The following is a 72089-nucleotide window of genomic DNA, read 5'->3' on the forward strand; positions in this document are numbered from 1 at the left end:
CCGTGTCTTTAAATAGTACCAGCCCCACACAGGAAGTGGTTTCATTAACTCAGATGCAGAGAAATCTAGATTTCCTTTCCCACTTTAATATTCTCACGCTTTGGATGAAGACTTATTATACATTTATTCTCACATATTCAAAGCAAAAGTAGTCAGCCACACTTTAACAGGCTTAAATACTGTAGATGTTTACATTCATGACAGATAAATTTAAAGAAAAATAGACAGATTGGTGACAGTAGGAAATACTGACTGTTAGATAGTTTCCTGTTTATCACTATTAAACAAGATGGCATCAGGATATGCTCAGTATCCCCACACACACTACTGAAACTAGTTTACTGTGAATCTATTTTTCAATGCAGAGATTAGCTGTTGTACATTATAAAAAGGTTGTTCCATAGACTTTAACAAAATTTAGACTAAATTTAGATTAAAGGGCACCTATTTTACCCCTTTTTCAAGATTTAATTTAAGTCTTTTGTGTCTCCAGGATGTGCGTGTAAAGTTTCAGCTCAAAACAGCCATCTGATGATTTATTATATCTTTCGGAATGTTGGATTTTTCTGCTCTGAACACTCTGTGACTGTTTTTGTGGCCTGTACCTTTAATGCTGGTTCTCCCCACCCACCGTTCCCATCTACCTGTAAGAGTGTGCCTCAATCTAGAGATCTGCGCGGGACTAAATTTTGAATCCCACTCCCACCCACACCCGCCAGGTTTTAGCCCGAACCCGACCGCTCCCGCTTATATTAAGAATTTGTTGTCCCGCTGCCCGACCCGCCCCGTTTTCTGGCCGCCGCGCCCAATCCCGCTAAAGAGCAGGGGAGAACAAAACCAAAAATCCCCGAGCTATACAGTCCAGACAACCAAGCTGTCTGTATAAACACACACACACACACACACACAGCACCAAGCACACACACACAGACAAATCTCTCTCTCTCATACGCGCGCGCGCACTAACACACACACAAGCACCAAGCAGACACACAGGCGTTTGCTGTTATATCAACTCAAAGGGTTGTAATACCATGTATCAAGTACCAATGTAATACCAAAAGGTTTTATATAAAGGTATATAAATACTGAGTCGCGCCAGCTCCGGGCCGCAGCGCACATTACTTTCGGGCCGATTCCGGCGCGGATGGGGCTCGCTTACGGCCGCCGCATCTGGCCCGATTGATATGGGCCGGAATCGGGCAGTGAGTCCACAAACATCCGGAGTCCGACAGCCGGAGTCAGGCTGAGTGGTAAGTCTCTGGCAGGCGAGAATCTAGCCGGAACTGGCCCGAGTGTATTTTGCTATCTGGGAAAGCTCTCTCTCTCTCATTCGCGCGCGCGCACTAACATACACACACACACAAGCACCAAGCACATATACAGGCAAAGCTCTCTCTCGCTCTCTCTCTCATTCGCATAGCAATATCCGCGATATTGCTAGACAGCCTGCTCCTGTCCCAAATTAAATCCGTTACCGACCGCTCCCGCGATTAATTCGGAAATTTATTCCCGCGGCTGTCCCGAGGGCGCCGCAGGACCCGACCAGATTTCTGTGGCGCGGGAATAAATTTCCGAATTAATCACGGGAGCGGTCGGTAACAGATTTAATTGCAGACCTCTACCTCAATCTCCACCTCGGCTGCCTCAGATAAACAGCACAGTGACAGACATGAAGGCAGCAGATCTTAAATATCATTTGTAAGAAATATTACAGACTAAGAACTTTACCAATGATTATTATTACACACACACACACACACACACACACACACACACACACACAGCATGCTGCATTTAGCTTTGCACTGTTTTTGCTTAGCAAATGTGACAGGATACAGGTAAATCTCTACTGCTCTATGGATATCAGTTATGTTTATGTACAAAATAAACCTGATTTAACGTCCACAAACCAGGATTGAAGCATCTTCTTTTATAATTGTTCTGACACGCAGCTGTGCTGATGAAGATGGTAAAATCGCTGTAATTAATTGAAAACATGCACGGTTTAAACAAAAAAACTCACTCTTGATCACATTTGATGATGACTGATGATCACACACTCTCAGAAATAAAGGTACCTCAAGGGTATATATATATCAGTACCTAAAAATTACAAAAGTGTTCCTCTTAAAAAGTACTAATATATAACTTAGAGGTACCAATATGGACTTTTTAATTACAAATGTGCACCTTTTGAAAAGGTACCACCCCAGTTACAGCTTGCTTACCTTTATTTCTAAGAGCTCAACTAATCTTTTACTCCCAGTTGCTTTTTGCGCATGTCCTGTCTTGTGGATGTGATTATATGTGTTACAATGGGGATTAACATGTCTGTCAATTCATTAATATGGGGCTGTCAATCAATTCGGTAGGCGGGGAAACCAACCTCCTTCATCACGTTGCGGTCGGCCTCAAAATGGAAAGGATTTGGAGGCTATTTTAATGTCAGGAAATTTGAAAAAAGAGATTTATTGTGTTTATGTCACCCTAATATGACTGTGGACACACTAAACCTACACACAGTTCTGTCCAAACAGCTCCCAAAAGATGATTTTCATCATGGTGTCCTTTAAATTTAAGAAAATTGAATAGTTTCTTGGACTCAGTACTGAAAGTGGAATGGTTGCAAGGCAAGAGTCACAGAGTAAAATGTGAAATGAAAACAAACTGCTGCAGATTTACAGTGCAAATAATATTACATGACCTTTTTTTAAAACAGCAAGCAATTTAACAAGCTTTAATAAATTCATACATAGAGGAAAATAGGGACTTCTGCATCGCAGTGATTGCCAACAATATCAGAAGAATATGATAAGCAAAACATCACTTATTTATAATCACTGCAAGAAAAAATTTGACATATCTTCTAACAAAATTGAAAGTCAATAGCTACTGTTAGTTTGCATTAGTCGACATACAACTCTTTTGAAACATGTAATATTACTGTTAGATAATTTTCTTGCAGACAGGACACTTCGTCAGAAAGAATGTATGAAAATATTCAAAATATAAAATTTGACAAATGAAAATGAAATATTAAAGAGGAAGTAACTGATGCTATTTCTCACAAACACATTTTCTCATAGCTGAACAAGGGATGTCATTCCAGTTGTTTAAGACAGATTTTCTAGGATTCAGTTCGACACAGTCCTCATTTTCCATTGCATCATTGGGCTCATTAATCTCCCAAAACCTGCAAGACAACCAGAATCGGCTCATGAACAGATCTAAAAGTATTTACTCCACAACCTTGAATAAGAAGAAACAAGGTTTATGAGTATTTCTGACTTACCCTTGATTCAGTGGTGAATTATCCACCCATGTCATGTTGCCCTCATTCTCAATATCAGACAAACCAATCCACACAAACTCCTGGACGAATGACGATATGAACTTCTGTGTGTGAATAAATCAAACAACAGTGAATCACTGACTATGTTTACACTGAGACCAATAATTCGATTTAATGCGATTAAGACAATAGTCTGATTAAGAGTCGACTATGTAAACAGAGATTTTTGATTAATTTAATCAGATTAAGGTCATAATCGAATTAAAGAGAAATCGAATTAAGTCATGTGGAGTATGCCGATTTTAGTCGCATTATTGAAGTGCAGTACAGACATGTAAACACCTTAATCTAATTATTATTATCATCATGTAGGACTTTTCGCAGCGTTTTGTGACAGGATAGTCCACACACACACACACACACATACACACACACGCGCGCGCACACACACTTATTTTTGTGAAAAGTGGGGACATTACATAGGTTTCCATTCATTTTATGCAGCACAAACCGTATATTGTATTGCCCTCACCCCACCCTACCCCTAAACCCAACCATCACAGGAGACTGTGTACAGCTTTACTCTCTGATTAAACTCATCCTGTGTGATTTATAAGCATTTTGAGAAATTAGGACGTCACCAATGTCCTCATATTTTACCTCCTTTTTGTAATACCTGTGTCCTACCCATGTCACTATACAGATTTGTGTCCTGATATGTCACAAAAACACGTACACACGCACACACACACACGCACACCCACACACACACACACGCACACACACACTGCACCTACCCAGTCAGTGCAGACCACAGACACCTGCATTGTGAAATGCGAAGGTTTTTTTTCTTCCATTCAGCATGCGGTATGAACTTGAATTAAAACTACACTCTTCCAGCGGTTCATAGTTGCATTTAATATCTCGTTTGTCACGGAAGGCGTGCATGAAATCTTCGTGAATGAAAGTGAAAGTGCCAAACCGCAGTTAAAGTCGACAAATTAAAAATTAAAAATCATCCAAAATTACATGAAACTCTGGAGGAAATGTGGATAGCGCAGTGACGCAATGACGTTTGCTCTATTTCGATGAATTGCAGTTTCAGTTACTTTCATATTTGCTTCACAAGGGAGAGCGAGAGGTTGATGCTTAGTTCCACACAGTTCCTTCATTTGTCCCAACACAAATAATATATAATTCCCTTTTTTAAATGACTATTTACAATACAATTGTCATTTTTTGCTACTGATCTCACCTGCTTCTCTTCACTTTTAATAATGAGCAAATCAGCATCACGATTCCTGCAAAACTGCCTGCCCTCAAACCAGCTCATCGCCACAGGGGACATGAAAATGCTGCCTTCTTTTCCTTGCAATAAATATGCACACATAGGTAGTTTTAAAAATATATTTGTGTCATAAAGTGCAGCTATACACAAAAATGTATTTATACAAACCATGTTCCAATAATTTCCTTAATGCAGTCTCCAGCTCCAGCTTCTTCTGACTCAAAGATTCAACACTTTGCTGTAGCTGACTCTTCTCCACGGTTAGATCCCTGACTCTTGTGTCCAGTTCCAGATTTTTCTGACTCAAAGTGTTGAAGCGGTTCTCCAGGTCGTCCTTCTCGATCATTAACTCACTGTAGTTGCTCTGTAAGTGGTTTATGGTTTCATTGAACTCCTCCAATGTGTTTTTGTGGCTCAGGTTTAACAGTTGTGTCTCTCTTAGTGTGATGAAGACCAGCAGAAGAACACAAACGAGCGCGAGAATCACCGTCATCAACAGCAAACATCTGCGTCTTCCTGATAAATGAGTAGACAAAATGTTAAAACTGATGGACGGTGCTCAAAGTCAAACCCTCAATAGATTGCTGAAATCATAAGCCCTGTGGGATACATGTGCAGCTTTTTTCAAGTTAGAAGTAAAGTTGGCAGGGAAGAGTCAATCTCGAGCAATAGTCATTTTCAGAGGCAGAGTACAGGCAATAGGCAGAGAGAGGCAGCAAACAACAACATCCATTCATTTTTCTTCAGCTTAGTCACTTATTTATCAGGGGTCGCCACAGTGGAATGAACCGCCAACTATTCCAGCAAATGTTTTACACGGCAGGTGCCCTTCCAGCTGCAACTCAGTATTGGGAAATACTGCACCCAGAGACAACCCACACCAACACAGGGAGAACATGCAAACTGGCCCAGTCGGGGCTCAAACCAGTGACCTTCTTGCTGTGATGCGACAGTGCTAACCACTGAGCTACCGTGCCAACCTCATACAACAACAAGAAGACATAAAAGCAGTCAATCATAAACAGCAAGGCATTGCAACAAAGAGAAGCTCTCTAAATACAGTGTTTTCATGACGCGCCATCTGTCGGCTATATTGAAGAGCAGAATGTAAACAATGCAACACAGGCTCATTGTGAACATGTAACCCCATCTACATTTGTGGAGAGCGCAAATTATATAGCCAGAGGTACGTCTGGCTGCATTTCTCCTGTAAAAATTAACATTACGGGGCGGTGTGATGTCGCTGACAGCTTCTGTTCCTCTTCATGCTACCGCTGACCGCTTACCTCCGTATGGATGGCTTTTCTGGTGTTAACAGTTTGCCAGTGGCTCACCGTAAACGCCAGCAAACTTGAAAATGACAATTAAAGGGTTCCAGTCTGGCCAAGAACAGTTTGAGTAAAAAAAAAAATTATAAATAAAAGAACGTCGTAAAATCTGAAAACGTGTTAAAAATCACGCAGCCACAGCTGCTTTTCTATCTTTAAGATGAGATTTTGAAAACACTATGGGGTTGGGTTTAGGGGAGTGGATGGGTGAAGTCAGTCGACAGCAAGCTGGTCATTTAAAGTGTCTGTTGTTGCGCCCTCTGGTGGATTCATGTGAGAAAAGGACGCGCAAATGGCACATATGAGAGAAGTTAGAGATCATAAAAAAGTGCACACTGCTGGATTCAATAAAACAAATACTGCAAGCAAGCAGACATACCTCTGAGTACATATTTCACACTCTCCAAAAATGTAGACGGGGGTATTTATCCACAATTAGCCTGGGTTGAACGATGCTACTAAATTTATCTGATTATTGTTTTTAGAAATGCTCAATTACTGTCATGGTTTGTGCTATACTATTTGGTCAAAGCGGAAAAAGTACTGTAAACTGCTTAAAGTTATAACTAGGGCCAGACAGACTCTGCGGACATTTTTGGATATTTCTGCAGATAATTTTGTTAAAAATCTGCGGATTTATGCGAAATAATTTTGGCAGTATCATAGCTAAAAACTGAATAAATTAATAAAAAAAAATAGCTTTTTAACTTCTATTTAACGTTCAAAATGCAAATCCATTTAGATCCACTTTATTTGGTAAACAAAGCAAGTCTCTCATATACTATCTTTACTAAAAGACAGAAAATATGACTTTACAAACTGTATTGTAAACAAATCAGATGAATATTTTCACATAAGTCATTAATATTACTGAAATTACTTTAAAACTGAATAAATGTGAATTTCCACACATTTACACAAGTAAATAAACAGAATCATTCACGGGTTAAAAAAATCTATGCAAATCTGCACACGCAGAATCCATGTGGGCCTAGTTATAACTAATCAAGCGGAAAAGACAAAAAACACTCATAATTGGCAAATATTTTCATTGTTCGCTTTTGCAGGACAGCAAGTGTTCACAGCTGAGTTGTGGTTAAAAGGTAGGTATGGTTTCTTTTTTTTAAATAGTGCTAAAACCAAAACAGGAAGTGGCTCCTCTAGTTTAGAGAAGGAGAATAAATGTTAAACATTTCAAATAAAGACTCGCAGACAGTTCTAACAGGTGCAGTGTATTGATAAGATGGATATGTGTAATGTTTTAAGCCTTAAAAGACAGAGATGCCTTTATGTTCACATTTAATAAACTCTAGATCAGGGGTGTCAAACTCAATCCCTGGAGGGCCGAAGCCCTGCACAGTTTAGTTCCAACCCTGCTCCAACACACTTACCTGTAGGTTTCAAACAAGCCTGAAGGACTCAATTAGTTTGATCAGGTGTGTTTAATTAGGGTTGGAACTAAACTGTGCAGAGCTGCGGCCCTTTTGGAACTGAGTTTGACATCTGTGATCTAGATGATGACAAAATGGATGACAAAAAAAGATGATGGCCTGAGCTTTGACAACAGATAAATGCAGTGGTCAAATCCTGCTTCTTTCAGCTTCGACTTTTAAAGACAGTCAAATCTATTTTATCTAGAAAAGATTTGGAAAAAATAATCCATGCTTTTATTACCACTAGATTGGACTATTGTAGCTCATTATACTTTAGGATTAGTCAGAAAACCTTATCACCGGTTACAATTAGTTCAAAATGCTGCTGCAAGGCTTTTAACAGGTACCAAGAAACACAACCACATTACACCAGTCTTAAGCCTGGTTTATACTTCTGCGTCAAGTGACCAGCGTAACCAACGGCGCATGCAATGTAGCTGTGCATTTATACTTCTGCGCGCGTTCTCTGTCGGTCTGCTTTAACACTTCCGAAACACTAGTTGGCGGTGAGGTGTAAATGTTCCTCTGTGTCGAGTTTCTTCGCTGCTGTTTTGCTTTTCCTGAACACTTCCTGAATGTACAAGTGGCTCAAACTCGCTCATTTTGAGGCAGGAACCGGCGTGCAACAACTTTAACTATGAGGTAAACACAAAACAAAACTTTCCATCCGGAGCTCCTTCACGGGACTCCACACTTGTAAACAATCGCTCCATTTGGCTCACGCCGCTCGCATGGCTCTCGGTCTCGCCCAGACACGTCATCGCTACCAAGCCGACCAATCACAGAGCTTGCGCTACGCGTCGTTGCGACGTGTAGTTACATTTTTTGAGAGGCGCACGTCAGCGACAGCCATGGCATAGGGCTATGTGTCAGCGCCATAGCATACGCGTGCGCTTGACGAAGAAGTATAAATCAGCCTTTACGCTCTTTGCACTGGCTGCCTGTGCAATATCAAGTCACTTTTAAAATACTTCTCTTGGTTTTTAAATCTCTAAATGGCCTGGCACCTTCTTTTCTGTCGGACATGTTGATTAAGCATCAGTCTGGTTGGTCTCTTTGGTCATCTAACCAGAGACTTTTATGCATCCCTAAGTCGAGGCTAAAATGCCGAGGTGACCGTGCCTTCGCAGTAGCTGGTCCTAGGTTGTGGATTGCTCTGCCCCCCTGTATTACATCTGTTTCATCCCTTTCTGTTTTTAAATCTAGGTTGAAAACGTACTTCTTTAATTTGGCATTTTATCAGTGAAAATTGTCTGTTTTAGCTATAATTTTTTAAATTATATACATATAAGTATATTTGTTTTTTTTTCTGTTTTGATCTGTACTGTGCAGCACATTGGTCAACACAATGGTGTTAAATAGTGCTATATACCTAAAATTGACATTGACATTGACAAAAGGACATTCAAATATATTTATTCAGAGTTTATCAAGGGATTAGCCTTTATTGAGGCTTTATTTATGTATGGAGAAGAAAAGATGATAGAAACAATGGGGAAAGATACTAGGCAGAAACAACTAGAGGACTCAATAATCTGATCATAGTTCAGGGTTGTGTACTTGGGTGGAAAATGGCTGACAAAGTTTATACCCCACAGTCTATTCAGGGTCTTGGGTAAACATATAAGGAACAAACACAGTCAACTAAATGATAAGCAAGTATAACTAAGAAGGTTATAAAGGCCTACAATGAAAGGTTTAAAAATAAAACAGAAACACAGAGCAACATAATGAAACATAATCCTTAGTAACAATGCATATGTTAAAAGGCTCTTATTAAAATTAAAATTTAAATATATATATTCCAGGTTAATGCTGTCCATAAAATACAAACATTGACTTATTATTCTTGTATAGATCTTTCATATCCTAAAAACAACATTATTTCTGCTTTACATTTAAATTAAGTGGCTTACTGCGCGTCTGAGCTTGATCCTGACAGTCACTCTGTGCTCCAGGTCCACGTGTATACTTAATATAACAGTCTTCAGGATTTTCATAAATTGTCTCTATTTCCATTGTTCGTTCTTATACACAACAGCAAGTGTTCACAGATGAGTTGTGGTTGAAAAGTAGCACTGGTCTTTTTTTTTAAATAGTACCAACCCAAAACAGGAAGTGGCTTCAATAGTTTAGATTGAGCCGAAAAAAAATTTGAGACTTGCTTATGAAGGACTTAGACATCCTTTGACAGATCTATAACTGGAGATTTGCATTGATGCAATTTATACAACATAAGCACATTATGAAAACATAGCCCTATATACATTACATTTCTACAGATCACAAATTATGTAGTCAGAGGTACGTATGACTACACGTCTTTAAAATAAACGCTACACGCCTACTAGCTGACTGCTTACCTTTGTGTGGACAGCTTTCCCACTGTTACCAGTTTGTCCAGTAGCTCGCCATGTACGTTGTGGGACTTGAGACAGAGAGGAGTTGACCGCAATGACGGGGTTCGAATCTGGTGAAGAACAATTGCAGAACGCAGGTAAGACAATAGCAAAAGCCAAAGAATACAAAAAACAAGAAAATAACAGAGTGAGAATTTGGTAAAATCTGAAAATGGGGTAAAAATCAGCCGAGGGCTTTTCTTTTTCTGGACTGTTTTTTAAAACTGCCGGTTGGGTTTAGAGAAGTGATCGGGTTAGTCTGTGCTTTTGAAAACACTATTGGTTGGGTTTAGGGAAGGAGGAGGGTGTGTCAGTTGATCGGTTAGTCAGTCAGGCTACAGCATCAACAGCATCCTTTGGTGGCAAGAACAGTAGGTGTGAATGGCATTCGCGAGAGAAGTTTGAGACCTCAAAAAGCCTACACAACAGCCTCTGGTGGATTCACGAAAACGAAAACTGAAAAAAAATGGGATGTATTTGGCATTCTCCAGAAATGTATATAGCGGTACGTTTTCAGAATGAGCCCAGGTTGAAAAAATCTTGAAAGGATCTTTTGTTTATTAGCCTTAAAGCGCTCCTATTTTGCCCCATTTTGCAATATGTAAAATAAGTTGTTAGTGTCTTCAGAATGCATTTGTGAAGCTCAAAATAACTATGTCATTTGCGTCTGCTGTTCTAGCTTAAATCCACCAGAGGGTGCTGTAAACTGACCGATCGACTGACCCACCTTCATCCTTCCCTAAACCCAACCACTATTGTTTTCAAAAGCATTGATTGACCCGCCCACCCACTTTTCTAAATCCAACCAACAGTGCTTTCAAAAGCAGTCCAGAAAAACAAAAGCCCCCGCCTGATTTTCACCACGTTTTCAGATTTTACCACATTCTCACCCTGTTATTTACTTGTTTATTTATTTTTTTGTTTTTGTTTTACCTGCTTTCTGGAACCGTTCTTTTCCAAATTCAAACGCCAATGTTGTGGTCAGCTCCTTTCTGCGTCTCAAGTCCGCAGATGTACATGGCGAGCAACCAGACAAACTGGAAACAGCAGAAAAGCCGCCCCGTAGCTTTCATTTAAAAAGACCGGTCTCACTTTATATTAAGTGGCCATAACTAATTTGTACTTACACAGGATTTAATAGTTTGTTTTACTTAGTTTTACTTATTGTGTAAATACATGTATTTACTGTGCACTTATGCTTGATTAAATACCTGTATGTAATTACATCTGTAAATAACTTTTGCAATTACATTTGTAAATACAATGTTGACCATCCCTTAAACTTTAACCCACCCTTAAACCTACCCATGCCACCAAACCTGTCCATAACCCAACCTCTATCCCAACTCAAAAGCACCACAAGTGTTCTCAAATACATTATAAACACAGTAAGTACGTATTTTTTTTTTTTTTTTTTTGATGGAAGTATATAGTAGTTAAGGACACTTGATATAAAGTGGGACCAAAAGACCAAATGCAGCCATGCATACTTCTGGCTACATAGATCGCAATCTCCAGAAATGTATAAAGGGCTACACTTTCAGAATGAGCTTATGTTTGCTACGTCATGGCGCGGTTGGCCTTAAAATTGCTGGAATTTGTATTTAATATGACAATATTTATAAAAAGTTTTCTTTATACCACTTTAATATGACTGTACACACTATACCTACACATATCTGTTTCCAAACAGCTTCCAAACAGTTGATTTTTTTATAGGAACATTTTAAAGAACATAGACATCTAAAAGTTTCATTATATTTATTAAATTCAACATTATGACAGCAGGATATATATATACACACACACACACACACACACACACACACATTTAAACATGTATATCTAGGGGTCAGTGTTCTGCCAGGTGTATAGCATAGCATGCATAAATATAACAAGCAACATAAATGTAGAATAATTAAAAACGAGTAAGGTTAGAGACACATTTGCTGGTATGGGTTTAAGGGTGAGTTAAGCTGTACGGGGTGGTCAGCAGTTTAATTATAAATGTAACTCAATTTATTACAGATGTAATTACATGCAGATATTTAATCAGTCATAAATTCAATGTAAGACAAGTATTTAAACAATAAGTACATTGTAACAAATGATTCATTTCAGTGTTAGTTAAGGCCACTAATAAAGGGGGACCATCATTTCTAATCTTTCTCAAATCAAATTTGAAATCTGAACATCCATATTTTGTACATAACAGACAATAGTAGAATAGATTTTGACATGATAAAATTCAGCGGATGGTGTCCTGACATATACACCAGTTAGAAATGATGCCATGGCAATAACAATGATGCCATAAAATATAACATAAAAGTCAGCAAATTACTGCACTCAACAAAATTTATTGGTGGAAGTTTCACAAATCGCTTTTCTTTGCAGTGAGCATGGCAGATCATTCCAGCTCCTCAGGAGATTCTTTTCAGGTCTCATTTCAATGCAGTCCTCACCCGAGTCATCATTTGGCTCACCATTGTCCCAAAACCTGAATAACACAGGTCAGTTTTTTGATGATTTAGCACCCCATAATTACACTTAGACATTCCAAATGTTAAAATGTAGCATTCCTTGACTTACCAGAAAACAATTGAGAAACGTCGCAAGCAATTTTATGCATGGGTAGATGGGCCTCAACACTTAAACACCCACACCACCAGCCTAGCTCCACCCCTATGGCTCTAATCTCCACCCACACTTGTTACAGCTATACCAAACCAGCCAAAGATTGTGTTTTGAGCATGCGAAATGGCTTGTTGCATGCACATGAACAATTCTTCAGGCAAAAGGTTATTTGTTTTGTGCAAAATGGCTTGTTGCATGCGTGTTAACCCCTCTGCTTGCAAAAGATCATGTTTCGCACATGCAAAATGTCTTATTGCACTTCTATAACTCAGTTTTAATCAGTGGCGTAGCGGACGGGCCCGCAGGGCACACACCGCAGGGGGGGCCCCCGCGTGATTAGGGGGCCCCGCGTCGTCGCGATTTTCAATAATTGATAATCCGGCAACCGCAATAATCAAACTCTTGGGAACAACTGTGGTCGGAACCAAAGTTCACAGGTCTGTGTTCTCTGAACTCCCCTAAGTGGTGGACTACTTCATTCTGATTGCTTGCCGCCAATGTTGCCAACTTAGCGAGTTTGTCAGCGATTTTTCAGACCCCCCTAGCGACAAATCTAGCGACTTTTTTGTGTGTTATTGGAGATTTTTTTAGACTGTCATTTGTCCATACTGTACCGTCCCTACTCTTCTCAACGAGCTGCGTGTGATGCCGCCGGCCCCTCCCCCGCCTCACAGCATTGACAGGCGGCCCAGTCAGTCCTCTACAGCAGCCTCTCCCACCTGCAGCCCGAGAGCAGATCACCCCTCTGCGTACCGACGGCAAACGATTTAGCACAGGCCGTGTGAAGGTATTTCCCTTGTACAGTCAAACCGATCTACTTCTACTTTATTTTAACAATTTAATTGGAGCGTTTATTCTTTTCTTGTTCACAATCACAGATATTTTAGTGACAGTTTCTGAACTTGTCTGAGTTTACTACATATGAGAGATTGCTGCACATTCACTACACATCTATAATGACATACTGTATTCAAACAGCAATACATTTAGTTAAATAAACATGCTTATATAAAGTGTAGTGCAATTATAAATACCCCTTTATTAACCATAGGCTGTTAAACAAACAGAAACAGTAGAACGTGATGACGTCAGTGATATGCAAATTGACGTATGACGCATCCATCCCCCCCCCAAACTTCATCAGGGGGCCACGTCAGCGATCCCTGCAGGGGGGCCTCCGCATTTTGCGCTACGCCACTGGTTTTAATGTATTTTTGTCGTCATTTTGCGCACATGCAGTCGACCCAACTCACTTGCACAACATTTACTCAACAGCTTGCTCAGTTACAATCAAGCAGCAATTTAAGTTAAGTGCTAGTAAAACCTGTGCAAATTCAGCTGTGATGATCTCACAGCTCATATATAAACAAAAAATTGAGAAATAAAATGACATGACCAATGAAGCATTTTCTCACTCACCCTTGATTCAGTAGTGAATTATCCACCCATTTCATAGTGCCTTCGCTCTCGATATCAGACAAACCAATCCACACTCTCTCCTTCACAAATGAAGATATGAACCTCTGTGTGTAAAAAAGGCAGAATGAAATGATTCCTCCTTTTACACACACACACACACACACTCACTGGACCTTCTTTTATTTCTCACTGATCTCACCTGCTTCTCTTCACTGTTAATAATGACCAGATCAGCTCCACGATTCCTGCAGAACTGCCTGCTGTCAGACCAGCTCTTCGCCTCAGTGGACATGAAAAGATAGTCTGCTGCTTTCATCAACCAAACAAAAACAATCCATTTCAATTCAGAGATGATGGTCAACAACATACAAAAATTAACCTTACAAACCTTTTCCCTGTAACTTCTTCACTTCACTCTCTAATTCGAGTTTCTTCTGATTCAGAGAGTTGAAGTTGCTCTGTATTTGGCTTTTCTGTGCAGTGAGATCTTTGACTTTTGTCTCCAATTCCAGTTTCTTTTGACTCAAAGAGCTGAAGTTGCTCTCTAACTGTTTCTTTTCTTTAATCAGATCATTGATTCTGGCTTCCAGCTTGAGATTTTTCTGATTTGAAGACTCAAAACTTCTCTGCAACTCCCCCTTTTCAGCATTGAGATCATTGATTCTGGTCTCCAACTCCAGTTTCTGCCTACTCAAAGAGCTCAAGTTACTCTGTATTTGGCTTTTCTCTGCGCTGAGATCTTTCACACTGGTCTCCAGTTCCAGTTTCTTTTGACTCAAAGAGCTGAGGTTACTCTCTAACTGGGTTTTCTCCCTAATGAGATCAATGATTCTGGCTTCCAGCTTCAGGTTTTTCTGACTTAAAGACTCAAACCTTCTCTGCAGCTGGCCCTTTTCAGTATTGAGATCATTGACTCTGGTCTCCAACTCCATTTTCTTCTGACTCAGAGAGCTGAAGTTGCTCTGTATTTGGTTTTTCTCTGCACTGAGATCATTCACACTGCTCTCCAGGTCCAGTTTCTTCTGATCCAGAGAGTTAAAGTTGTTCTGTAACTGTTTTTTCTCCTCAATGAGATCTTTGACTTTGGTCTCCAATTCAAGGGTTTTCTGACTTGAAGTCTGAAACATTCTTTGCAACTGCCTTTTTTCAGCAATGAGGTCATTAAATTCGGCCTCCAACTTTTCTTTTTCATCTGTGAGATTTTTGGTTTTGGTCTCAAAACCTCTCTGCAACTGGCTTTTCTCTGCAGTGAGATCTTTGACCTTGATCTCCATTTCCAGTTTCTTCTGACTCAATAAGCTGAAGTTGCTCTGTAACTGTTTCTTCGCCTCAATGAAATCATTGATTCTGGCTTCCAGCTTGAGGTTTTTCTGATTTGAAGACTCAAAACTTCTCTGCAGCTGGCCCTTTTCAGCAGCAAGTTCATTGACTCTGGTCTCCAACTCCAGTTTCATCTGATTCAGAGAGTTGAAGTTGCTCTGTTTTTGGCTTTTCTCTCCAGAAAGATCATTGACTCTTGTCATCAACTGCATTTTCTTTGCAGTCAGATCTTTGACTTTGGTCTCCAATTCAAGGGTTTTCTGACTTGAAGTCTCAAAAATGCCTTCCAATTGGCTCTTTTTAGCACTGAGGTCATTGAATTTAGCCTCTAACTTCTCTTTTTCCTCTGTGAGATTTTTGGTTTTGGTCTCAAACCTTCTCTGCAACTGGCTTTTCTCTGCAGTGAGATCATTCACACTGGTCTCCAGTTCCAGTTTCTTTTGACTCAAAGAGCTGAAGTTGCTCAGTAATTGTTCTTTCTCCTCAGTTAGATCGTTGATTCTGGCTTCCAGCTTGAGGTTTTTCTGGCTTGAAGACTCAAAACTTCTCTGCAGCTGGCCCTTTTCAGCAGCTAGGTCATTGACTCTGGTCTCCAACTCCAGTTTCTCCTGACTCAAATAGTTGAAGTTACTCTGTAGCTGTTCTTTCTCAGTTTGAGCTCTTGACCCTGACTGTAACATGTGTGTAGCTTGTGTTTCTCTCTCTGTGTTGAGTCTTAAATACAGTACTATAATACCAGCCACCAGGAGAAGGCACATGAGGCCAAAGCATGCAGAGCTAAGCACAGCACACCTATGTCTTCGTATCGAACCTCCTGCCAAACAGGACCATTTCAGAATTCAATAGCTTTAAATGAACATGTTCATAATTACAGACATTTTTCACTCACTATAAACACAACTGACTTCATATTAAATGTCTTACCGTGGCTTTGAGCTCTTGCTTTAGTCTGGCTCAGTTTTCTGTCTTTATCTTCATCTAGATCCAGTTCAGTCTCATTCCCCTTGCTGTAGGTCTCTCCTAAGAAGGCCAGCTCCATGCTCACTTCTTTTGTCCCTTCAGATGAGTTGTGGACTTTTGGAGGACGAGTGCAGGGTTTAATATAGAGAACTTCCTTGAATTTTGCATATTGCTGACTGTCAAGAATTCAATCTCTAGTGCACTGTTCTACTACACAGAAAATATGACCATGCTGGGTTCGAGGAATTTTTCTCTTTAAACAAAGGTTTATTGCACCCAAAGTCAAATCCTAAAAATTAGTGGAAAAAAAACTGTCAAGTAGTAAAATCTTACCATAATTATATATTATTGATTCATAGATATGCCTAATTGGTCTTAAAATTGTATTTAAAAGGCATATTTTTATATTGTGACATGAAGCCCTGCTCATTGTGTTATCTTTGATAAATATGGGTGAATATTAGTGAAATTATTAACTTTTAATCAAATATTTAAAACCTTTACATATGGAAACACTGAAAACATGAATCCTTTAACTCATGCACAATTATTTGTTTTCAAACAGGAAAGAGATGAAGTGAAAATGAACTTGTTTAAGACTGTGCACTCCTTCCTCAAACTTTCTATTGAGTATTATTTGCATTCAGTGTCATTATGGGGAGATGGATTACAGACTGATGTGCAAATGCACATTTCCCATCAATAACACTGTCACTTTTTAGCTTAACTTGATTATTTTTACAACCCGCTGAGCTTGAATTTTTGGAAAATGACCTTAAAAAACACAAAGTTAATTACATAACAAGAGGTAATGTTCAAAATCATAATCATCAGTATGCATTAAATATTAAATCAGTACCCTCCAAATGTTTCTTATTTTGAGAAAGCAAACAAGGAGATGATCTTGCTTGATTTTTATTGCAGAAGTTTGCTTAAACTTGTCAATACACTGCTTTAAGAACAATAGTTTAATTATATTCAGACATACATTATGTAATCATAGAGCAAAACAGCATATTCACTCAAAAACAAGCTCATATTTTATCTTTAACTTCCATTAAACTGCAGATTTTTCAATATAGCGATATTAAATGACGAGCATCTCAATGCTGTACACCGGGATGTTTTGATGGATCATTTGCAGCCGAATTGCAGGTCATGCTGGAGACTCAACATGCCCTTGTATTTTTCTTTGAGTTCAGCGCTGGTCTTGCTTTGCTCCAGACTGGGCCAGAACTCCAGCCATGTCCTCTCACCCAGAGCATACTGACCACTGGAGAGAAAACAGAGCTTACATCACAAACTGAGGAGGCGCTTACAGGACACCAGCCTCAGCTAAAACCAGAAAAGTGGGCTTGTATTCATTTACACAACATCTGAATATGCTGCATTTGGAAAAGGGTGGCAAAAAGGGTGTTTCTTTATACCGTTGCAATTGTTATGATCGCCAACAGTGTTGCAACAGGATGCTGGAGAACACTCCCTATCATTCGAACTACAAATCCCATCAAGCCCTGCAGTCTCACACCTGTTTCAGTTCACCTTCTGTCCATTAGCTACACATAGTCAAACAAGTTCCAGCGGCTGTCTTAATCAGTCCTGATCAGCTTCAGCTGTATATATGTAATCAGGAGGTGAACAGAAACAGGTGTGTGACTGCAGCACATGATGGGAGTTGTAGTTCGGTAGGATGACAGGGAGTGTTCTTCAGCAGTCTGCAAGGGTAACACTGCTAGAGATCATGACAATAATGTTGGTTATGCTATATGTGACCCTGGAACACAAAACCAAAAAAGTCTTAACCAAAAAAAAGTCGGCAAGCTTAAGGCTCACTTGTTCAAAAAGGTTTTTAATGCATACTACCACCGACACTTTCCTCATTTTAATATTTTGCTGTATTTTATTGAAATTTCTTGTATTGATTTTGCACTGTTTGCTTTCTAGCTGTGTTTGTTTTTACTGGTGTAAAGCACTTTGGTCAACCTTGGTTGTTGTAAGGTGCTATATAAATAAAAGTTTGACTGATTGATTGATTGGTGGTTTGATTGATTGATTGATTATCTACTCTGTTGGTAACAGCTGCGCACAATTCGAGAGCCATGAGAGAGAGTTGCATAGTGTTGCTTTAAATCACAGTTTAACTGCACTTACACTTTTCCTTCCAGCTGGACGTCTTCAGACTGGCCCATGATCAGGTAACTCTCACCCCGTTTCAGATCCAGTGCTTCTTTGCAAGAGATCTGTACAGTGAAAGTGCGCCGCTTTCCCTCAACGTCATCTTCTGGACCTGCACAGATTCACAAACGATTACATGCTACTAAAACAAACAAAAGGTGCTTCAAGGGTAATAAATGTGTAGGTGCTCTTTGCATAAGAGATTCTTAAAGGTATACAAAAAGGCTTAACTTTTACCCCTTTTCCCTTATTGACTGATGATTGTTTGATAAAAAAAAGAACATCTAGAAGCTCAATCCTTGCCGTTTTTGAGATGGCAATCAGTGTTTTAGGTATATTATGACAATGGAAGCCCTTGTACATGTACAGGAGGAGTTAAATCTGATATATTTTTGTAAAAATCCCTTATTTTTTCCAGAAAATATGTTAAGCTTTGAAGTTTATACACACTGTGCTGGAGTAAAAGAGTTGCACTGTACCTATTTTGAGGGCTTGTTGAATCCTCATATAGAATGAAACTGTTGAAGCGTCTTCATCTTGTCCCAAAAGAACAGCTTTATAAACTGTCAAAATTGAAAACAACAACACTTTATTAGCCAATATTTCAGCAATAAATGAGAATAATGCTGAAAACATTCACACTAGCTGCAGTGAAAGCAGAAGAATGTTCACAACACAAGCACAAACACAAAAAATATAAGTTACCGTAATTGATTTTAGATTCACAGGCTTTCTTATTGCGATGAGCCTCCTGAATTTTCTCCTTCTTCTGAAGACTGCAGTTATCTGTATCAGACGCGAGCAGAGAAATGAACATTTTCATGATTACCAGCATCATCTCGTTTAAGTTATTTTACAATAAAAATTAATATTATATTATTAATATTTATCATTTATATTAATCATATTAAATTATAAATACTGTACCTTCTGCACACTGACAGACGTCGTTCTTACAGATTTTCTGAAGGCCTCCTTCCTTCCTGGTGGGATGATAAAACTTCACACAGCGATTTTCTGAACGTAGAGAAATTAATAATGTTACACTGGTCAAAAAGGCATTGTGCTGTAGAATTTAAAATATTACAATAATCAGCACTGACACTAAAAAATATCAGTTTTTACAGAAATCAAGTTTTTTTTCTTTTATTATCCTTTTTTTTAGGATTATATATATATATATTTATTTATTTATTTATTTATTTATTTATTTATACAACAGTTCTGTCTGGTTCTCAAATCTGATTGGCTGATAGCCTTGCGATATTCTGCAATATCAGAACTCCTACAGCCTCTTTACCCTTTGTGTATTACTCCGCCCACATACAGCCAGCAAAAAGCAGACACTACAGATCTAAAGTTTAAAAGATGCACGCTCAGCTGTTTAACTGTCAGCTTATGATTTGAATCCGGAAGAAAGTAGTTCCTCATACAAAAGGGTTTTTGAGACTCTCCATGTTTGATTTAGTTTTTATATACACAATTATGCCGTCAAACTGTTGTATAAACGCAATATCACACGAGTAGCAGTGTGATATGGCTGTATATCGACACTGGTGGGGGCACAAAGGCACTCGGCCTCGGGCCAACGCACGCCTCCCACCAGTGCCGATATACAGCCATTGCTACTCGTGTGATATTGCTCATATATATATATATATATATATATATATATATATATATATATATATATATATATATATATATATATATATATATATATATATGTGATACAACACTTAAACATTTATGGAAATAATTGAGAGACCAAAAATTATGTTTCTTTGGGTTTAAGTAAAATGATGATGTTTGGTTAATTCTATAAAGGTGAGATAACATTTCTTTGAAATTTATAATGTTATTTAGAGCATTTTTTGTGTGTGTGTTAATAGAATAAAAATAACATTAGGAACTGTGATAAATGTATAATATGTAAGGAATAATTAGCTTGTTTATATTATTAAATGATATACTATTTAAAAAATAACTTTAAAAAATGGTAGTTTTACCATTTTCATAATCTTATGCAATTAAACTAAAGAGGAGGGAAAACAGCGTGCATGAGTGGCCGTGTTCAGGAGATGAGCTAGTTTCACCTGACAGTGACAGTCGGCAACATCAACAACAAAAAAGACAATTTAAAACGTAATTCGCCTCAATTTAATAGTGGATATGATCTTTCCAGGGATCGCAAGAATTTTGTAGCCTCCTTTCCATTGCACATGACAAGCGACAGACCGGAAGTCATTCATATCCAGTAGAGAGTAGTCCGGGAGCTGCGTGGAGTTCTGATCATCTCCGTCTGCGGACAGTTTAGATCCAAATTGAGCTGCGGATACGTAGAAATATTTGAACTCCTGCGACTAGACTGTATGCGACCAGCTGACCGCATGTGATGTATTCTAGTGTTGTTCAAGCAGGTCCATGTGCGCGAGATGACAAATATTTGTTTTTCAGAAAAAGTCTATATATCCTCCAGCCGACACGACAACAGTTCATCAAACTGGGCTCGGCTCAGTTAGAAGCACCGCTGAAAGCCTCCACCATCCAGGTTCAGTTTCTGGAGGTGTTGATGAACTCACAGAGCTGGATGCACCTCTGAAAGGATCTAGTGGACTCAGACACGGCTCTAAACGTATCGACACTGTTTTCTAGCCTTCATAAAGCACATAAGCACTGTTATTTTCTAAATAAAATCCATGTTAGCCATTTAGCAATGAAGCTAGATTCACCGGGCAGACAGAAGGTCTGCCCATCACGCGAATGCGCATCTGTTCTGAAGTGAATTTGACGCGTGAATGAAGCGAGTAAACTCAAATGTTCACGCGGCTATTTACGCTCGAATAGCACAATTTATCCGCGCGTTCCACATCTGGTGTGAACACAGCGTAATAGCTCTTGCACTCCTTTATTTTGAACAGTGCGAGAACAGCTTCTCTCCCATGGTGCATGACAGAACTGAAAATTCTGTGCGACTGCCACAAGGGGGCGTATTCCAACATTCGAGTCCAAATGTTGTGTGCAGTGAAAAGGCAGCTTGTGAATACGCACACACACACACACACACACACGTTTTACAGCCATCTGAACAGAAACATTGTATAGGCATTGATCTGTGTTTTAATTACCGTAACGACTAAACTTTGTTTACTTTGTATTTACTACGTTTTAACACACGAACACGTCCCAAAACAGGTTTTGTCAGGTTTACCTCAGGTCCACAAAGCATGCCAATGGTAGTTTAAACTGTAACGGTTTATAATTAAACTGAAATGGAAGAGCAAAATTAGGGCAAATCTTTGAGAAGCATTTGTCTGGTCAGCTTGTTTATTAGTGGACAGGTGAAATCTTGTGCTGTTATTGTCGGGCAGCTGGAGTGTTTAATAATCAGTTTCATACAGTACCTATAGAGTAATATTCATATACGGTGACTCCTGCTGGCTGAAGAAAACCTCCGTTCATAATCCTGTGCAGCCTGAAGGCAACCCTGTCTTTCCTTGTATGAGAAATCTGTAATGGAAATAGCAGACGACTTATAGTTGGTGTGTGGGAGGATTGAAATAACATACAGTATAGCCCAAAACATATATTAAATAGGATAAATTGACTAAGGTTGACGCGGTGGCACAGTGGGTCGCACGTTCGCCTCACAGAAAGAAGGCTGCTGGTTTGAGCCTCAGCTGGTTCAGTTGGCATTTCTGTGTGGAGTTTGCATGTTCTCCCCGTGTTCGTGTGGGTTTCCTCGGGGTGCTCCGGTTAACCCCACAAGTCCAAAGACATGCGGTACATGTGAAATGGGTAGGCTAAAACTGTCCGTAGTGTATGTGTGTGGAGTGTACATAAGTTGGCAGTTCATTCCGTCGTGGCGATTCTGGATTAATAAACGAACTAAGCCCCCCAAAAAAATGAAGGAATGAAGGATAAATTGACTATTTAGCCCCAACAAGTATCTATCCAGCAGCAATATCAGTATTACTGGTGTAAATAAGTATGCATGTATGTATACCAATCTATCTATCTATCTATCTATCTATCTATCTATCTATCTATCTATCTATCTATCTATCTATCTATCTATCTATCTATCTATCTATCTATCTATCTATCTATCTATCTATCTATCTATCTATCTATCTATCTATCTATCTGTATTCTATCTATCTATCTATCCATCCATCCATCCATCCATCCATCCATCCATCCTTCTATCTATCTATCTATCTATCTATCTATCTATCTATCTATCTATCTATCTATCTATCTATCTATCTATCTATCTATCTATCTATCTATCTATCTATCTATCTATCTATCTATCTGTATTCTATCTATCTATCTATCTATCTATCCATCCATCCATCCATCCATCCATCCATCCATCCATCCATCCATCCATCCATCCATCCATCCATCCATCCATCCATCCATCTATCTATCTATCTATCTATCTATCTATCTATCTATCTATCTATCTATCTATCTATCTATCTATCTATCTATCTATCTATCTATCTGTATTCTATCTATCTATCTATCTATCTATCTATCTATCTATCTATCTATCTATCTATCTATCTATCTATCTATCTATCTATCTATCTATCTATCTATCTATCTATCTATCTATCTATCTATCTATCCATCCATCCATCCATCCATCCATCCATCCATCCATCCATCCATCCATCCATCCATCCTTCTATCTATCTATCTATCTATCTATCTATCTATCTATCTATCTATCTATCTATCTATCTATCTATCTATCTATCTATCTATCTATCTATCTATCCATCCATCCATCCATCTATCTTACTATCTATCTATCTATCTATCTATCTATCTATCTATCTATCTATCTATCTATCTATCTATCTATCTATCTATCTATCTATCTATCTATCTATCTATCTATCTATCTATCTATCTATCTATCTATCTGTATTATATCTATCTATCTATCTATCTATCTATCTATCTATCTATCTATCTATCTATCTATCTATCTATCTATCTATCTATCTATCTATCTGTATTATATCTATCTATCTATCTATCTATCTATCTATCTATCCATCTATCCATCCATCCATCCATCCATCCATCCATCCATCCATCCATCCATCCATCTATCTATCTATCTATATATCTATCTATACACATGTATATTTCAGTTAACACAGTATCTCATTATTATTAGCAATCTTTCTCTATTAGTCCTCTTCAGTTTAAGACATGATAGGAATCATTTTTTAACACTTGTTCTAGTGGTGTTGAGAGTAAAGCTGACTCAGAGACCTTGTCCAGGTAGATTATGAGGGATCCTCGCTCTGAAAGCTGCTTGTTCATCTCGAATTTCTGAATCAGCTTGTCTCGCCCAGTGGACAGCTATAAAGAGGAACAGAAAGTCACTACTAGAGCATCTGGCAACTTTCATTTCAAGCTTCTTACGAAAGTTAAAACACTCCAATACTGTATGCAGGTTTATTTAATCATGGCACGAGCAAATATGTTGACACTGAAAATGCCATCCATACCGCCTTCAGATCATTCTCATCCACAACAAATCCCGTCAGTAATGATACGTCCAGTATAGACATGGTGGCGTCTCTGTCAGCAGAGAGATATCTGTGGAGCCAAAGCAAACGTGAGATTTCTACAGCATTAACATCTGCAAAAACAAGACATCCAGTATATCTACTTAACTCTTCCTTTATCTAATTAAGCGGAGACAAATTAAGTAAAGTACAAGTAAAGCAAATTAACTGAACAAAACGTTGGTTAAACTAAAGTTAGCTATACAGTTATTATTTGAACAATTATTAACAATAATTTAACAATTGTTCACTTTAATAAAAAAGTATTGTAGATTTATGTTGACACTTAAATAAGCATCGTTATAAATAGGGCATTTATTCACACACCTGGTGTTGATAGTGAGTTTATAACTCTCAGTTGCTCCTTGATATCTCACTAAAATGAATGAAAGACAAATTGTGTGTTATTTTCCAAAAGCATCAGCTAAATAAATAAATGGTAACAAGAGTGTAATGTAATTTGGTCAATATGACAAAACCAGTAGCAGGAGCATATTAAAAAAATAATAATAATAAAAATTAATTTTGTTTTACTGATATATATTTATTTTACATCAAGAATAACAGAAACATTGAAAGTTACTCTATTGAAAATAAACTAAATTATAATAAAACAGTTTCATTAAATATTTTATTTATAAAAGGTTTTATATTTTCTTAAAGGGTCACGAAACACCAAAACACATTTTTTGAGCTGTTGACAGTGGTATATGTGTCCCACACTGCTAAAAACACTATTAAGACACCTATATTTCACTAAAAAGTGTAAATTGGTTGTTTTTGCGTTATTTCAAGCAAATTCGTACTTCCTGTTTGAAACGAATTTTTGAAGCTGCGTCACGGTCATGAGATAATAGCGTGTATTCCAGCGTGCAGACTGGACGTCTGTCCCAGAGTGTGTCTTATTACGTCTTACAGTGTGTTGCATTAATGCATGAGTAAGGCTTGGTTCAAACCAATCAGCGCGCTCTAATGAGCAACTTCATTAATATTCATTACTGTGTTTACACGACATAGACGCCATGTTGTGTTGGCAAAACAAGCGTGAAGTGTTGCTTTTATAGTTTGCTGCCGTTAAGTTTCGTTTTCTTTTTCTCTCTGTGAGAGCTCAGCTGAAGTCACGTGTGGATTAACAGTGTACGCGACGCTCGACAACAATAACTTACGTGTCTAAGGAGGAACATTGTTTACCTGAGAGCTGTTCTCATCTGCAAACGCTGAGATCCGGATTCGCTTGTAGTATTCTCTTCATAAAGACGCGGCTCTAGTTGCTGGTGATTGTCCTGTCTCTACAGATTTGGTAAGTGAGCGACCAGTGCTCTTTGTTTATTCAGTTTGTTCGTATCGAACTAAGTTAACTATTGCACCGTAACATGTTAGGACCACAACCAAACTTTAACCTCTTGTAGGGTTTTTAACCGCATTTAGTGACCGGAATAACACACGCGGCTTTCTGACAATACCTGCCGTATATACCTGCCAAATATCTCGTGTGTCGCGAGGGGCATGAATGAATTCCCTGAATGAAAGAGCCAAACTGCAGTTAAAGTCCACTATTTAATAATTTGGCAAATAATTCCACTACAGATGTCCATGTAGGTTAAACACCATCACTTTCTACTGTGTGTGAGTATTTTGACGGAAACTCGCGCGTGCCCAAATAGACACTCCCACACCATCCCACTTTAGTTCCTCCGACACTCCCCCCTAAACAGAGCTGGACACGCCCACTTTTCTGACTTTTTCCAAAGTAGAGGTGTGAAAACACCCTGCTGAAACGAGGGGGTTTCATGGCCCTTTAAAACTAGGGCCCACAGGTCAAAGTTTGCCCGTGGTAACCTTTAATTTGGCCCACCATCCCATCTGAAATGAGGGAGAACAATAGGGATGTTTTGATATTATGAATTCAAATTTAATGCAACCCCTTTTTGTTTATTTTATTGTTAAAAGCGAACTGAAATTAAATGTTATAATTAAAAGGTGTACATTAATCAAGTTTTCTTTAAATGTAGATACTGTCACCCGACAATGCAGAGAATTTGGTGAGAAAATCAAGTCAAAGGGAGATTCTGCTTGACTAGAGTATTCAACACTGAACTCCACTGTGTTATAAAGGAGATTGCTTATAGTTTTATTGCAATAAGTTATCATTTATAAAGTCAAACTGCGTTAGTTAATACAATTTAAAGTAATGTTTTCTATTTATTTTGAAAGATTATTAATTTAATTTGCAAATTACCCATGGCAACTTTAATGTAATATAGTTTGGTATATTTATTTTTAGCCCACGGCTCGTGATGATATTTTGCGGTTCATAGGAAAACGTTTGGGCACCCCTGCTTAAACATTCATTCATTCATTTTCTTGTCGGCGTAGTCCCTTTAATAATCCGGGGTCGCCACAGCAGAATGAACCGCCAACTTATCCAGCAAGTTTTTACGGAGCGGATGCCCTTCCAGCCGCAACCCATCTCTGGGAACTGCTTAAACATCTTAACCTCAAAATGCCACCAGTGTCAGGCAGCATTTATACTGAAATAAATTATACAAAATGCCAACAAAGTCGAACCTTCATTGTCCTTTTCAAAAGTCAACTCCAGCTCAAAGTTCTTGCAGGTGCTGCTGCTCTCTTTTGGCTTTGCATAATATTCAGTCACGACCTGCAGAGGAGAAATCTGATCAAAGTGCTGCTGCAGACGGCATCTAAAACCTGATATATCAGTGTTTCCTCAGTGTTTAGCTCTGATTATTCCGTTCATCAGTCACTCACAGTTACAGAAGCTTCACCAAAACCCTTAGCACTGATGGTGATTCCTTTGTTAGAGGGAATCTGTTGAGGAAAAATATATAGAGCATTAAGATGATTACTGACATACAGGATTTAGGCGCCAAACACATTGAACATGCTTTTTGTGATGAGAGATGCCCTTTTGAATGGTTTTCTAATGGCCGCAAATTGCCGTTGTGCTCAATGCATCTGTAGTTGAGCAGAAAAAGTGCACTGGGTCACTCCTGTTTTTATATTGTCCAATCAAATAAGGGCAAAGACAGAAATTCTGTTGATGTGACAGCTGTGTTTGTGTTGTAAAGACAACTTTGAAGACTTCAAAATGGAGGAAAGACTAGTGGATGCTAGAGTTACAAAGGGCTGGATGACTTCTTTTGAAGGTATTCTGTACCCAAACACCCCTTCGCTTCTCTCTCTATTTATTATTTTGCAGTTTCTGCAAATATTACAATTATAACAAGAACAGCAGAAGTGCTCGCACACAATACTCAGTGCTTCAGTGGTTGCCTAGCAACATAAAAAGCGCAGCGCACTACTTTTTTTCTTGTCAACAGAATGTTCTTAGAATGTAAAGAACTTTAAAGTTTTGTAAGTTAGATTCTAAGTTGTCCCTTTAAGTTTCAGTTAAGAACAGTTTTGCCTCACCATGGAAACTGAAATGGAATGCAGTGTTCTAAAGCTCAGATATATTCGAACATTCGAAGTTAGCAGTGAAACGGTTAAACCAGCAAAACATTAAAAAAGTTGTTCAGACAATTTGGACTGTTTGACATATGGTCATTTAAATTTTGCACCGAGAGAATTAGCGTCAACACTGAAGGTCTTTGCACACAGGTTCGAAAGTTTTGTATGCATTTTTTTTCTTAAAAAATTCGTCACATATACAAACCTTACACATTGAGTCCCATGCATATTAATTAAATGTTCTTTCAATTACACTTATATAATGTTCTCAAAGATCGGCTGGCTGGAATCTTAAAATCTAAATTGTTGTTGTCTTGTTCCAGATTATATTTTGAATTGTTTATAAAAATATACAAATTGTACAATTTGTGCACATTTATTAGAAATCATAGATAGTCTCAATTGAGATGTCACTGCTGCTTTGACCACTGAACTAGAAAATGTCCACAGTCACCTCATAATCATAGAACTCTACAAATACAGTTAGACCTCTAAAATTACACTAAATAAACAATCTTAAAATTCTAAAAATACAACTATTGTAAATGTTAAAATTGATTGTTATGATCTGTATTTTTAGTGTCAGCTTTCAGCACAGACGCACCTTCGCTGTTTGTGAGAGGTGATCGTTGTTTTTGCTGAAGGTAAACACAGTGGGCCGAACACCTTCCACACGGATGGACAGCTCCAGGTCCAGCTGCTTTATGTTTTTGGCATGAATCCTGTACTCAGCGACCGCCTGGAACACCATGATGGTGGCCTGAGATGAAGATAGAGACACAATAAAGCTGTTTTTCATGTGTAGGAATGTAACAGTTTGCTAAACTCATGATTCGATTTGCAATTTGCAACTGCACGTCATGATTTTGCCAAGTACGATGCAATCCTGGATTAACATCTACAGTATGTTGATCCTGGAACATCATTTTTGTTGGAAAATGTAATCCGTTCTTATTCCCTAACTCTTAACCCAACCATATCTGTAAGTTCAAGAGTTCACACTTAGCTGATGATTTACTAAAGCTTGTTTGGCATGCTGTCCCGGGAGAGAGCCCCGAGCTCAAGGGTTCCTCGAGCCGGGGCTTCCTCCCGTTGGCAGAGCAAGAGGGGAGCCTGAGCTCGGTGGATCTCAGAACTCCCCTGCCGCTGTAGCTAAGGGAACGCAAGAGATTAGACAAGCTTGATTGTTATGCATGTTGAATGTCTTTGGATGGTGGGAGGAAACCGGAGAACCCGGGGAAAACCCACGCGGACACGGGGAGGACATACAAACTCCTCACAGAAACACCCACCAGTCCTGTGGAACCAAGGCCGGCAGTGTTCTTGCTGTGTGGCTCACAGTGCTAACTACTGGGCCGCCGTGCCGCCTAATCACAGGTAAAGGAGGAGAATAGGGGAGGAGGGGGGTTTCTTCCAAACGAAGATAAAGTGAACTGAAAACTGAGGCTATTTATAGTAGCTTAGGGCTCATATGATTGGAAGATAGTGATTAGCATAATCATAAGCACGTGATCCTCTCGAAATTAGTTTATGAATAAACTTCACTTATTCTCAAACGTATCCCTTAATTCTGATTGGCTGATTGGAATGTTGTTCCAGAATCAACATAGATGTCGTGGTGCTGTCTAATAAGGAAGTAGCTTGTCCCAAAACCTGCGTACTCAAGGTAGTTACAGGGAAATTAACAATCTACGTCATACATGACATCACACAGGTTCAACCGCACATATCGGTTGCAAAAAAAATACCAGTTGCAATATGAAACATGGCGTGTTGTGCGGTAGGATGCCAAAATAGAAAGTCCAAAAATAGAAAACTTCAATTTTACCGTGCACCACACTGATTTTAACGCCAACTGCACACGTCTTTGGCTAACAGCCATCAGAAGAACTGAATGACTGAACAGTTTAACATTGATTTTGCAGAATAATTGTGCTTATCAATGGGTGACAAGCTGTTATAATTTTCTGAAAGCAATATGTAAATAATATATATAATATCTAATCAATATAACTTATTTCTAATACAACAACAAACTTTGTACCGCATTGGATGTCATTCCCTCGCTGTAAATGCTAGCGCTCCTATGTTTTTTTCTGCAACCTCTGAATGTATACAAACCGTTGATTTGCCTATTTGACCTATATTCAAGACATATAATTAGGCAAATTGGGACAAGTCTTAAGCTATGGTCTGTTGCATATTAATCTTGCTCAGGCATGCAGTGTTTATTGTAAAGCACTGACCTGAGTGGTGCCGTATCCTCCGTTGTACTGCCTCTGGTTGTTGAGCCAGTTTACAATAGGAGCTGTGTTCTGGTAGTCATGCAATTTAACAAGAGCCAGAAGCGCATAAGACGAAGCCTCCAGAGTAAAGCTGCTGCTTCCAGGAACAGGCCAGTGGCTTTTGTCTGTATAGCATTCATTCAAACAGGTTTTACTTGTATGGGACATGTTGTAACCGTACAGATTATACCCAAGCAGAAATACAGACATCAGACACGTTTCATATTCTTTGATCTTTTAGTATTTTGTTGTCAAAGTTGAGAATAGTCATTCGTCTTTTTGTATGGTAACTTTCAAAAGTTATCAGCTGTTAAAATTTTCCCCCATATCCAGGACTAGGCCGTATCCTCAGCTGCTGCTGCTGCTGCTGCTGCTGCTGCGCTGTTGGTCATGGGGGAGTGGAGAGCATGAGACTGATTCCAGTGACGCTCCAGGGACAGACGAGTCTTCGCTGAGGCCAGCTTCCAGCCTCCACTGCTGAGACTGCAGCTCTGCACAAGACTTTTGGCCAGCGGAGAAATTAAAATGGTCGTGCCGAACTGAGTCTGGTTCTCTCAAGGTTTTTTTTCTTCACTCTCCTATTGGTGAAGTTTTTTTTTCCCTCTCCACTGTCGCCACTGGCTTGCATGGTTCAGGATCTAAAAAGCTACTCATCGATGAACTTGCTCTTCAGTGTTTGGACTCTCAATAATAGCCCCTTTCACACAGTGATACCGGTAAATATCTGGAAAATTTCCGGAACGACTTTACCGGTATATTGAAAAAAGCGCTGTTCACACAGGCGAGGACGTTACGGAAATTTTCCGGAAAAGAGCATTCACACATCCATTCCAACATACCGGTAAATTCTGACATCATTCACCACAAATGAGCTTTAAACGGCTGCGCTTGTATTTGTAAACATTTGACTAAATTACAAACTCTGTGGATAATCAATATTGTGAACAACTTATGCAGGATCACTTTCGCATGTCGAGATGTTCATAATATGTGCGTGTGTAGGCGCTCACAGGCTGTACACGGGCACACGCAAAGCTTGAAGGTAAACAAACAACGGCTTATCATATATATATATTTATATATATATATATATATATATATATATATATATATATATATATATCATATATATATATATATATATATATATATATATATATATATATATATATATATATATATATATATATATATAAATGTAACCCACCAGTCCTACTGCACCCAACCCAGTCTGAGCTGAGATCAAACCAGCGATTCTTTGCATGGCAGTCGGTTGCTCTAACAAGGAAGCTAGAGGCCATGGTCGCCAGAGCACATTTAGAGGCCAGAGAAGTGAGGTTTACCAGCATAGCACTTTGCTAACTGGCCTCCATTACACTTACACCCCCTAAACCTCACTTTCGTCCCGGACGAGCCCCCTATATATATACGCCATAGTTGCAATACCATCATGAAACACTGAATTTGAACTTTGGTCAGTAGGGTTAATAATAAGAAATCCTTTTAAAGCATATTAACATATCAGCATATCAGTACAGTCGTTTTAAATGCTTAATTTATTTCACTGCTAAACAAGAACTGTTTGACACCAGAAACAAAATGCTTCGCTTTATGACTTTATGACTAGGTAAAACTAATTGTTCACATAAATCCATAAAGACTGTATGTTTACCTGCGGAAGCTTTACTCATCAGCACTTGCTTGTTGAGAGAGTTTGCATTGGCTAAAGCGTAAGATGCCATGGCCACTGCGTACGGATTGATCAGCCCTTGCAACTGAGACTTAAGGTAGGCAATGGCTTTATATATGCTGCTGTCAAGACTCTATAGAGGAAGAAAACCAACACAACATGATTGCATAAACTATGATGGACATATAGTGACAGATTAATGAAATGTACTGTTGATTTTAAGTTGTGAAGCATTCAGCAGGACTCACTGAGACCTGGCCGTTGCAACGGCTCCTTCCCTCCTGCAGAGCAATGGTCACAAACGCTGTCATGGACGCTTCTGAGTTGCTCCCTTGAACGTTCCCCTGTGTTACAGCGATGATTTCAGAAATAAATAAAGATCAGGTCAACAGCGAAGGAACTTCAAGACACTTCAAGAAATTTGTTGTGCTAAAGACATCAGAGGCCCCATTTACACTAATGCGTCTTTGTTTTAAAGCGCATAAGTTACGCCATCCGTCCACACTACACCAGAGTTTTCAAACACCAAACATGGAGCATTTTGGAAACGCTAAAGAGACCGTTTCATTCTGAAATGCTGCTGCTCCATCTCAGTGTGGATGGGAGAAAACAGAGACATCTGAAAACGGTGGCAAATGATGAACATGCCCTCTGTTTTGCTGAATATCAGTTTTAATAATCAATAATGGCCATTATAGAAGTATAACGTACAATAAGTTTATACATTATAGGAAAAAAAGGCAAGCAATCAGTCAGTATACAGAATGTACATGGTTACATTAATTATTATTTATCGTTGTGCTCATCCAAAACACATTACCTGAGAACAAGTTATAGATTCAAAAGACCAAAGTCGGGGAATATGTCATTAGATAAAGACAACAAGATGACTTAAATATCGCGATTAACAAATATAGCGAGTTTAGCAGTAGATCCTTGATGAATAGTCCGACGAGCACAGCTCTCATCTGGCTAGATGTGCTGCAGTGCATGCCAGAGTGTTTGCGTGTGGTCATGATGGGTGTTTTCAGTGGTTTGGTGTAGACGGAGAGCTGTTCAGAAATGCTGGGTTAAATGCTAGTGTGGACGCGGCTCGTTTTTATTCTAAAACGCTGTTTTGAAACTAAAACGTATTAGTGTATATGGCGCCTTAGATAAAACTAGTCTAATTTTGGGATGTCAATGAAAGTTTAATAGATGTTAATCAGTTGTCCAAAAAGAGACCAGTCAGCAAATCCACATGAATGAATGACCACACGTGTGCACTGCAAAAAATGATTTTCTTACTTAGATTTCTTGTCTAGTTTGTAGTCCAAATATCTAAAAATTCTTAAATCAAGAAGCATTTTCTAGACAAGCAAAACATATGGTCTTGTTTTCAGGAATAATATGCCAATATTAAGTGAGTTTTTCCTAAAAACAAGCAAAATAACGTGCCAATGGGGTAAGCAAAAATAATCTTATGTCAAGAGGAAAAACAAGATTATTTTGCTTACCCCATTGGCAGATTATTTTGCTTGTTTTAGTGAAAAAAATCACTTAATATTGGCATATTATTCCTGAAAACAAGACCATATGTTTTGCTTGTCTAGAAAATGCTTCTTGATTTAAGAATTTTTAGATATTTGGACTACAAACTAGACAAGAAATCTAAGTAAGAAAATCATTTTTTTGCAGTGTGTAATTTGTCTATTTGATGATTAGTCTGTTTTACCGACCATTGTTTGACGTATATTAGAGTTTTTCACTGACAGCCCAAATGTAGCCTTGTTTTACCCAAGATGTCTCTGATTGGACGTCTATAAGACATCTTTTAAACACAAACATGTTTGCTGAGCAGCTTGAAAGCTGTTCCATAAAATACCAAGTTTGATTTCAGCAATAACCAGGGCCAGATTTGCTATTTCTATAAAGAATTTTGTAAAATAATAATAACAATTATCTGGGTTTGTGAAATTATTTTGAGAGTATAGAAGCTAAAATTAAAACATAAAATTAAAAAAGTACTTCTATTTAAGGTTTACAATGGAAATCCAATTAGAATAGCTTGTTTGGTGCAGGGCGGCATTGTAGTTTAGTGGTTAGCACTGTTGCCTCACAGCAAGAAGGTTGCTGGTTCGAGCCTCGGCTGGGTCAGTTGGCGTTTCTGTGTGAAGTTTGCATGTTCTCCCCATGTTGGTCCTCCGGGTGCTTCGGTTCCCCCCACAGTCCAAACACATGAGCTATAGGGGAATTGGGCAAACTAATGCCGAGTTCAGACTGCATGATTTTAGGCCAGATTTTGACTCGCCGACAGGTTTTGAGAATTCGCCGTCAAATGCCTGAAATCACAGGCAAATCGGTGCTCGTTCACATGAGTAACAATCACACAGTGTGAATGCCATCTGAGAGTATCGCCTATGAGTCGCCAGTGAGATATTTGGCGTGCTAAATATCTGGATCGGTCTGCGATTCAAATCCTGTCGTGTGAAATTTGTTCTGATTGAAAATAACATCGATGATCACCTACAGCCAATGAGAGAGCAGCTTCCACATCCACTAGGGTGGGTATCTGCAGGCCAGGGGGAGGTTGGAGGAGTTAAAAGTGCTCATTTTCAGTTTATTTGCACCCAAGAAATGGAGGAAAAACTAGTGTAAATTTGGCAGGAGCACCCGTGTCTGTTTGATGTGATCTGAGCAAAAACACAACCGGGTCGAAAAAGTTAAAGAGAAACTGCTGCTTCCGTTTAAAGGCCAGGGAAGCAAAACAAGTATATTGTCTACCCCATTAAAGACTTCTTTCAATAACAAAAGATATACTACGTGACCTTGTGTTGTTTCCATGTCACTTTTTTTTGTTCATCTCCCGACAAAAAAGTTGTTTATGTTCAGAATGACATGAAGGACAGTAAAGAAAGGTTTATTTGTGTGAACTTTACTTTCTGTGTTATCATTGTTTTAAACAGTCTCACTCACCGTCATTTCTCCGTGAATAACCGGCGCATTTTCCCTGAAGACTCCATTAGGCAACTGCCTGTTCATTATGAGCCACCTGAGCGCTGAACAGATCACATTCTGGTCTATGTGTATGATGTCACTGGCCATGGCAAACACTTTGGCAACATATGCCGTCAACCTTAAGGAGAAATCAGAAATTAAATTTTACACCGTGTCCGAAAAACATGCGACGAGACATTATAACACCACATACATTGAGAAGCTCAGAATAGTAGACTCCTGACGAAATGAACAGGTGATTAGAGAACATTAAACCTCAATAACATTATTAAAAAGTACATGCTGAGACTGATCTTTATAATGTATGTTTGCTATTTTATTGGAGGTAAATTGTTTGCTGGTGCTTTCATTATAACAATAAATGTCACTTAAATGCCAGTCAAACTCACACTGTTAACATTTAAAGCCATAGTACATAATTTCCGCCACTAGAGGGCGTGTATTCACAACAAACAAATGCGTATTTTGATGACCCCATGACTCAGTGTGGAATCATGTTGTTGCCATCATCCTACAGGACTCCTGCATGAATCATGTTATATGAGTAAAGTATTTAAAGGTCCATGAAACCCCCTTGTTTCAGCAGGGTGTTTTCACACATCTACTTTGGAAAAAGTCAGAAAAGGGGGCGTGTCCAGCTCTGTTTAGGGGGGAGTGTCGGAGGAACTAAAAAGGGTTTTGTGTGGGAGTGCCTATTTGGGCGCGCTGACTTTCAGAGTCAAAACACACACACAGGGGATAAAGTGACTGTGTTTACATGGACATCTGTAGTCAAATTATTTGCCAAATTATTAAATGGTGGACTTTAACTGCAGTTTGGCTCTTTCATTCAGGGAATTCATTCATGCCCCTCGCGACAAACGAGATATTTAATTCGAGGATCTGCTCTAAGCGTGTATTTTTCATGCAATGTTTGATACCGCACGGCGAATGAGAGAAAAAAAACCTCCGCATTTCCCGGAAACTTAGATGCACACGGCAGGTAGCGTCAGAAAGCCGCGTGTGTTATTCCGGTCACTAAATGCGGTGAAAATCCTACACGAGGTTAAAGTTTGGTTGTGGAGCTAACATGTTTACACTCTGTGCAAAAGTTAGTTCGATACGAACAAACTGAATAAACAAAGAGCACTGAGTCGCTTACTTACCAAATCTGTAGAGACAGGACAATCACCAGCAACTAGAGCCGCGTCTTTATGAAGAGAATACTACAAACGAATCCGGATCTCAGCGTTTGCAGATGAGAACAGCTCTCAGGTAAACAATAATCCTCCTTAGACACGTAAGTTATTGTTGTCGAGCGTCGCGTACACTGTTAATCCACACGTGAGTCTGAGCTCTCACAGAGAGAAAATGAAAACGAAACTTAACTGCAGCAAACTATAAAAGCAACACTTCACGCTTGTTTTGCCAACACAACGTGGCGTCTCTGTCGTCTAAACACTGTGACAGTAATGAATATTAATGAAGTTGCACAATACAGCGTGCAGATTAGTTTGAACCAAGCCTTACTCATGCATTAATGCAGCACACTCTGAGACGTAATAAGACACACTCTGGCACAGACGGCCAGTCTGCACGCTGGAATACACGCTATTATGTCATGACCGTGACGCAGCTTCAAAAATTCGTTTCAAACAGGAAGTACGAATTTACTTGAAATAACGCAAAAACAACCAATTTACACTTTTTAGTGAAATATAGGTGTCTTAATAGTGTTTTTAGCAGTGTGGGACACATATATGACTGTCAACAGCTAAAAAAATGTGTTTTGGAGTTTCGTGACCCTTGTTACCATGGAAGTACGAAGCAAATTAAAGCACATAATCAGTATGTGAAGTGATATTTGTCATAGTTCGTTCATGCTTTTGTTCAGCTACGATGTCACAGAAATAGAAACACACATTAAACTCCCTTTAACATGGAGGGGAATGGTGTTAATCATAGCAAGAGACCTGATTGTTAGTTTTTTCTAAGCAAACAGAATTAGTGAGGAATATGTTAGTTACCAGGTGCTGCTCGGCCGATTTATCCATGCAGCAAAGGAGCCGTCAGATTTACGATACGCCAGCTCTTGGTTGTAACCTGTTCAACACAAAAAGGGCAGAACGCAAAACAAACACTTAAGAGCAGAATACTCATATGAGAATCTGATATAATGGTGACAAGGTGGTGCAGTAGGTAGTGCTGTCGCCTCACAGCAAGAAGGTCGCTGGTTCGAGCCTTGGCTGGGTCAGTTGTCGTTTCCGTGTGGAGTTTGCATGTTCTCCCTGTGTTGGCGTGGGTTTCCTCCAGGTGCTCCGGTTTCCCCCACAGTCCAAACACATGCGCTATAGGGGAATTAAATAAACTAAGGCCCCGTTTACACTAGTGCGGTTTAGTTTGAAAACGCATAAGTTTTGCTACGGTTACGCCATCCGTCCACACTACGCCGGAGTTCTCGAGCGCCGAAAACGGAGCTTTTTGAAAACGCTGGAGAGGCCGTTTTCATTCTAAAACGCTGCTGCTCCGTCTCAGTGTGGATGGGGAAAGACGGAGACATCTGAAAACGGAGGCGGGGCTGCAAACGTTCGCCTATCTGATTGGGGCTTTTCCTCAATATTAAGTAGCCCACACACAGTTCAGTCTCGCATCCTCTTCTTGTAAGTTAAGTCTCCAAGTGGTGCTCGCTGCAGAGCCATTTGAGGAGAGGTGAGCTCCAGAGAGGGGGAGCTTAAGCTTGAGCTCCACCTTTTTTGCACTTCTTCTACGAGTGATGTCACTGGGGGTAGGGTTAGGGGTGGGGTTGGTGTACGCATTAAAACAGCTTACAGGAGGAGGAGCGACAGCTCATGCTCCCCCTCTCTGGAGCTCACCTCTCCACAAATGGCTCTGCAGCGAGCACTCTCTAAGACTTCGCAAGTTTGATCAAGGCTGCAGTCTCCCCCTTTTCAGTTTGATATGGAAAACATACCGAGGACACGGGTAAATCATCAAAGGGAACAGTGTACTTTATAACTGCATTCACATCACCTTGGCTACGTTGTTTCACTTTCTCAACAATAAAATGAAAACATGATTTAAGGAACTGCCTATTTTCTTTTTAATATTAACAACTTAACAGACAGCAGAAATGTTGAGGCGTCGTGCTGCATATATAAGCGTCATCTTCACTGTGTGGATATTTATAACAAAACAGAGCCGATAACAACGGTCTCGTTTCAATTTCAGTGACAATACGAAACGCACCCTCTCTTTTGCTGAATATCAGTTTTAATAATCGATAATTATAAAAGTATAACATACAATAAGTTTATACATTGTAGGAAATAAAGACGAGCGATCAGTCAATGTACCTGGATTAATCATTAACTTATCTTTGCGCCTAACCAAAACATGTTACCCGTGAACAAGTAACTTAATAGATTCCAATGACCAAAGTCAGGGAATTGGCCTATGTCGTTAGATAAAGACAACAACATGAATGAAATATCACGTTTAGCAAATATAGTGAGATTGGATCCAGCGGGAGATGCTTGATGAGCAGTCCGACAAGCAGAGCTCTCATCTGTGTAGAAATGCTGGAGCGCTTGCTCGAGAGTGTGTGTGTGTGGTCACGTGATGTGCGTTTTCAGCGTTTTGGTGTGGACGGAGAGCTGTTCAGAAACGCTGGGTAAAACGCGAGTGTGGACGCGGATCGTTTTCATTCTACAACGCCGTTTTAAAACTAAAACGCACTAGTGTAAACGGGGCCTAAATTGGCCGTAGTGTATGAGTGTGTGGATGAGTGTGTATGGGTGTTTCCCAATACTGGGTTGCGGCTGGAAGGGCATCCACTGTGTAAAGCATATGCTGGATAAGTTGGCGGTTCATTCTCCTGTGGCGACCCCTTGTGAATAAAGGGACTAAGCCGAAAGAAAATGAATGAATGAATGAATTATATCAATGATGAGTTTACCTTTCCTGATGTATTCAGTAGCTGTCTGTCTAAGCCCAGCTCTCACTGTGTGCCACTGATTGGTTTTGTCCAAATAATGTGTTGCAATGACTGGCATTGTTAGGCCCATCATGTTCTGCTCCCCGCAGCCACCGGGCTGGATGATCAGGGAGCCCATGGCTGCACCACTAATTGCCTTCTCAATGGTTATAGTGATCGTATCTCCTGAATAAACAAAGAACATGACATACTGGTGAAAATAAAGCATTTGTTTATATTACAAATATGCAGTAGATGTCATAGACATCACCTATTGCTTGTACATATGTGCTTGAAGGTGTGTTGGGCGCTTGGTTCTTCAGTATATGACTCCTGATAACCTGAACATCTTCGTCACCTGTTTCAGAAAGGCCAGAAAGTTATGTTTGCCTCTTATTTGTGCATTTAGATATTTAAATTGCCATTATGAAAGGTTTGTGCATTTGATTACTGCAGTGATTATGAAACAATTGAGATAAAACAATTACTGCACTGATTAGTCTGCATTTGTTCCTCTGCAAAGAGTCCAGTTTTACGTGAAAATCGGAAAAATCGTATAACGTGACTTGCAGCATGGGATGTGCTAGATTTATTGAAGTGGATTAGATGCATTCATGTTTTTAAAAGTGCACAAAAGAGCTTACATTTTATGTGTGTTCATGTTTTGTTACAATCGTCTCACCTTTCTTGAAAGGATTAAATTGTAGATTTTCACTAATCTTGGTCAAAACGCCTTCAGACTAAAATGAAGAGTAAGTGTGAGAGGGTAAACAGTTTAATACAAACCATCACAGTTTAAGACACACATTAAAAACAGCAGTTTATGAGTGAATGTGAATTCTCTGAATTAGCAAGGTTTTAAGTGAGTGTCCTGTATGTTTTGCTGACTTTAAACCAAGAGGAATGTGAGCAATTTCAGCTCAGGTTTGGCATTTGTTGAGTTCTGTTCACAATGTTGGATCCTAGAGCTAGTCTTTACGTTGCGCAGTATTACGCCCGATATACCCAGGGCTTTAGCGTCAATGCTTGATGGAGGGTGTGTCTGAAGTTGAGGCTGACACGATCACCATAGCAGCGGCAGCCAATGAATTTAGTTTGCAATTGGCTACTGTCTGAGCTGGAGTATTTGCATAAATAAATGACGCTTGAAGAGGTGAGAAATTCCCAACTTCTACAGCGAGCAACACCACTTAAGTGGTGTCAATGGATCCACAATTCAGTTTGGTAATGCCAGTTCATTCAAAGTAAATAGAAAGCATTGAAGCTGATGCCTCATGTGAATGGGGTTATCACTATACTGGAATGTTTTATCAATCAGTGCTGAAATTTTAACAACGTCCATTTCCTGCTTACATTTGAGCTCAATCAAACGGCGCTGAATTGCCATTGTGTTCACATGCTCAACAGAAATGACTGTTATTGGCCGTGAAGGTCATCAGTTCTCCAAACTCACCACTGTTTACTCAGTGTAACCACCGATACAGGGACACTGAAGCATTTTAAAGCTGTAAAGATCAGCTGGTCTGTTTTTAAGGTGACCTACGAGCGATCCGCTGATAGATCGACTGATCTTCATGGCTTTTAAATTCTCCAGTGTCTCGGTATCTTTGGTTACACTCTGTAAACAGCGGTGAGTTCGGTGAACTGATGAGCTTCACAGCCAATCACAGTCATTTCTGTTGAGCACATGAACACAATGGCAAATCTACAGTGTTTAAGAAAGTGTCAAATGTAAGCGGGAAATAAACGTTTTTAAAATTTCACTACCAATTGGTATCAAATTCCAGTATCATGACAACACTAACAGGTATACGAGTATGAATAGCCAACAATACATTATATGTGTCAAAAAATATTTTATATAAGAAAATCACACATTTTAGCACATTAAAGTCCGAAACTTCATTTTTTATAAGTAATATTGATTACTAGGATCTTAATTTTGATCAACTTTAAAGGCAATTTTCTCAACATAAATTTATTTTTCGATCCCTCAAATATCCAAATAGATGTTTCTCAGTCATATCCTAAAAACCATACATCAGCTTGTATGGATTGACCCTTATGACTAGTTTGGTGGTATTGTGTCATATATTGTTATTTTATAATCTGATCAAGATGGGTTGTTGCTCTTACCACGACTAAAAGGTCTTTTTTGACACCATCATTCCCACGTCCGGAAGCAGCCGCCTTTACCTCAATGGCATGGCGTCCCAAAGCCAACGGGACGATGACAAAGGGCACAGAATATGATGATTTAGAAGCTACCGTCACTGTGACTGCATACCTTCCTTTATTACTAGCTGGGCTGCAGATGTCTTTTGTTTCCTTCAGTTCCACCCGTACCTACAAGAATAAATGATAAATCAATAAGCAAAGAAGAGCTGATAATAGCCATATTTGGCCAGGTAAGATTTGCTATGGTAAATCATTCTTTCAATCTTACCTTCACTGCCTTACTGTATAAGTTGTGGATAATGGCTTTGATTTCGATCTGCTCATTGCGCACAGCTGAATATGGAATCTTTAGGTCAATAAAGAAGTTCTTTGCTACTATCATCTCATGGACATCTGCCACACAGATACCTTTGTAGAAGGAAACAAAGAGCAGCTTTTGGTATAATCTATGTATTGCTTGCCACAAACACAGTGTTTCCAAAAAGAGATGTGTGAAGTTTTAATTTATGTCTGGGGGTAATCATAATTGAAAATGGCCCAGAAATAGGGCTTGTTTGATAAATCGATAGATTGTTATTCAAGAAATGATTCTTCATTAAATCTGAGATTTGTGAATGCATTGCAGTTCTTTCTTGAAGGAATTCTAAGTTTAGTTTTTAACAGCAGATGACGCTGTATGCTTTACATACATCCATACTGTACTTGACTCCAATTCCTTACACACACCACTTCAACCTACAATAATCATTAAAATTTCACTACACAATTCAGGCAAATGCTCTCAGTTTATTCATGAATATTTGAATGTATGGTTAAAACCCAGCCTAGAGTGCCACCTGCTGGTAAAAACTAGCGCAGAGGACCTGCTGTTAAACTAGCCTAAAGCACCATCTGCTGTTCAAAAGGTGCCTAGAATAGCATCTGATGTTTAAAACTAGCCTTAAGTGCCATCTGTTTTTTTTTAACTAGCCTAGCACCATATGCCAGTAAAAAAACAGCTTAGAGCATCTCCTGCTGATAAAAAAAAGCCTAGAACATAAACTGCTGTTAAAAAGTAACCTAGTAGGTCATCTACTGTTTAAAAACTAGCCTAGATCGTGATCTGCATTTTAAAATCTAGCCTGGAGCACTATCTGCTGGTTAAAACTACCATTGAGCACCATCTGCTGTTGAAACTAGCCTAGAGCACCATCTACTGTAAAAAAACTAGCCTAAAGCACCAACTGCTGTTAAAACTAGCCTAGGGCACCATTTGCTGTTGAAAGAAGCCTAGATGACCATCAACTGTTGAAACTAACCTAGTGGACCACTAGATGTTAAAACTAGCCATGAGGACCATCTTCTGTTGAAACTAGCCTAGAGCACCATCTGCTGTTGAAACTAGCCTAGAGCACCATCTACTGTGAAAACTAGCCTAGAGCACCATCTTCTGTTGAAACTAGCCTAGAGCACCATCTGCTGTTGAATTTAGCCTAGAGCACCATCTGCTGTAAAAAACTAGCCTAAAGCACTAACTGCTGTTAAAACTAGCCTAGGGCACCATTTGCTGTTGAAAGAAGCCTAGATGACCATCAACTGTTGAAACTAGCCTAGAGGACCACTAGATGTTAAAACTAGCCATGAGGACCATCTTCTATTGAAACTAGCCTAGAGCACCATCTGCTGTTGAAACTAGCCTAGAGCACCATCTACTGTGGAAACTAGCCTAGAGCACCATCTGCTGTTGAAACTAGCCTAGAGCACCATCTACTGTGGAAACTAGCCATGAGGACCATCTTCTGTTGAAACTAGCCTAGAGCACCATCTGCTGTGGAAACTAGCCTAGAGCACCATCTGCTGTTGAAACTAGCCTAGAGCACCATCTACTGTTGACACTAGCCTAGACCACCATCTACTGTGGAAACTAGCCTAGAGCACCACCTGCTGTTGAAACTAGCCTAGAGCACCATCTTCTGTTGAAACTAGCCTAGAGCACCATCTGCTGTTGAAACTAGCCTAGAGCACCATCTACTGTGGAAACTAGCCTAGAGCACCATCTGCTGTTGAAACTAGCCTAGAGCACCATCTACTGTGGAAACTAGCCTAGAACACCATCTGCTGTTGAAACTAGCCTAGAGCATCATCTACTATGGAAACTAGCCTAGAGCATCATCTGCTGTTGAAACTAGCCTAGAGCACCATCTATTGTGGAAACTAGCCTAGAGCACATCTACTGTGGAAACTAGCCTGGATGACCATCTACTGTTGAAACTAGCCTAGAGGACCACCTGCTGTTGAAACTAACTTAGAGCACCATTTGCTGTTAAAACTAGCCTAGACCACAATCTGCTATTGAAACTAGCCTAGAGGACAATCTTCTATTCAAAAGTAGCCTATTGGGTGCCTCACTGTTTAAAAACTATGCAAAAGCACCATCTGCTGTTAAAATTTGCCTAGAGTGTCATCTACTGTTCAAAAGTATTCTAGATTGTCATCTGCTGTTAAAAAATTAACCTCGAGTGCCAATTGCTGTTTAAGGCCCAGCCTAGTGGGCAACCTCCTGGTATTTTCTTTTTATCATCCTACAGTAGCTCTACTCCGATTAAAACACACAAGTCTGTACAACAGCAGTTTGTTACCATGAGTGTTGGACAAGCTGATAGCTGTAATTTCCCAGGTAGTTATAGAGTCTTTCAGCCAGAGTCCGTCCTTGGGTAAGGTGGTTGTTTGGCTAAAAAAAAAAAAGATGATTTATTACTGAAGTTTCAAAATCCCTGGCCGACCTGTGTCTAGTATAAACTGCAGGTCAGACTCACCACTGACGGTTCCCTGAACATTTGGGCAACACCACTTCTTCCCAAAGCCAACTTTCAGGGAAGAGCGTACGTGACACAATGTCATCAGAGTTCACAAACTCCTCATCTTCGCCTGCGGATGAAAGTGCAATTGATTTATTTCAACAAAACAAAGAAACAACAATTAAGACCCTTAAATAACTGTTGTTTTTCCGAATATAGATATATTGCTTCATTTGTATACTACTATTGAGATGTGCTCACTTCGGCCAAGAAATATTTCCTCTTCAGCGGGCTCTTCGCGATGGCTGGTGAGCCGATTGCAGCAGTCCAGGAAAGCATCTCTACACTCTTTTCCATCCAAAATGAATGATGACCGATACTCACAGCTGAAATCCAAAACATCTAAAGCCTTCAATCCATCTACACAGCATTCCCTCGCCAGGCCAGAGTACTTGTCCACTGAAGTTAAAGAGGGAAAAGAGAGAGGAACAAATGTGGTTTGTCTAAACAGCCATTTTTGGTGCCAAGTGCTTAATTGTACTCTGTGGTGAAAAGTTGTGAAATTTAGTTTACTTGACAGTCACAACATCTTTTAGGTCAAATTTAAGGACTCTATTTGGAGTTATTTTTGTGCCAACAACAAGCTACATGTGCACTTTGAATTCTACTAAGTGCGGTTTATTTATAAACTAATTTCGAGAGGATCACATGCTTATGATTGACCACGGCTGGTCCTGCATCAGCTAACCTGATGCACCAATCAGATGAATCCTAACTCACTATAATTAACCAGTTTCTCAACCCAGTCAACTTTGTCTTGAAGAATCCACCCCTTCACCCCTACTTTATTTTCCTAGATAGGGCGGCACGGCGGCCCAGTGGTTAGCAAGAATGTCACCGGTTCAAGTACTTACCAGGCCAGTCAACGTCTACAGCAGGGGTGCTCAACCCTGTTCCTGGAGATCGACCTTCCTAAAGAGTTCAGCTCCAACCCTGATCAAACAAACCTGAATCAATTAATTAGGACCTGAACAGCACTTGATAATTACAGGCAGGTGTGTTTGATATGGGTTGCCACTTAAATCTGCAGGAAGGTCGATCTCCAGAAACAGGGTTGGTCAACCCTGGTCTACATAGTCTACATGTTCTCTCTGTGCTTGCGTGGGTTTCCCCCTGGTTTCCCAGTTTTCTCCCACCGTCCAAAGACTTGTAACATAAGTAAATTGACTATTCCAAAGTGGTATCACAGACGAACCCATAGTCAGCTATCTCTCATAGCAAGTCATAACAACCAGGGGAGTACTCGGGACCTACCTGAGCCTAACTCCCTTCTTGCCCTTCAAACAGGAGGGAGCCCCGAGCTCGAGGATCTTCTGAGCTCTGGGCTCTCTCCCGGGACAGCATGCCAAACACTGAACAACTTGAACAAACAGCTTCTGTAGAGAACGTCCTTGTGTTTCCTAATGTTTTGCCGAATTTTAATCGCTAAAACTCACAAACTCTTAGAGCATTCGTTCCATCTTGATATTAAGCTGGTCAAATGGGAAGCACATTTTCTCGATATACAAAAATTTTCACCTGTGACTTATTAACAAAGCTGAATGCCATTTACTGGACATTGTAAATGTGGGGCCTGCGAGTCCATATGAAATTTGGGGTTTAGAAAAAAGTTGTAACTATCTGTAACTGATGTTTGTAGCCAGCCTCCACCACGGTAACTGAAGCTCTGCACAAGACTTTTGGCCAGCGGAGAAATTAAAATGGTCGTGCCCAACTGAGTCTGGTTCTCTCAAGGTTTTTTTTCTTCACTCCCATCAGGTGAAGTTTTTTTTCCCTCTCCGCTGTCGCCACTGGCTCGCATGGTTCAGGATTGGTAGAGCTACACATCGATGAACTTGCTCTTCAGTGTTTGAACTCCCAGTAATGATTAAATCACACTGAACTGAGCTAAACTGAACTGAACTGAACTTAAACACTAAAAATTTAACTATACTGTTCCAGTTACTATGACCATTTATGTGAAGCTGCTTTGACACAATCTACATTGTAAAAGCGCTACACAAATAAAGCTGAATTGAATTGAACTATATATTTTTTCTTTATCATTTTTTACAGCTTGACGTTTTCTTACATAGGGTTTTGTGGAGATTTACTAAGGTTTCTCTTCTTTTTCTTCTTCGAGACGAGGAAGGGCATTCAGAATCTGGAAAAATACAAATCAATAGTGAAGTTACTACAATTGATTCTCGTGAGAGGTTATAAAAGTGTATACAGTTAAAGTCAAAATTATTAGCCCCCCTTTTGAATGTTTTTTTTTTTAATGTTTCCCAAATGAAGTTTCACAAACTTATTTCGAGAGGAGCACGTGATATGATTGACTGCAGCTGGCCACTCATCTACACTCATTGGCTAGCCAATCGGATTGATCCAAACTCACTATAAGTAACCTAGCTAATAACTACTCCCTTATCTTCGTTTTCCGAAGAAACCCCCCATCCACCCCTTCTCCTCCTTTCCTCTTTTGCCGAGGGGAGCTCTCGAGAACACCTGATCTCGTACTCCCCTCACATGCTTTATGGACCTGACGGGAGCCCAGGGCTCAACTATTTCCGAGCTCAGGGTTCTCTCCCGGGACAGCATGCTAAACTTGCTAACTTGCTAACAAGCTGTCAAACACTATCTAAGTGTGAACTCTTGAAATGATGTTAAACAGAGCAAGGAAATTTTCACAGTATCTCTGGTAATATTTTCTCTTCTGGAGAAAGTCTTATTTGTTTTATTTCGGCTAGAATAAAAGCAGTTTTTGTTTTTTTATGAACCATTTTAAGGTCAACATTATTAGCCCCTTTAAGCTACATTTTTTTTCCGACTGTCTACAGAACCAACCATCATTATACAATAACTTGCCTAATTACCCTAACCTGTCTAATTAACTTAGTTAAGTCTTTAAATGTCACTTTAAGCTGTATAGAAGTGTCTTGAAGTATATCTAGTCAAATATTATTTACTGTCATCATGGCAAAGATAAAATAAATCCGTTAATAGAGATGAGTTATTAAAACTAATATATTTAGAAATGTGTTGAAAAAAAATCTTTTTTCCGTTAAACACAAATTGGAGGAAAAAACAAACAGGGGGCTAATAATTCAGGGGGGCTATAAATTCTGACTTCAACTGTATATGGATTATTTTGTTGGTCAATTGTAGCACTTGTTCTGACGCTGGTGCCGCCAGCAGAGCTGGACTCAAACAGCAGCCCGGCATCGCTGAACACTTGCATGCTGTTTTTTCCACTTCCTGCTGTGCAGCCAGTGTCATGTGACTCAACAACATCCCAGATCTGTCGGAGAAATCAGTAGAATATAATGGTGAATAGAAAGAAGTCAATTTCAATTAGTAAGAAATGGAGTATATGCACTGGGACTTTTCATTTTGAAATCGTCATGCTATTATAAAAACGTCACGTTTCAGATCTGATTATTTAAAATCAATGATCTTCACTGCCTGATTAGGATACAACATTTAAAGTGGGTTTTACACCAGACAAGAAGCACTGCATTCAGTTACTTTGTACTGTGGCATGTCTTTAAAATGTGGAAATTTATTTTAATTCTTGTTTTACGCTTAAACAACTGAATGAATGCTGAAGTCTATATAACTGACTATATTTTAATTACATGCAGGGCTCGAAATTAACTTTTTTACTTGGTAGCACCGGTGCTCCCAACTTCAAATATTTAGGAGCACCAAAAAATTTTTTAGGAGTACCAGAAAAAATTTAGGAGCACCACCAAAAATGAATGAGCACCGCTGCAAATAGTTCTTTAAGGGATTTATTGTATTTTAAAACAACATTAATAGGACTGACAAAAACCAGAAACAACTATCTAACTAATGCTGTGATGACTTGATATTTGTGTGCAATAATTCCAAAACGAATGTCTAATAATTATAGAATATTAATGATGATGAAAATGACAATAATAGTAACAATGAATTACATTTGTCATCATCATGCTGCCTTGAACGTGCATGAATATCTGCTATAAAAAGTCTGTTACTTTATGAAAAATAAATGTATAGTTTGCATCAAACAAAAATGAAGCATTGCAGTAAGAAATATTGATTTTGTACTGCTGTTTTATATGCATGTCAATTTAATAAATAATATTTCTGCTACAAAACAAACAAAAGATTATAATAAATAATGTAATTCAATGCTGAAAGCTGCAAAGCAGTCATCAGTAAATAAATTAAAAAAGTAATATACACCTCAAAAAAGAATAGACAAAAGAAAGTAAGTAAAGTCTCACTTCTATCACTCTTTAAAAGTTTTGGTTTCAGTTTGTGTCAATTTAAAGGTTCAGTCTGAGCTGATCTTCATTTTTCTGTGTCAGTGGAAAGCAGGCGATTCAGCCGACCCAATTTATGAGCAGGTTGAGTAGGATTCTTGCGGTGACCACCGGCGCGATACCGCTGTTTGTTATGATGAGCCGCAGTTTCAGTGTAAACTTAGTAAAGGCGAGCTTCTTTGGCGATGATATGTACAGTATTAGATTTGACTTTTAGCGGACATTTGCGCTGAACACGCAGTGAATGCAACGCATGGAGATTCGGGCACCTTCTCCGAAAAGCACGTACTCAATTGATCTCAGCTGGTGGATCATTATTCACCACGTGACGTGTCATGATCGCTCTCATCTGCCCCTCAACTTTAGGTGGGGTTTGTAAACCTGTGTGCTTTAAGTTTTCACTCTTCAGCCGTTTGCATTTCCCGTGGTCATAAAAGCTCCTTCCCTGTCATCTGACAGCGGAATACCTCGAGTGAATGACAGCTAATATGAACCAATATAGCGGCAGGGAAGAGCGATTCAGCACGTTTTTACAAAAATCAAAACAGGTCGCACTACAACCTTTATCTGCAGTCGCACTAATGCGCCCAAATATATTATGAGGTCGCATAGATTAATTTTCGGGCGCATATGCGACCAAAATGGTCGCAATTTCGAGCCCTGTCATGACATCTTTGATCCTGTAAAAGCAATCTTATGAAATTGAAAACAGCCACATAAATCTTTCTCCTGACGTTTTTCGGTGGCTGTAAAACACTTGCCGTGCATATAGCCCATTGCTGCTGCCTTTGAGTAACAACAGCTGGAACTCTGATCTACACACCTTTGATTGAGTTATTCTGTGTTTGTTGTTGAGGACATAAACACCTTTATCCACAGCCACCAACCCAACCTTGGCTCCAGGATCTCCTGTTATTCTCAGCTCAAACTCCTCACCAGGCTCATAGACATCCACCGGATCATGAACTTCCACTTTAAGCTAGTTGAACACAGAACATGGATTAGAAAACAAGCCACGGTTGACTCATAACGCACTGAGAGCAGAGCTGGATTACCGATCCCATGCAGGTGTCCTTCACATCGACCCAAACTGAATCAGACACCACCTCAGATGAGCCCACATGGTAATAAGCCACAAAGCGGAAGGACGGCACCATGTCTTTGGTCACAGGTAGAGACAGAGACACTAGAGTTTGTCCTCTCCGCTTAAATCTGTTTGCTTGCACAATCTGACCTCTACTCAAAATCTGGAAATGAAGCAGATGAAAACCTACTTAAGAACAGGGCTTACACTTCAAGCTTTAGCTCACCCAAAACATGTAAACTCTTTTAAACCCCCGTGACCTTCATTCGGGCTTCCTGGACTATTAAGCGGGCTACCTGTTCTTTCAGGCGGGGCAATGAGTTCTTTAGTGCGGGTCTATCAATCCTTTCGGATGGGGACAATCTTAACTTTAGTTTCAGGGCGACTAATGCCTAGTTCCGACTGCGTGATTTTAGCCCCGATTTTGGCTCGCCGACAGGTTTTGAGAAATCGCCGACAAATGCCTGAAATCACAGGCAAATCGGTGCTCGTGCACGTGAGTGACAATCACACAGTATGAACTTTCAAAGACGCGATCTGAGAGAATCGCAGATGAGTCGCCGATGCCTGCGAGATATTTGGCGTGCTGAATATCTGGAGCTGTCGGAGATTCAAATCATGCCGTGTGAATTGAGTTTTGACTGAAAATAACATCAGCCATCGCCTACAGCCAATGAGAGAGCAGCTTTCACTTGACTAGTGTGTGTGTAGCTGCAGGCCAGCGGGAGGTTGAGGGAGAAGTTAAAAGCGCTCTTTTTCGGTTTATTTGGACTCACGAAATGGAGGAAAAACTAGTGGAGGTTTGACAGGACTCAGGAGCACCCGTGTCTGTTTGACGGTTCATACAGAAAAAAATTAGTTTATTATCAACGTTGAGGAGAAATGGCTAATTCCCTTTAAACCCAGGTAAGCAAACATGTACATGTTCTACCCCATTAAAGGCTTCTTTCTCATCATGTAGTTATGAGACGTAGTTTGGACGAAGTTGTCGGCGATTCTTCCTATAGTAAAGTCATGCAATCTGAAAGCCCCTGTCCCCGATCCATCTTGCAGTGTAAACAAAGCAGCGACGAAACGCTAGCCCAGATAGTCACGCAGTGTGAAAACATCTGTGACACGACGACTTTGAAAATCATGCAGTCTGAACTCGGCATTAAACAAGCAAATGGAGGTTGAGGAAGATAAACGAAGGTCTCAGGGGATTGAAATGACATGAAGGGTGACTTCAATTTTTTTTTTGGGTGAACTTGCTTGAGTCATGATGGGACTCTCTCACCATGTAGGTGAAATCTTGATCTCTGACTCCTGGACTTTGTCCCAGGTTCAGATTGACTTTCATCGAGTCTCCAATCCTAAGCTCCGCAGCATCAATGCCGATGTGCAGGTAGTTTCTGGAACCGCCTTTGGGAACGTAGGCATGAGCCGTCATCTTCTTCTCTGCTTGCTGTCTGCTGGTCAATTGTGGATCGCTGGTCCTTGCCTGGAAATAATCAAATGGGATGTGCCGTGCACTGATATACATTTGTAATGTCTGCCAGACTGACTGATGAGACGGCAGGTCTTACAGTGATCTCCAATGTAGAAGATCCTCCTGGAGTGTTGATGGTCACTTTCGCAATGCCGTTGGCTTTTGTTTGACCACTGACTCCTCCGGGATTGACCTCCACTTTCACATTTTTAGCAGGCGTCTCATCAGGGTTTGTTACGTAGACCTTTATATTTAGAGGAAGACAGAAATGCTTAAAGAGCCCATATTATACATGAAAAAGGGTCATATTTTGGTTATATGGATCTCCAACAACATACTGATACGCATGCAAGGTCAGAAGACTTTCATGGTCTTATAATCTGCATTTATTTTTACCCAATTATCCCAGCGATTATCAGCAATTAATTTGTTTCCAAACCCTTCCTTAGCGCGAAGCTAATCTGCACTGATTGGACCGATGACAGCGTGTTGCGATTGGTTGACAGCGTTCAGCGCTAAACACATGCCCAGCGCGAGACAAATGCACAGCGCAGTTTGTCAAGCCCCCGGCGGACGGGCCCGCGCGATCACCCCGTGACCGTCATAACCCCCCACACGGGAAGTATGAACAGCACTTAGCAGTGAAAATGAAACCAATAGCGTGCACATCATTTACTGAGCGAGTTTTCCATGACCGAGCTTTTCTCCCTTCTTACTTAGATCATTTCTATTTGCAGTTATTGCTGTGGCACCTCTTGCGTGAAGTGTTATATGTTCTCAGGGCTTACCTGTACTCTGCTTTGCCCAAAGATGCCATACCCAGTCAGGGGCTTGTAATGCTCACCAGCATGTAGCAGGCTGCCTTTGTGCCTAATAAACTGGCCTTATTTTGCACGCACCCCTGGTGTATTGTCTGTCCATTCTCACAAGTCTCATACACCAGTCTTTTCTCATCCTTCCTTTAACAAACAAATGAATCGCCCACTGTAAGCGTGTAGACTGCTGAATCCATTATTTCCCCTCACACTTCCAATAATATCCAGGTAAGCACAGCGTCTTTTTCTTGACTTATGACTTCATCTGTTAGTCTGTGTTAGTGGGCGGGGCGCAGGTTTAAACTTTCCTGGGTTTGCGCCAACAACAATTATGTTTCATAGTCACGTCACGCCGAAACGGCTTAAGACTCGTTATGAAGACGATTCATTCTAACCACTATGAGTCGACTCTTTTTTTAGATGAATCAATAGTTTTAAAAACTGTCCACTTTCAGATTTAAGCATTAGCTGCCCACATAGCAAGATTTCTCTGGCCCACACAATCAGGTTTTGCTTGGCCCACATGCCGCAGTGAATTACGGTACATGACTGGACCAAATCTGGCTTCCAGACAAGGGCCAAACACGGACCATATCTGGGCCAAGTCTCAGCCAAGTTAATAACTCATAAATGGGCCTGAACTGGGCCAGATAGGTTGGTGTGTCACGATTGCAATGTAATTGATAAACCCATGGAGTGATGCGCTTTAGGCACACTATGGGCACGCTTTTTCTCAAAGTGACCTGATTGGTAGAATTTTTTTTCTTTACCCAAAAATGATTTTAGTGTATTTTAAATGTGGGTCAAGACTGGCCAAACTCAAATGGCCCACTTATCAAATTTTTAAATCTGGGCCAAATACTACATTTTTCATCTGGCCCAAATCTTATGTGCCGCCTTAAAGACGGTGCCACCTCTGCCAAACCCGGGCCATGTTATGCCCACATGCTGTAAGCCAGTGCCGGATGAATGCCTGCTGTGCCAGCTTTATGCCAAATCTGGGCCAGAATTCTTTGCTACTAGGGTGGATATTTCACTTCACTTAGATCCGTGTTACACACTACATGGAAGCTTATTTTCGAAAACCCCCAATAGGGGCTCTTTAAAAGTCTTCACTGAATAATAAGCAATTAGTTACTTTACCTAAAGCGAGTAACCTTTAAGAACCGTTGAGTTGACTTATTTTTTATAATTATGCAGACATTTAATTTACTTAATTTAAAGACAATGGTGATACATAGCTATTGTTTATTATGTAAAACCTAAGAAGTTTTTAAAGTAGCATGTGCTAGATTTTATTTGTGCTAGAATCTATACCGAGACATCGAAGGGCATTCCGGGTTTGAAGAACTGCGGTGTTCGCTTAAAATAGATGGTGTAAGGAGACGTCACAATATGAATGCCTTTCTTGTGAGCTTCCACCATTTCACTGCCTGAAACACACACAAGTCTGAATATAAGTGCAAATTCACACCAATCGAATGTTTCTGAGGTTTGTCCGTGTGCCGTCTAGGAGGAAGATATGACATGCGCTCACCAGACTCGGTTAGCAGACTCACTGAGATGTACAGTGATTTGCCGACAAGCTGCCTGATCTCAGGGAAGGTCTGGAGGATCTGTCTTTTCGTCAACTCTGCGGTCCCACTTCCATCCCAGATCTGCAAGAGTTTACATCCATGGCTGATCACATTTGTTCATGCTGGCTTGGTTTTAAAGGGCAAGTCTGTGTTTGTGTGTAGTACCTGCACTCTCTGTAAGGAGCCGGGGATGCTAATCTTCCCTTTATCTTCGGTCACCACACCAAACACAACAAACCCATGACCATTGACTGTCTCGCCAAACAAATACCTTCACCACACACACAAAACACACATTTACATTAGTCAATAACATAATGTGATCGGCAGCAATATTTATATTTGTTAGTTATAAACAAGGCCACCATATTGTTCTATACAATATTTACATTTGCTTTAAATTTCAGTTCAGGTTTAGTTCTTTTCATTAGTTTTTGTTTTTATTTTCTAAATCGTGCAAGAGGAGTGCAGTACTTGGCGTGGATGTCGACTAAGAGACTGTCATCGTTCACGTAGAAGAAGGCTTTGTGTGGACTTAAAGACACCTCGAAGCTGGGCAGGACTGAAAGAAGAAGAGCTGTTATCAGTGGGCTGCAGATGTCCAGAGTGATTCTGTGTGTGATGTTGTTTCGCAAGAGCTCAGAGACTCGTTTAGACGCTCTTACCGTATTCCTTGACTTCAAACTCGCTGGTGAAGTTTTTCTGAGGGCTGTTTTTGTGCCAGGCCACAAGTTTCCAGAGCCCGGGGCTGAAGAGGTCAATGAAAGACAACAGGAGATTTCCACAAAACCAGGAGCGTTATTAGAGTTCTGCCATGATTATGTGAGCTCAATTCTGATTTTGCCATTAAAAAAAAATAATCGTACACATATTAAACTGTAGAAACTTAACACATTTCTTTACACCTTTTTCCTTGGCACTAAAGGTCAAACAACAAAAATTAAGGTCAAGAATCTTGGTGTGACTCTGGAGTCAGATCTGAGTTTCAACAGTCATGTCAAAGCAGTCAGTAAATAACATACTATCATCTCAAATACATTGCAAGACTCAGATGCTTTGTTTCTAGTGAAGATTTAGAAAAAAGTGTTCATGCTTTTATCAGCAGCAGGGTGGATTACTGTAATGGACTCCTCACTGGTCTTCCTAAAAAGACAGTCAGACAATTACAGCTCATCCAGAATGCTGCAGCCAGAATTCTAACCAGAACCAGAAAATCAGAGCACATCACACCTGTACTCAGGTCTCTACACTGGCTGCCAGTTACATTCAGAATAGATTTTAAAGTATTATTACTGGTCTATAAATCACTAAATGGCCTAGGACCTAAATACATCACAGATATGCTCACTGAATACAAACCTAACAGATCACTCAGATCATTAGGATCAAATAAACTAGAAGTTCCAAGAGTTCAGTCAAAGCAGGGTGAATCAGCTTTTAGCCACTATGCTCCTCACTGCTGGAATCAGCTTCCAGAAATGATCAGATGTGCTCCAACATTAGGCACATTCAAATCAAGACTGAAAACACATCTGTTTAGCCGTGCCTTTACTGAATGAGCACTGTGCTGCGTCCGACAGATTGCAGATCATGTTTTTCTCTTCTTCTTCATTCTTTCATATCACATTTTACCTGTTTTTATGTTTTATTTTGTTTTTACGCATTTTTATTATTTGTTTTTATTTTTATTTTACTTTTCTTTTATTCTTGTTTATGTAAAGCACTTTGAATTGCCATTGTGTATGAAATGTGCTATATAAATAAACTTGCCTTGCCTTGCCTTACACAAAACGGTCTGATTATGATATTAGTTTTGAAGTATTAAAACCCTGACCTGGCTGGATCAGTGATGCCGAAAGTTCCTGACACAACTCCTCCATCAGGAAACACAGATTTACTCTCAAGACTGATGCCGTCAGGAGTCTGTCAACATTGAAGATCAAACTTTAAAAAAAACAAAAAACATTTGACTCAAGCGCTGAAAACACATGCAGAATAACACAACTCACCAAAATCTCCACTCTGACCCCGCTCTGAAAAGGCCTCGTCATGCCTGGACTCAGAGAAAACACCCTGTAATGAACTGCAGGGAAAAGACACGGTTGTTAGAACTGGGAAACAAAAATATCCTTAAAGTTGGCATAAAACAGAAGTCAAGATCGTCCCTTTTTCTTTATCATGACGTACTGTACATCCACTTGAAATAGAGAAAAAAAATGTAGGGCTGTGCATGATATTTTTCCGTTGGAAACTGGTTAAACTGTTGCAAGTTGGGTTTTGCAAACAAAATATAGGAAGATTGACGAATGGATGAAGAGACACACCCTGAGAGACCCACTCTAAATGGCTGGTAGCCCTGCCCTAAGGGACTGATATTACCACCCTGAATGACTGATAGCTCCTCCCTAAATGACTCATAGCCTCACACTGAAGGATGTATAGCTCCACCCTAAATGACTGATAGCTCCTCCCTATGACAGATAGCCCCACCCTACATGACTTATAGCTCCTCCCTAAATAACTGATAGGCCCACCCTGAAGGCTGTATAACTCTAACCAAAATGACTCATAGCTCCTCCCTAAATGAATTATAGCACCACTTTGAAGAATGTATAACTCCACCATGAATGGCTGATAGCTCCACCCTAAATGACTCATAGGCTAGCTCCACCCTAAATTACTTATAGCCCCACCCTGAAGGATGTATAGCTCCACCCTAAATGACTGATAGCCCCACGCTGAAGGATGTATAGCTCTGCCCTAAATGACTGATAGCTCCTCCCTAAATGACTGATAGCCCCACCCAGGATGATGTATAGCTCTGCCCTAAATGACTGATAGCTCCTCCCTAAATTACTCGTAGCTCCTCCCTAAATGGCTGATAGCTCCAGCCTAAATTTATCAAAGCTCCTCCCTAAATGACTGATAGCTCCGCCCTAAATGACTGAACTGATAGCTCCACCCTAAATGGTTGATAGTCCCGCCCTACATGACTCATAGTTCCACCCTAAATGACTGATAGCCCTGCCCTAAATAAGGATGTATAGCTCCACCCTAAATGACTGATGGCTCCTTCTTTGATAACTGATAGCCCGCCCTAAATGACTCATAGCTCCTCCCTGAAGGATGTATAGCTCCACCCTAAATGACTGATAGCCCCACGCTGAAGGATGTATAGCTCTGCCCTAAATGACTGATAGCTCCTCCCTAAATGACTGATAGCCCCACCCGGGAGGATGTATAGCTAGGCCCTAAATGACTGATAGCTCCTCCGTAAATTACTCGTAGCTCCTCCCTAAATGGCTGATAGCTCCAGCCTAAATTAATCAAAGCTCCTCCCTAAATGACTGATAGCTCCGCCCTAAATGACTGGACTGATAGCTCCACCCTAAATAGTTGATAGTCCCGCCCTACATGACTCATAGCTCCACCCTAAATGACTGATAGCCCTGCCCTAAATGAGGATGTATAGCTCCACCCTAAATGACTGATGGCTCCTTCTTTGAAAACTGATAGCCCGCCCTAAATGACTCATAGCTCCTCCCTAAATGACTTTAAGCCCCACCTTGAAAGATGTATAGGCTCCACCCTAAATTACTTATAGCTCTGCCCTAAATGACTGATAGCTCCTCCCTAAATGACTGATAGCCCCATCCGGGAGGATGTACAGCTCTGCCCTAAATGACTGATAGCTCCTCCCTAAATTACTCAAAGCCCCACCCTGAATGATGTATAGCTCCACCCTAAATGACTCATAGCTCCTACCTAAATGACTTAAAGCCCCACCCTGAAGGATGTATAGCTCCACCCTAAATGACTGATAGCTCCTTCTTTGATAACTGATAGCCCGCCCTAAATGACTCATAGCTCCTCCCTAAATGACTTAAAGCCCCACCCTGAAAGATGTATAGCTCCACCCTAAATTACTTATAGCCCCGCCCTAAAGGACTGATAGCCCCGCCCCAAATGACTGATAACCCCGCCCTAAAAGGTCCCAGTCTTAAAGGACTGATAGCCCTAGCTGATAGAGTCTGATAGAGTTGAATAAAGAATGTAAACTCATCTAGAGTGCACCTGTGCTGTCCGGAGTGTAGATGGTCTTGTCGGTCTGTAAAACGATGTGTCCAGACTGAAAGGTCACCAAGACCTGTTTCTGCAGCAGTTTGTTTGGAAACTGAGCTTGCACGACAGCATACTGCTGAGCCGATTTGTCAAAGGTGAATGAGTTGGAAGGAACCTGAAGGCAGAAAATTACAGTGAAAACCCAAAAAGAACATCCAGCACTACCGAAAAAATCTAAAATGCTTTTCTTATTAAGAGCTTTTGTCTTGTTTCTCATCCAAATATCTAAAAATTCTTAAACCTTTATCTGTCGCCCACACTTTTTAAAACAGACATGTAAATGACTCAATTGAAAGAAATTTGGGACACAGATTTAAGCTTGGTCTCATTTAAAAAAATAAAATAAAATTGTAGCTTAAAAAGTTAGCTAATATGTATTTTACAAAACTGGTTTTAGCCTAAAATTGACAGAAAAAATCAAAGCTAAACATCTAAACCAATTATGATCCTAATTTGAAGTTGATATATATATATATATATATATATATATATATATATATATATATATATATATATATATATATATATATATATATATATAAATATATAAAGCTTTTAGTAAGGTTTTGTTTGGCTGCAGTACCAAACATGACCACTAGATGGCATCCAGTTTCTATTGCTGACCATACAAGTGTGCCCCTTATGCTTTGAGGGTTATGAATCATATTTAGTTGTACTTTTGACTGTATTTGTGAAGTAGACATCATTCTGAGGTCGCTTGGTGGTGTTTGAAACAGAGTTTTACAGTGGATTGCTGTAGCAAAGTAATGCTTTACGACTCTGATAAGTGTCCTTGTTGCAAATTAATAAGCAATCGTTGCCCAGTAATATCTATCAAAACTCAGTTAAACAGGGAAACTAGACATTTCAAGTATTCAAATGATGTAGTTTCTCATGATTGCTTTATGTCTAGACTACAATATAATGGTTTAAAAATGAAAACCATGGAAAAAAAAAAAGATTGGCGACTTTCTAAAATGACTCCAACATTAATAGAAAATGTATTTTCATATTGACTATCAGTGTGAACGCTCATTTTCACCATAGTAAATCACTTTACCTCGATCTCCACCAGTTCCTGAAAGTTTTTGCCAGCGGTCAGCGTAACTGATGTGCTGGCCACTTCCCGCTGGTCATCTTTAAAGCGTCTGACGGAGATCTTGACGTTGAGACTGGCTCCTGCATAGTCCTGCGCCTCCACAAACACCCTCTCTGCAGAGCCCAGCTTCAGTTTGTTTGGGGCAGAGAGGATGTAGCTGAAACAAACATTCATTTCACAACAACTGTAGTGTTAGTCACATTCAACACACAGAATAACACTTTTACAAACAAAACTGCTCTCAGTGTAATGAAAATCTAACTATTATTATAAATACTCACAGCGGCTGACAGAAAGACAGCAACGGTAATGAGAGGATCACCGCTGCTACACACACCAAACACCCGTGCATCGTTCCTGTGGGTCTCCGACTGACATACAAGCTAATAATTGAGTGTATTCAGCTCAAGAAAAACACTCTATCATCATGACCATCATTGGTAGGTTATTGAGTAATTTGGGTGGAGGAACTGCACCATGATTCAGCGGAGACCGTCCGGCCGGTCAGTGCTGGTATTGTGACATATTTACTGTACTTCTCATCTGTCTCTGCTTCAAAGCAATTATTATATGAATAAATGTATTACTGCAAAATCTTATACTGCAAAAAGAAAGATTCTACCTTTTGAACTAGTTTTAAATGTGGATTGCTGTAGCAAAGTAATGCTTTACCACACCAATGAATATCCTTGTTGCATACCAACAAGTAATATCAGCAATACAAGTAATATCAGTAATTAACATTAATGCACTGTGGGTTAACCAATTAACAACAATTAACAATGAACAACTTTATTTTCATTCACTAACGTTAACAAACATGAATAAATGTACCCTATTACATGTATTGTACATTGTATGTTTGTGTTAGTAAATGCATTAACTAATTGTAGTGTTACCCTGTCCTGTGACAATTGCAGTGAAGTGCTTCAAAACAAATCTGCTATGCTTCAACAATGCCGAATCACGAACTGGAGTTTCAAATAAAATAATAATCTAGCCTAAATAAAGTGAAATATGCAGTTTCAGAGAAGCCTATATTAAACTGTTTTCCATGTTGTGCCGGTCAATTACAATTTAATTAATTTAATCAAATAATTTGAATGAGCAGGACAGGCGTTTACTAAGTAGGCCTATTCGCAACAGTACTGAACATGTTCCCACATTACCGCGGTAGAACAAACTCGGTCGGAAGGGTGAGAACTCAGAAACTCGTTGTGAGAATTGAGATGTCTGCTTATTTATGCCAGTCTGTCGGATAAAATAGTTTAAAACACTTTGAATGGTAGCTGTTCCAAGCAAGGAGGCCGCGCAGCAGCTGGATCTGATCTGACTGATGAAAGAGAGTTTCCCCGGCTCAGGTGCTGATGAGACTGCGGTCACCGTTTCGTTTGGGGCATTAGTTTTAGGCCTTCTGGTAAATGTCTCAATTAAGTTTATCTGTTTCAAAGAGCGTTTACTCATTTTGAACCTTGTTTGAAACATTAGCTCTCTGAATTGTACTTTTTAGTGTGTGGAAAAACCGCCAGTAAAACTAAAGCCAATAGATTTCTTTACCCATCTCCTACCATGCAAGTACATGCTTTAAAACACACAAACGCACACCTTTATTTGTTGTCATTCTTTCTTGCTTTGTCAATATATCGTAGTGTATACTGTTTAATAATCAATTTAAATTATGTAATTAATAAATAAATCAAAAAGCAGCATTGGTTACCGCCCTTTCATGGTAGGTACGCACAAAGCATACAGCCGTACAGTGCATCTTCCAGCCTACATAAAAAAATACGGTAACACTTTATAATAACTACACACTATGAATCATTTACTAAGCATTAGCATCTATTGAATTCATCATTTGTTAAGCAGTAACTCTACATTAATAAGCGTTAGTAAGCAGTTTAAAACTGCAGCTACAAATGCTCTATTTTTTACTTATATGCACCTATATAATGTGCTTAATAATTGTATTTTTTTACTTAGTTAATGATTTATTTTTCATAACTAAATTAAGTATCGCATTATTTACAAACCAGTTGTATTTAAGAGTAGTTGAGGGTTTTTAGGATCATTCAAAATGAGTTAGTAAATGATTAATAAACTATTGAAATCAACATATAAATGTCTTATTATTCAGGCATATACTAATAGTTAACTAATATGTTAATAAATGCTTTATTAACTCAATGTCACACAGTTTTGTGAGCTAATCTAAAGTGAGGACTGTTTATGCTTTATTAATCCCTTATAAATGACAAATAAAGGCTCAGAATCAAATGAACAATAATTTTTGCAATCTTTTCTAAAAAGTGAAATTACTGTAAAGTTTAAACATTGCCAAATAACAGAAGAGTCAAAATATGACATAAAACTGGATAAAGCAACAACAACAATATAATAATAATTTAACAATATAATAAGATGCATGTTTAAACTCTACAGTGATGTTATTTTAGATAAGGGTGCAAATATTTATTTTTCATTTGAAGTACAGTTTCATTTGTGTATCTTTAAATGAATAGGAATGAATAATGTCATTCTTCCTGTTTAGAATTTAACTGAGCTTTTAATTGTCACTTATAAGGAATTTGTAAAGCATAAACAGTCCTCACTTTAGATTAGGTCACAAAACTGGATGAAGTTGAGTTAATAAAGCATTTATTAACATACATAGTAACCATTAATATATGCCTGAATAATAAGACATTTAAATGTTGATTTCAATAGTTTATTAATCGTTTATTAACTCATTCTGAATGATCCTAAAAACCCTCAACTACTCCTATACTTAATTTAGTAATGAAAAATAAATCATTATCAAAGTATGAATATTTAATTATTAAGCACATTTTAAATATGTTTATAAGTCAAGAATAGAGCATTTGTAGCTGCAGTTATAAACTGCTTACTAACGCTTATTAATGTAGAGTTAATGCTTAACCGATAATGAATTCACTATTTGCTAATGCTTAATAAATGATTTATTGTGTGTAGTTATAAAGTATTACCAAAAATACTATAGTAATACATAGTAAATATTAGTGTTTTCTAAACGTATTATAGTTAAGTGCATTACACTGTATATATTATAGTATTTACAACACATGAATGAACGCTACAGAATACTGAAGTACTGTTAAACTGACAAACTGTCACAAATACTGTATTTTATGTTGCTTTTAAATGGTAGTGTTGAATAATATCATCATGCAGATCATTTTAGTGTAAAGGGTTGGTATAAAGTTGTGTTCATTTAATTCAATTCACAATAAATATTGCTTCAAAGCAGCTTTATTGCATTATTACATTATTGCATTACATACAGTCAAATACAGGTTATTATATATATATATATATATATATATATATATATATATATATATATATATATATATATATATATATATATATATATATATATATATATATAAAAACAGAGTTCACCTGTAGTATCACAGCATATAGGTGATGTCCATGTGTAATGAAGTGTATTTGTGTATGTGTTGTCCTTGAAGTCCTCGATGGTTGGCATCCAAAAGAGTTGCATCACTAAAGATAAATGCGACTCCACCACCACGACCTGACGAGGCACATGCTTATAATTATATCCTGAAGGAGCGGCTTTACTTAAAATAATTTAGTCATTTTGTTTCATGTGTATTAAGTGTATTAAGATTATTTAGATTACGTGCTTTAGGTGCAAGTGACCTGATGTTAAAGATAGAATCATCACTACAGATTAATTTAAATACATTGCTCTAGTATGGTTCAAAAACCCTACAGTGTTTAGAATAATCGACTAGTTTTTTTTTCATGTGGGTGTCTAGTCTGCAAACTCATAGTGAACTTTAAAAAACAGCAGCATTTCTCAATCAGTGGAGAGGTTACTGTAAATGTGTGGTCACACTGACGCAATAGCCAGAGCAAAAGATGTCAATCAACACAGTTATGGTTTTTACATTTGACCCTGCTTTCAGTATTCAGCTTCAGTATTAAGTTGAATCAATTTAAAAATGCTAGCGATACGTCTGTGGTGCACATGGACTGGGGTAGAGTTGGAGTCAAAAATGCAACCCATGTTCATTCTGAAAATGTACCCCTACATACATTTATGGAGAGCGTCAAATATGTCCCAGGAAATACGTTTTTTGTTGCAGTTTTTGTTTTCACGAATCCACCAGTGGCTGCTGTGTGCGCTTTTTCAGATATCATTGTGTGTCATTCGCACCTGCTGTTCTCACGTATATCCACCCGAGGCTGGTGTCAAATGACTGACTAACAGCCCTCGCCTGATTTTTACCAGGTTTTCAGATTTTACCACATTTTTACCCTGTTATTTACTTGTTAGGGACCAAGCAGCTGCGGTGCGTAGGCCCTATTGGAATTGATCCGTTTCTTATTTTTATTCTTCCGCTTCCGGAGAATGAATTGCAATTTTGAGAGGCTAAACATGCCCGAAAACTCACAAAACTTTGCACGTGCCAAAAGTGGTGAAAATTTACGTTTGTTATAGGTATTGAAAGTGGGCGTGGCAAAATGACTCGAAAGCGCCACCTATGCACTTTAGACGGACTGGTCCCAGAGCTGCGATTCACGCACAAAAATTGGCACACACGTCAAACATACCAATACCTACAAAAAAAGTCCTCAGGTGTGAAATCTCAAACCCAACAGGAAGTCAGATATTTTTAACTTCCTGTGGTGGAAAAGTGACGTTTTTGCCATTTCCAGTCGTTGTTATTTAACAAACTCCTCTTAGGGATTTTATCCGATCAACACCAAAATTGGCTTTTGTCATCTAAAGGTCTTGGCAATGTTAAATTGCGAAGATCTAGAGTTTTTGTTAAAGGGCGTGTCCGTGTCAGCCTCGCAAACTTTGAGGACTCACCACAAAACAGGATGTTGTTATAACTCAGGCATGCATTATCCGATCTGCCTCAAAATTGACACGTTTGATAAAAGTCTTGACCTGAGCTCATTTACATGCCAATATCCAGTTACAATTATAGCGCCACCTACTGGCAACAGGAAATGACATGTTTTACAGTGTAACAAACTCCTCCCACAAATTTTGTCATATCAGCATCATATTTGAGTGGTGTTATCCGAAAGCCCTAGCGATGATATATTGTGAAGATCTAGAGTTTTAGCAGACGGGCGTGTCCATGGCGGCATGACAAACCGCAGTAATTCGCCATGAAAAAAGGAAGTACTTATAACTCAACACAATGTCCGATCTGCCCGAAACTTCACATGGTTGATAAAATTCCTCTCCTGAAGACATCTACATGCCAATATTGTGTTACAGTCATAGCACAACCTGCTGACAGGAGGACAATTGGCATAAATCTGTGATTTTGTCAGATGTTTTAAATATATCAGCTTAAATTAATATTACTAGCTGTTCTCTATCATCCTGAGACCACCGGGCGGCTGTGAGCCCAGGTGCGAGGACCCTTTCATTGCTGCTTGCAGCTTTAATTTATTTTATTTTTTGGCTTCTGTTTTTATCTAACCTGTTTTCTGAAACTGTTCTTCAACAGACTCGAACCTCATCATTATGGTCAACTCCTTTCTGCATCTCTACATACTACTGGGCAAACTGGTAACAGCGGGAAAGCTGTCTATATGTAAGCACGGAAACCCCCTCGTAGCAATAGTTTTAAAGACAAAACGCAGCCTTGATAAGTACCTCTGGTTACATAATTCACACTATCCAGAAATGTATTTAGGTCTACGTTTTTAGAATGACCTATGTTGCAAAAACGGCCATCTACAATCAAGTCTAGAATAAATGCAAGAATCAACTGAAGCAGTAAAAAGAGTCACGCTTTATTTGTATGTATTGTTGTTGCAGTGTTCTTACAGCCATGTTTAATGTTTAGGATTATGGAATAGTGTTCATGTTAAAGATTTATTAATCTATTAAACAAATCCTCATTTGTGTTTTGGATTACTGACTGATTGGCCAGAGCTGCTGACGATCATGATCATGTTGTGCATCCGAAGTTGAAGAGCTGGTCAGTGAGAGCGGCGAGACCCCTGTGCTGCTCACTGAAGTCCTCCGTTTCAGACTCTTCCTCTGTCGGCCAGTATTCAACCCAGGTCTGCTCACCTAGACTGTATCTCAGTCTGAAAAATACACACACACACACACACACACACACACACACACACACACAAACACACACACACACACACACACACACACACACACACACACACACACACACACACACACACACACACACACACACACACACACACACACACACACACACAGTTATTGTTATATTGTATGTTATTGTGAATCAGGGTATTTTAAGTTGTGTCATTGTGAATTGTACTGTAATAAAAAAACACTATTGAAGACACCCTGCTGAAAAAAACAGCTTCAACCAGCCTAGGCTGGTTGGCTGGTTTTAGCTGGTCAATCAAGCTTGTTTTAGAGGGATTTTGGCCACTTCCAGGCTGGTTTCCAGCCATTTCCAGCCTGGTCTAAGCTGGTCAGGCTGAAAAATGACCAGCTAAAACCAGCTTGACCAGCCTGGTTTAAGCTGGACATAGCTGGTTTTGGCTGGGCTCCCAGCCTGGCTGGGCTGGTCAAGATGGTTTTAGCTGGTCATATCCAAGCCTGACCAGCTAAAAACAGGCTGGAAATGGCTGGAAACCAGCCTGGAAGTGGCCAAAACCCCTCTAAAAACAGCCTGGTTGACCAACTTAAACCAGCCTAGGCTGGTTTAAGCTGGTTTATTCAGTATTAATTAAAATTTTATTTGTATGTATTTAGCACCATGCTAGAGCTGCTTTTTAATTTCGTTGTTTATGTTTGGCACGATGAAAATAAAGATTAACTGTTAATAAAGATGAACTGTAAGTCACGTTGGATAAAGGTTTCTGTTTAATGACTAAATGTGACAATTAATTGAAAAGAAAAATGGTAACTTTGGACACATACGATGTGTTTTTGACATTTGATACAAATATACTAGTGCAACACAAGACTGGTTTTTAAGACCTGGTTTTGTGCTCCAGGTTCACATATGCACATAATAGCGATGGTCCTAGTACTGTAACATTGATAGTAAAGCTCCTACTTTCCACCGATGGTTGGCAGTGATGTGGTCTGGCCCATGATCAGGTATGTTTTGCCTTCTTCAAAGTTCAGGAACTCTCTACAGTTGGGATGGGCCAAGAAAGACCGGGTCTTCCCTTCCACATCCGGATCCGTGCCTGAAAACCAGCCGCAAAAGCTTTTAACAAGATGTAACCACATGTAACACAGAAAACACATGCCATCTTATTTTATAGTAAAATGTACTCTAATAATCAAAGTAAATCAGACTTTAACTTGTCAATTTGCCACAGCTTAAAATCTGTTTACATTGCAATATCTACTTTTAAAGGTTTAGATTTGTTTGCAAATGACTCCCTTTATGTACTCATGAATTCTACATAACTCCAACTCATGTTGTGTTACATTTTAAATCTAAATACTGTGTACAGTAAAGGAGCCCTTTGTGTATAGACGAGAGTTTTGTAAATACATAAACACACATGATCCATATTTTGACTTGTACACATAATTGCATTGATGTTTGTCCTACCTTCTTTCAGCACTTGTTTGATGGTCATATTATAAATGTCTGCTTGCAGTGAAAGCTCCATTCCCACCAGCTTGGCTTTATAAACTATGAAAGAGTTGAATTGCAGCGTGTAAATCACGGCTCTAAACATCTACTGTAACAGAGAGAAATGCATGTTTAACATTTACCGTACTCCACTCCAGGCGCACAGGCTTTATTAGCACGCTGAGACTCAGGAACATGATGCTTCTTCTGGAAACTGCAGTTCTCTGTAAGCCACACACACTCATAAATATAATCAGGACAGTATTCACTCATGCATTAGGGTTCTTTCACCTTTTTAAATTTACCCACTTTCCATGTCGGCTTTCAATTCTGTCCAGCAAATTACATTAACTAACATATATATTACATCACATTATATCAGATGCTATTTGTTACAGTATGCATATATATATATATATGAGCAATATCACACGAGTAGCAGTGCAATAGGGCAGTTTATCGGCACTGGTGGGAGGCGTGCATTGCCCCGCCAGTGTCGATATACAGCCATATCGCACTGCTACTCATGTGATATTACGTTTATACAACAGTTTGACGGCATAATTGTGTATATAAAAACAAAATCAAGCATGGAAAGTCTCAAAAACCCTTTTGTATGTGGAACTACTTTCTTCTGCGTTGGTTTCAAATCATAAGCTGACAGTTAAACAGCTGAGCGTGCATCTTTTAAACTTTAGAACTGTAGTGTCTGCTTTTTGCTGGCTGTATGTGGGCGGAGTAATACACAAAGGGTAAAGAGGCTGTACGGGTGCTGATATTACTTAAATATATTACGGCTATCAGCCAATCAGATTCAAGAACCAGACAGAACTTTTGTGTGTGTATATATATATATATATATATATATATATTATTCTATAGTATAGTATAGTATAGTATAGCATAGCATAGTATAGTATAGTGTATAGTATAGTATAGTGTATAGTGTATAGTATAGTATAGTGTATAGTATAGTATAGTGTATAGTATAGTATAGTATTCCATGAAAAAAATCATGTTAACTCCAAGCCCAACATTGAATTACTGTCATCTTTCCTCTTAAATTTATATTCATTTTAATTTCATGTACTGTTCACTCTTGAATTGTTAATCAAATCTAAAAAGACACACGCAGAGTCTCCAGTTTTCTTTTGTGCAAAAAAAATCTTTAGATAAAATTAAATATATAAATTAATAATACAAATTAAATAAAAAAAAGTATCTAAAATATAAATTACCTATACTTTTGTAATTATTAACATGTAATATTAAGTATTATTATCTATTTAGAAAGATTAATATTATTATGAAATAAATGTTTTTAAGCAGTTTCAAAAAATAAAAATAAAATCTAAGCACTTTTTTTAAAAGGTCCAGCACCTGTACGACCCGTCATTCACACACACACGCACACGCACATGCACACACACACACACACACACACACACACACCTTCAGCACACTGACACAGGTCCTCATGGCAGAGTCTGTTGAGCGCTCCGTCTCTCTTGTGTGGATGGTAGAACTTCACACAGCGATCATCTGTGGAAGAGCAGAAGTTATTGCAGATAAAGCAGAATGGCTAAAAACAGGCTATTTTAACAATAAACAAGCTGAACACTTTAAGAGCTTTTTAAAGACCCTGATGAATGAAATGTCAGAATCACAGGGCTAAACACTGAGCATTTCTTCTAATGGCCTGGTTGGACCAGTGGAAAATTCTAGTGTATGCACACACATTTACTTCAACATAAGCTTTTTTTAACAACTTGACACGTTTTAAAAACTGTAATAAACTAAATGCATATAGTACACACGTCTGTCCAGGTCACTGTCCTCATTGGGTAGTTGTACTTTAAATACATGGACTTTTTTTAACTAATGTTAAGGTAAGGAAGATAATTCATCAATAATAGTGATAGAGGTAATAAATAAAAAGATTGTTAAAGATTTTATAGAGATGGATTGTTGGTGATTGGATTGCTGTTGGCCTGATTGAGTAGCTTTATAATGAACTTTAAAAATTAAAGAGACAGTTCACCCCAAAATTTACTTAATGTACAAACCTTTATGAAGTCTTAAATCATTCTGAACAGGCCTTAAAAGGACAGTTCACCCCAAACTTTAAATCTAAACCTTTATACGTTTCTTCTGTTAAACACAAAAGAATGCTGAAAACCTGTAACCATTCACTCCATAGTAAAAAAGAAATACTACAGGAGTCAATGGCTACAGGTTTCCAGCATTCTTCAAAATATCTTCTTTTGTGTTTAACAAGGAAAAATAAACTCATAAAGGTTTGAAACAAGTATAAGTGAGTAAAAAATGACAGAATTAGCATTTTAGTGTGAACTATCTCTTTAAGACACAATATCATGATGAATGTTTTTGAAAAGGCAGACCTTTTAAGAGTTTTTAAGACCCTGTTGTCCTGTACCTGGAGTGTTGTATTCATAGACTGTGACTCCAGCGGGCTGCAGCATTCCCACTTCATTGACTTTATGGACCCTGAAGGCAACCCTGTCCCGGTCTTTATGAGAAACCTGAAGAAAACACACAAACAGCTGGTGTCAGGATATAAGGTAGGAGCTCCGGTGAGTGGACAGAGGAGGCTTTGTAGTACAGAAATCCTGTTACTATCATCTATAAACAGGCCCGGATTGGCTAATCAGGAGGACCGGGAGAATTCCTGGTGGGCCGGTCCGTATTTTGGCCGCGAGGGCCGGTGTCCCTAGTTCCAGAATCTGTTGCTCTCAGCAGTCACACTTTTTAAAAATAATTTATTTATTTACTTAACCACAGCCTTCTTATTTATTATTTTACCGCAGCTCTGCTCTTTTTATCTATTTTCTCGTAGCCTCGTGAGCAGGATGCAGCCTGCAGGTTAATGATGATATAACTAGATATGTCACTGTACATCATACAGCTGTTGTGGTACAGTGGTTAGTACGTTAGTTTATGACGCGGCCAACCTGGGTTCGGTCCTTGTCTGAGTAACAACTTTTTTTTTTTCATTTTTATTGTTAAGACATAATACTGTAAGGGTTGTTGAACATTTGAAGTTCTAAAAGAGCTGTTTTCTCAAAAAAGACGTGATAGTGTAATTAGAAACTGAATTGGAAATAACCTTATTTTAATATAGTCAGTGGTGAACTGAGGTGGGCCGGTCTGAGGCTTGAAAGGCTTGTTATATAAACGGCTTGAAACTTGAAACTGAGGCTTTTACTCTAAAAGTTATATTCAGCACTGTAAAAATGTTTGTAAATTAGCAGTTTTCTGTATTTTGAGATTGATGTTTTTATTTTTCCCCTTTTATTTATTATAAGATCTTGATCTTTCTCATAACTTTTAACCTTAAACAGTGGTCAAAAGTTTGAAGCTTGAATTTGTAATAGTGTGCAGTGCTATATAGTCTGAGTTGGTGTTATATATTATGCTAAATAACCCTAGTGATAAACTGCAGCACATTTTCTGTTATTTTACAGACTTTTCTTCTCTTGCTATTATTTCTTATACATTATATTAGCTCAAACGACTAAAATATAAATAAAAGTCACTTTGTTAACCCTCTACTGCACGGCGTAGCCATATGGCAACATGATACTCATGTTCATTTCCTTGCTACTGTTTCTTTAAGACCAACATTTTTTTTGTTGTTGGAAAGAGAAGACCTTAGAGTAGCCAATGATGTGCTTTGCCTAAGTCACATGACATCCAGTGTTTTACTGTAGTGCCATTTCTGACAGACTGCCGTTTATTGTGAGTAGTTGCTAAATGCACATGTAAATGTCAATAAAAACAAAGCATCAAATTATTTTAAATCTACAAAAAAATCTTAAATATCCCCTCCAGTAAATTATGATGACTTTCTCACAACTCAATTTTTTTAAAATCAATTACTTTTTTGCAAATCGATCAAATGTGTGTGTTACCAAATGGCAACACTGTGCAATAGTGGAACATGCAATACTCCAATGGGTTATCTAGCTAGCAAGGTCAGCTGTGAACTTTTAAGTTGTTACAATAACAACATGAATGCTAATAATATAATGTTGATTATTCATATGGTAATGGCACTTGCATTATGGATAAAATATGGGGGTTAGTGGGTCCCTTATTATGGTGTGCTTATTCCTTATTTTCATAACCCAATGTTGACAGGTATGGTGAATCAACATTTGCTTATGTTTTTGTATCCATACATAAATGACAGACTTTAAGTACCTTATTTAAGATGATGACCAGCGATTCTCGATCAGAAAGCTCCTTGTTCATCTCAAACCTGTCGATGTATCTGTCTTTCCCTTTAGCCAACTGATGGACAGAAATCAGTGTTATTATACAGTATTTCCCATCTGTAATTCTCAAATATACACAAGTAATTTCATATCCATCTATATTCATATATTCTTTAATAGGATAGTTCACTCAAAACTCAAAATTCTCATTATTTTTTACTGCTTGTTTAAATTTCTTATTTAAAATGAGTTGAAACAACACAATTCTTAGGTTTTGTTTCCCAGCCAATCAGAATTAAGGGATACGTTTATCATTTATTTTAAGTTTAGGCTTACGGTTATGCACTTCTACATATGTGTTATCCAACTATTATTCCCCACTGATTTTAGAAATATTTTACAGTTATGTTTGGGTTTTGGGGTAGGAAATAGACATGGATTACATTTTCCAACTAAAATTATGCTCCAGGATCAACATAGGTGTTAATCCAGGATCGCATCGTACTTGGCAAAACCATGATGTGTCGAACATTCTTCAAAATATCTTCTTTTGTGTACAACAGAAGAAAGAATCTGACATAAGTGTTTGGAATCAACTGAGGGAGAGCAAATGGTGAGTAAACGTTAATTTTGAGGAGAACTGTCCTTTTAAATGTTTACTTTTAAGGTGTTTGATCATACACAGCACGTAAAGTGATAATTCACATACACAAAAACACTATTAAATCAATCAATTTTTAGCATAATCATTGAGTATTTGTACCTTTGAAAGATCTCCGTCATCCACCTTGAAGCCCGTCAGCAGCCCGACATCTAAAACAGACATGGCAGCATCTCTCTCTGAGCTCCTGAAGCTTCAACACAGCATCAGACGCACATCATCACACTGAAGAAGAAAACTGATAAAAAAAAATGTCTTTATTTGAGTTTTATACTCACTGTGTTTCAATGGTGAGCAGGTAACTCTCGATGGCTCCAGGGTGAGACACTGCACATGGAGAGATTTTAATGGTAAGCATCGGCCATATTTTTTGCGATCAGCTTTTTGTTGTTTTCAAATATCAGTAAAATGACATCTTATAAGAGCTGAGAACTTTACATAAAATACAAGTAATTATAATTGTTATTTTACCAATTCAATGAATTAAAAAACTGCCTCATATAATACACCCACTAAAGACATAGAAAATATTACTTTACAAATTGTATTGTACACAAATTATCTAAACAGTTACATATTACATATTTTTAAAAAAAGTAACATTTATTTTATGATCATTAGTAGTAGTAGCAGTCTCACATGAATTCCAAGCCCTGAAGAAATGTATTAATAATAAGTTTAATAATATTACAATTCAAAATAATAAAATTGTAAACTGCAATTTATGCTGTGATTCAGTTGTATTTTTAGCATAATTACTCATTCAGGACTACATAATTACTCATTCTTCAGAAACCAGTGTAATCTGATGATTTTAGAAATCAAGACACGTCTGACTATTATTATGTTGAAAACCCAAAATATTTTATTTTCAAACTCTCAGGATAATGTGTTTTTATATTTTTTTAAGTTCTTTTAAGTACCTATATTATATTAAATTAAATTATATTATATTATATTATATTATATTATATTATAATTTTATATTATATTATATTATATTATAATTTTATATTATATTTTATTATATTATATTATTTTATTTTACTTTATATTATATTATTTTATATTATTTTACATTATAATATTATATTATATTATATTGTATTATTTTACATTACATTACATTACATTACATTATATTATATTATATTATATTATATTATATTATATTATATTATTTTATTTTATTTTATAATATAATACTATATTATATTATATTATTTTATTTTGTATTATATTTTATTATATTATAAATTGCCAAATATAGAAGCATCTGCCAAGTGCTGAATTGTAAACTGGCCTTCAAGCTGTTTGTCCATCTGCACACTGAGCTCAAACACTTTACAGTCGTTTTCTCTCTCTTCAGGCAGAGCATAATACAGAGAATACACCTGAGAGGACACAAAGACTCAAATTACAGGGAGTAACATTAATTGGCATCTATATTTTGACTTATGTTTATGAATCCTTACCGAGAGAGTGGCCAGTCCGTTCCCATGAGCCGTGACGTTGAAGCCTTGTGCCAGCTGGACCTGATGTGAAAGATTTGACTCAAATTACATGCCATATGATATCAAATAAGAGGCGTTATGAAAATTTGCGTGATGAAAATTTCAAATCACAATTAAAGTGACCAATATTGACACGGTTTACACTTAAACATTCCACTAAGTGCTGAAAATGAACAAACCAAAGATAAAATTTTCAACCTTCACCTTGTCTGATCGCGTCACATGACTGTTAGAGCGAGAGAACGTCCATTTGTTCTGTGTTTTTCTCCCCTCCACAGAGAGCTGGATATCCAGGTTCACATCCTGCTTCTTTGCCCCAGTGCGGTA

At 38.8% G+C, this 72089-nt stretch overlaps 4 protein-coding genes across 5 annotated transcripts in view; all 4 read right to left on the reverse strand.

Annotated features, from left to right (window-relative positions):
- Positions 1–2444: 2444 nt before the first annotated feature.
- On the reverse strand, positions 2445–9452 carry LOC147847059 (uncharacterized). Its single transcript, XM_087238270.1, has 5 exons — positions 9261–9452; positions 4752–5099; positions 4551–4663; positions 3296–3399; positions 2445–3196 (listed from the first exon to the last, which is right to left on the reverse strand). Exons 1-5 carry the CDS (start codon positions 9361–9363, stop codon positions 3061–3063), a joined length of 804 nt encoding a protein of 267 aa, XP_087094396.1. The 5' UTR covers positions 9364–9452; the 3' UTR covers positions 2445–3060.
- Positions 8746–16186, reverse strand: LOC141375100 (uncharacterized). Its single transcript, XM_087237972.1, has 6 exons — positions 16044–16186; positions 14188–15933; positions 13999–14105; positions 13800–13903; positions 10677–12243; positions 8746–9814 (listed from the first exon to the last, which is right to left on the reverse strand). Exons 1-5 carry the CDS (start codon positions 16156–16158, stop codon positions 12093–12095), a joined length of 2223 nt encoding a protein of 740 aa, XP_087094098.1. The 5' UTR covers positions 16159–16186; the 3' UTR covers positions 8746–9814; positions 10677–12092.
- Positions 16187–16978: 792 nt separating this feature from the next.
- On the reverse strand, positions 16979–58151 carry c3a.4 (complement C3a, tandem duplicate 4). Of its 2 annotated transcripts, NM_001446990.1 has the most exon segments (41): positions 16979–17352; positions 18231–18366; positions 18734–18817; positions 18960–19040; positions 19182–19271; positions 21659–21764; positions 23553–23642; positions 23792–23882; positions 24179–24227; positions 26420–26510; positions 26621–26680; positions 27927–28082; positions 29569–29732; positions 31280–31430; positions 31546–31641; positions 34253–34412; positions 36301–36376; positions 38229–38432; positions 38518–38604; positions 38929–38986; positions 40383–40592; positions 40693–40832; positions 43043–43134; positions 43220–43331; positions 43463–43660; positions 45333–45404; positions 46412–46541; positions 48377–48532; positions 48609–48800; positions 49914–50117; positions 50203–50349; positions 52238–52353; positions 52458–52578; positions 52663–52768; positions 52972–53059; positions 53163–53245; positions 54332–54420; positions 54507–54580; positions 56572–56734; positions 57680–57875; positions 58000–58091. In NM_001446990.1, coding segments are annotated over 41 exon segments (4929 nt in total). In that variant the 5' UTR covers positions 58071–58091; the 3' UTR covers positions 16979–17213.
- Positions 58152–63532: 5381 nt separating this feature from the next.
- Positions 63533–72089, reverse strand: part of c3a.6 (complement C3a, tandem duplicate 6) — a 42455-nt gene continuing 33898 nt past the window's right edge. Inside the window, 12 exon segments of the mRNA NM_001008582.4 lie at positions 63533–63850; positions 64816–64951; positions 65326–65409; positions 65493–65573; positions 66802–66891; positions 67787–67892; positions 69574–69663; positions 70351–70441; positions 70527–70575; positions 71552–71642; positions 71724–71783; positions 71967–72089. The exon segment at positions 71967–72089 is cut by the window's right edge and continues 33 nt beyond it. Of these exon segments, the coding sequence (NP_001008582.4) occupies positions 63709–63850; positions 64816–64951; positions 65326–65409; positions 65493–65573; positions 66802–66891; positions 67787–67892; positions 69574–69663; positions 70351–70441; positions 70527–70575; positions 71552–71642; positions 71724–71783; positions 71967–72089 (1143 nt within the window). The 3' untranslated portion in view covers positions 63533–63708.

The sequence above is a fragment of the Danio rerio genome, chromosome 1 (assembly GCF_052040795.2).
Source record: "Danio rerio strain M-AB ecotype USA chromosome 1, GRCz13ab, whole genome shotgun sequence".
Classification (NCBI taxonomy): domain Eukaryota; kingdom Metazoa; phylum Chordata; class Actinopteri; order Cypriniformes; family Danionidae; genus Danio; species Danio rerio.

Bases quoted from the DNA above. Each gene is read 5' to 3' on its own strand.
- LOC147847059 (XM_087238270.1), bottom strand. From the start codon at position 9,363: ATGGAAATAGAGACAATTTATGAAAATCCTGAAGACTGTTATATTAAG. The intron at 4,664-4,751 runs GTTTGTATAAAT...ATTTATTGCAAG, and splicing joins AAGGAAATTATTGGAACATG to GAAAAGAAGGCAGCATTTTC. The intron at 3,197-3,295 runs GTAAGTCAGAAA...GTTGTCTTGCAG, and splicing joins AATTCACCACTGAATCAAGG to GTTTTGGGAGATTAATGAGC.
- LOC141375100 (XM_087237972.1), bottom strand. From the start codon at position 16,158: ATGGAGCTGGCCTTCTTAGGAGAGACCTACAGCAAGGGGAATGAGACT. The intron at 14,106-14,187 runs GTTTGTAAGGTT...TGATGAAAGCAG, and splicing joins GAAGAAGTTACAGGGAAAAG to CAGACTATCTTTTCATGTCC. The intron at 13,904-13,998 runs GTGAGATCAGTG...TTTTACACACAG, and splicing joins TTAACAGTGAAGAGAAGCAG to AGGTTCATATCTTCATTTGT.